At 38.6% G+C, this 72,089-nt stretch overlaps 3 protein-coding genes across 4 annotated transcripts in view; all 3 read right to left on the bottom strand.

Moving 5' to 3' along the window:
* LOC121989394 (abscisic acid receptor PYL8-like) overlaps window positions 1–1,523 on the bottom strand; it is a 6,635-nt gene extending 5,112 nt beyond the window's left edge. The window contains exons 1-2 of one of the 2 annotated variants that reach the window (XM_042543415.1): window positions 1,139–1,523; window positions 621–836 (exon numbers count right to left, since the gene is read on the bottom strand). In XM_042543415.1, coding sequence (XP_042399349.1) covers window positions 621–836; window positions 1,139–1,321 — 399 coding nt within the window. In that variant the 5' untranslated portion in view covers window positions 1,322–1,523. The remainder of the gene's footprint in view (window positions 1–620; window positions 837–1,138) is intronic. The other variant, XM_042543416.1, reaches the window with a different exon arrangement.
* Window positions 1,524–29,382: 27,859 nt separating this feature from the next.
* LOC121989393 (zinc finger CCCH domain-containing protein 1-like) lies at window positions 29,383–32,106 on the bottom strand. Its single transcript, XM_042543414.1, has 2 exons — window positions 31,127–32,106; window positions 29,383–30,091 (listed from the first exon to the last, which is right to left on the bottom strand). The coding sequence occupies exons 1-2, from the start codon at window positions 32,030–32,032 to the stop codon at window positions 29,990–29,992; spliced, it is 1,008 nt and encodes a 335-aa protein (XP_042399348.1). The 5' UTR covers window positions 32,033–32,106; the 3' UTR covers window positions 29,383–29,989.
* Window positions 32,107–33,592: 1,486 nt separating this feature from the next.
* LOC121989391 (protein CHUP1, chloroplastic-like) lies at window positions 33,593–44,685 on the bottom strand. Its single transcript, XM_042543413.1, has 6 exons — window positions 43,360–44,685; window positions 43,079–43,210; window positions 42,806–42,987; window positions 42,606–42,717; window positions 33,935–34,069; window positions 33,593–33,839 (listed from the first exon to the last, which is right to left on the bottom strand). Exons 1-6 carry the CDS (start codon window positions 44,599–44,601, stop codon window positions 33,669–33,671), a joined length of 1,974 nt encoding a protein of 657 aa, XP_042399347.1. The 5' UTR covers window positions 44,602–44,685; the 3' UTR covers window positions 33,593–33,668.
* Window positions 44,686–72,089: the final 27,404 nt, after the last annotated feature.

Here is a 72,089-nt window from a genome sequence, read left to right as displayed (position 1 = left end):
AAGATGAGAGTTACAAAGATGATGTTAAGATGGATGAGTGGTCATAAGAGGATGAACAGAATAAGAAATGAGAGCATTAGAGAGAAAGTCAGAGTTGTATTTATTGGGGGAAAACTCCGAAAGGCACATTTAAGATAGTACGGGAGATAAAATTTATTTAAGTATAGATGATGATATAGTAGGGGATAGAGCACATTGACGTAAAATGATTCATATAGCCAACCCCACCTAGTGGGATAAGGTTTTGTATTGATAAAAGGTACCATCAAAGTTGATAAGGTCATTTGTATGTCGAGATTTTGGGAATGAAACTCGTCTGTACCCATAAATATGTACTATTAACTGATGGCAGCACCTCAAACATAAGCTATCAAAACCATCTACTAGAAATTTGTTAGGTCAAAGAACCACTTGAGAGGATATTAATCACTATGGTTTCTTTTCCTTAAAGAGCACAATGATACATATATGCTAATTCAAGATGGAGCAGCCATTGAATAATTCAGGACAACTCGTATATTACTTCACGTGTATGATGCATACGCCAAGCAGGTGGACAGAAGAGTAGAAGCATGATGAAGGAATTCTAAGAAAAACTAAAAGTGAGAAGATTAGAGTACCTGAAGCCTATGATCACCCCCAACAATCTTGATGCCCAGGATGTGTTCGTTGTCATCGAGCTGTTCTAGCCTTTCAGTGCTGGTGGTAGCAGGAAGCCCTGATTTGACGTTCACTTCTCGCAAACACCCTACTGCAAAATCCCCCCGCATGATGCACCTGCTCACAAACGGCTTGTAGCTCTGTGGCTGATCAAATCGCCTCACTAAGGACCAAACCTGACACAAGAGCCGAATCGAGTCACCACCAACCTAGACAAATTTAAAATTTATTTTCTAGAAAAAAAAAAGAACTTTTGAATCGGCTCGGTTTCAATTCAACGCAAGCAAGAAACCAGTGTTCGTACAAGAAAGAGCACAGTTCTTGCGAGGTTACGAAACTATAAGGAAAAGAGACTTATTCCAACAATCAATCAAATCAAGGGCAGAAATAAAATCTGATAGCGAACAAAAAGAAGAAGCTAAAATCCAGAGCACGCCAAGAACCAAGGAAGCGAGAAAAAAAGAGAAAGAATCTCAACGAGCTGGACGGGGGCTTTGATGTGATTGACGACGGAAGAGCTGCACTGATTCTCCAGGGGTTCATGCCGATGGAACCGTCGGAGGCACTCCGCCTCCATGCCGGTGCACCGGGCCGCCGGCGCGTGCATCTCGTCGGCGAGCCGCCACGGACCTCCGACGGAGTTACTGTTCTTCCGGACCATTCTGCACCTCCGGATTCCGATCGCACCTTTTGATTCAAGCTCTGAATCTGATTGCCATCTTCAATCTCAAGATCGGATGAACAATGCCGTTTCCTTTTCACGCGATCATGTAATCTCTCTCCCAATCCTACTCGCTGATAATAACCAAATAGCCACCAGACCTGAGTTTATAACAGAATTGCCACTGGACGGTTTGGAGGTGCCGCCGGCTTATTATTACGAGAATCCAAATTAGTGGGCCGTTTAAAATATTATAAAATTTAGGAGGATGTTTAATTCGATTCCTCCACGATATCGGAGGATGTTTTGAATGTATACATATTGCCACCAAATTTATAAAGGGCAAACATTAAGAAGAACGTCCATATTTTTTTAAGAATTAACAAACCACGTCTTTGTTTTTGCTTTTTTTTTTTAATAAAAAACCCTTCATTCTACCCGTAATTTATATATAATTAGTTAAATGTCTTCGATGGTATTATTAATAATTATTTTTCACCTTTAGTTTTCTTCTAAATCCTAAATTGGGGACACGTATTTAACATATTTAAAAATATTTATAATATAGTAATTATAAAATTGTAACAATTATAACATGAATCTAATCTAGCTGTTATAATATTGATTTAACTTGCTTATTTATTATTCACGTTGTAATAATAATAAAATTATTACTAGTATAATATATATGTAATAACTATGATTATATATATAAAAGTATGATGATTTTTAAAAAAAAATGAGATGTCATTTTTTTACTTTTGTCCATTTATAAAATATATTTATTTTAAATGCAGTGTCATTTTATTGGGAATATAGAACTTATTTTTAAAAATAATAAATTTATTAATTTTGAGGTTTTTTTTATGTTATATGTAATATTGGACATCAATTTCAGAGTAAATTATTGAGAGTAATAATATAATCTACCACTTATGAGAAGACATCAACAGTGACTCGCACATGTAATAGTTGTGGGTGTTGACAAAACACCGACCTTATCCATTATATTTTTTTAATTATCAAATTGGAGGAATCACATATAATTCTATGATATAATAATTTAGGAGTAGATTAGAGGAATCGAATAAAAGTACCTAGTGGTTATTTTAATAATAGACCATGATGATAGCCATATAAAATTTACAAATGACATTATTTTATGTGTAGTGTCAGATAATAGAGTGATGTGTTATTAGATGGAAGATTGGCTTACTTTCGGTGATCCTTGCATTTAATATGTTGGAAGTTTTTTTTAGCTCATTTGATATTGCGTTTATATCAATTAATTTTGAGGATGATCGATTCAATCCTATATAAATCGAAAAATATTTATAGTAGTAATCTATCAGCCCAATATTTTTGATCAACCTCCTATTAAGGAATTAGAAAAATTCATCTATTAATTCGTCGAGACTCAATTTATAGATATCTAATAAATAAAAAAATACGGAGGATGTTAAACACTACACTTAAAAATCATTAGGTCATCTCATCATATCATTCAACCTATGGTCTTGAGTGACATTAACCGGAATGTTAGGCTAGGGCACATGACCAAATTAGACAGTGCAAATATGGATTCCGAGGCCTATAAATATATCCAAATATAAAAGAAGAGCTTTTTGTTCTCTTACAGATAGTGTCATGAGAGAGAAAAAACAACGAAAAGAACAAAGCTCCATCATTTTGCACCTAGTCCATCATCACTTTTACCATCCATCTCAAAATGTACCTTGCGTGATATCCAGAGACACCAATCGACAACAAAATACTTATTAAATTTTTATCATCCCTCATGCATTAGTTACTATTTAAAGATAAGATCATCCGTGATTTACCTCTCTACAAATTAAATAACTATGGAATTAATTATGTGGGATGCCCGAAATCAACATAAAATCTTTTGCTACCAGAGAAACACATCTTATTTAGGCCTAGACTCTAGCATAACTCATTTTTTTTATTACTTATATAAATTTTTTACTTGGTCAACTAAAGCTTATTCTTTCCACATCCAAAATCGAGCGCACCTCGGTTCAAGCCCACCTCCTCCCAGCTCTAATTTCCCTAATAACATGGAATCTCATTCAACTGCCATGTAGTCAGGGACGTAGCTACATGGGGCCGAGGGGGTGTGACCTCTTTTGAAATTTTGGAAGAAAAATAATACAGTGATTTAAAAAAAAATGATTTAGTTATAAATTCTAAACATTTCAAGATTTTTTTACAAAATATTCAATTAAAACAAATAAGAACCCAAACATTTTTTTCTCTCTTTCGCCAACCCTTTTGTTTCTCTCGATATTTTTTTTTCTCTCTCATTGCCTTTGCTTTTTCCCCCACTCCTCTCCTGTGTTTTCTTCCTCCTAATTCCCTCTTCTTTTTTCTCTCCCGTGGTCTTCTTCCTCTCATAATCCCCTTATTATTCTTTCCCTAACCTTAATTTTACCCTCAAAATCCTTCGTCGCATATTGATGTCATTGTCATTCACTTGCTATTGCCGCTATCAGCCGCACCACTGTCATTTGCTGCCAGTGTTGCCGTCGTCGCTTTGCCGATGCTCCATAGCAAACATGTTTTGATTGAGGTAAAGTTTTCTTGCTTTATCTCTTTCGATTACAAATTTAAGTGTTGGAAAAATATATAGTGTTAATTTTTCATATATTTATAATTTTATTTGCTAGTTAAGTATGCCAAATATTTATAGATATTGAGATCTTCTATGCATTTAATGTTTGATTTGTTATATGAAGGTGATCAATTTCATTGGTGATCGTCCAAAATTTGATCAATTAAATCATATCATTTATTGCTTCTCATCATATAATTCACTACAAGAAAACCTGCAATTAACGACGGAATTTAATTTTCGTCACTAATTAGCGACCGAAATAAATTATGGTCAGTAATTTAGCGACTGAAATTTAATTTCGTTGTCAATTCCATCTCTATACTTATTTAACCTATTTAATTAACTACAAAAACTTAATTCCCTCGCTATTTTAGCAACAAAATAAGTTCTCGTCGCTATTTTAGCGACTCCATTAAGTTTTCATCACTAATTGACTTTCTAATTAAGGTTTTTATTCTCAATTTTTCTTCCCAGCGGCCTAAAATCTTCCTCTCTGATCGACCTCCTCTCCAATCTCTGGCACGCTCCTCTCCTCTCCTCTCCTCTTCGATCTCCGGCATTGGCATGCATCTCGTCAATATGCATGATCTTCTCCCCCTTCCCTCTCCTCTCTTAGTGACTACTTGGTGGTGGCCTCACAGTGAGGTCTCGCTTTGGCCACAACCTCGCAGTGAGGTCTTTCCTTGGTTGCGCCCTTACAGTGAGGTGGCCAGGTTGGCCGTGACCTTAGTAGTGTGTCGTGGTCAGCTTGAATTCACCCCCTCCCCCTGAATGCATATTCTGGCTATTCTACTGCATGTAGTCCACCTCAACCACCAGTGGCAGGCCGATTGGGGAGGCTGAGGGAGGCTTCAGCCCCCCCCCCCCAGCCTGGTTGTCGTCCATTGGACATCACCGAACCGCAAGAAATTTTCAGCACAGAGCAAGAGGATGAGGAGACTTCAGCCTCCCCCCACCTGGACGCTGCCCACGGCGCTAGCTGCCATTGTCGATGTAGGCCATGTGGCAGTGCGCCAGTGCCGCGGTGTGCCGGAGAAGGAGCGTTTTTTTCACGTTCTTACCATTTTTAATTAAAAAATATGAGTGGGCCCAAAGTTAAATAAATTAAATTATAAAAAAAACAAAAAACATTAAACATGAACTTGAACTCTGTAAATCTGCTTTTTTATTTTCTTTGCCCCCTTCGCTGCTGCTTCGCAGAACGGCAAAAACCCTAAGTCCCTAACTTCTTCCTCTCCCACTCCAACTCTCTTCCAAGGCTCTAGAGTCCAAGCCTCCAACCAAGTTTCCAAGTGCGGTAGTCGATGCCTCGATGGAGTCGGAGTCATGGTCTCGCTCGCGGACGGCTAGGTGGCAGGCGGCGACAGTAGTCTGAAGTCTCCATTCTCCAACTGGTAACCGAGTCTCTAACTCTAAGGCTCCAAGCTCCAACACCATTTCTCCATAAGGTTAGAACTTAGATTTGTTGTGTTTTAAATTTTTTTATTATTTGATTTTTTTTTTGAAAATGTACAGAATAGTATATTACCATTGTAGTTTAGTTTTCTATTAGTTTGATAGTTTTCCATTATTATTTGATTTTTTTTTTGTAAAATGTACATAATTACATTTGTAGTTTCGTTTTCCATGAGTATTCTATTAGATTGGTAGTGGTATTGTGGTAGTTTATTAAATTTTTAGTTCAACATATATTTTTCCATTACATAATTTATTTTTAGTTATTTATTTGTGTAGGATATGGAGAGATTTTTTAAACGAACTTGTAGTTTCGGCTTTGGCTCCTCTAATGAGCCGAATGTTATTGAACAAGTGGAAAATCAATCCCTTGTAGAATTAAATTTGGATGATATTATTAGTGATCCGGGATTACAAAAACCAATTAAAGAATTTGATATTACTATTCGAGATCAAGCTCGAAAAGAGTATGCGCTCCGAGGGTCTTGTCAACCAAATGGTCATGTGTATCCAAAAATAACTTTTGGTAATCAAGAAAGAAGTTTTCAAAGAGCTTGGTATAAAAAATATACATGACTAGAGTATAGCATATCAAAAGATGCTGCATTTTATTTTTGGTGTTATCTTTCCAAATCGTTAAATAAAGAAAATATAGATAATGCTTTTATAAAAGATGGATACAACAATTGGCAAAGGGCATTAGAAAGATTCAATGGTCATTTGGGATTATGAATAGTTGTCACAATGAAGCTAGAATACAATTTGAGACTTTTCAAGATCAAAGGCATAGTGTGGAGAATATTTGACAAGTACATAGTCGCGATATGGAAATTGATTATCGTATTCGTTTAACAGCAATGTTGGATGCGACACGCTTTCTATTGAAGCAAGGGTTGCCTTTTCGAGGACACAATGTGTCAACTAGTTCTTCAAATAGAAGTAATTTTTTTGAGTTGCTTGAATGGTATAGTCAACAAAATGAAGAGGTTTCTAAAGTTATAAAACAAAATGCTCCTGCAAACAATCAATTGACTTCCCCAAAAATTCAAAAAGATTTAACACGTGCTTGTGCTTCAGAGATCACTTGCTATAATCAATGATATTGGAGATAAATTCTTTTCCTTGATGGTTGATGAGGCTCGAGATAGTTCGGTAAAGGAGCATATGGGAGTTGTTTTGAGGTATGTAAATAAAGAAGGATGTGTGATTGAATGATTTCTTGCAGTTGTGCATGTGCCTGACACTAGTTCTCATTCTTTGAAAATGGCTATTGATGCTTTATTTTTGCAACATGGTTTATCATTATCTAGATTGAGAGGCCAAGGATATGATAGAGCTTCAAATATGCATGGTGAGTTCAATGGATTGAAATCTTTGATACTACAAGAAAATCCATTTACAATGTGTGTTCATTGTTTCTCTCACCAACTCCAATTAGTTCTTGTTGCTGTTGCCCATGATAATTTTACCGTGAGTGAATTTTTTGGGTATATCACCATGATTGTGAATATATCTGGAGTATCTTGTAAGAGGAGAGATCCACTTAGAAAGATTCAACATGATAAGATAATTGTTGAATTGGAAAGTGGAGAAATTACTAGTGGAAAAGGAAAAAAAATCAAGAAACTAGTTTAGCAAGACCTGGAGGTACTCGTTGGGAATCACACTACTTAACATTACTTCGTTTATGCTCTATGTGGTCTTCAGTGATAGAAGTGTTAGGAAATGTATATGATGACACCTCTTATTCTGCGAATAAAGGTGTTGCCGCAAGTTTAATTGAGAAGATGGAGAGTTATCAATTTATTTTTGTGTTACATTTGATGAAGTATATATTGGGAATTACAAATGAGTTATTACTTTCCCTACAATAAGGGGATCAAAATATTGTTCAAGTCATGTCCTTGGTTAGAAGTGTGAAATGTCGACTACAAGACTTCAGGAATGATGGATGGCAGATAATTTTGGAACAAGTTAACACATTTTGTGAATTGAATATGATTCCAATACTTGATATGGAGGACAACATGCTAACTCGTGGTCATGGCAGGTGTAGAGGGCAACTCATCACCAATTTTCATCATTATCGTGTGGAGATTTTTTGTCAGGTATTATTTATAAAAAAAAAAAAAAATTGTTAAAGAGATTTCATTGATTATTAATGTTATCATGGTTGTCAATTTGAATGCTAGGTTGTTGATTTAATTATACAAGAAATGAATAATCGTTTTTTCAGAAGTTAGTACGGAATTGCTTGGTTGCATATCATGTCTTCATCCAAGAAATTCTTTCTCTCAATTTGATTTTCACAAACTCATCCATCTTGCTAATTTTTATCCCGAGGACTTCTGTGGTACTGATTATTTATTTTTGGAATAACAACTTATGTGTCATTTTTATAATCTGCAGGATGATCCTTACTTTTCTTCAATTGATGACTTGGGAATTCTTGCTTAGAAATTGGTTGAAACTGAAAAACATTTGGTGTTTCCATTGGTTTATCGTATGATAAAGTTGACATTAATTTTACCAGTTGCAATTGCTTCGGTTGAATGAGTTTTTTCTACAATGAAGACTGATTTATGTAATAGAATGAGAGATGAATGGATGAATGACAGTCTTGTTGTATACATTGAAAAGGATATTTTTCTACAATTGAAAATGAGCAAATATTACAACATTTTCAACAAATGCAGTCTCGTAGAATTCAATTGTCTCCTCTTGTACCGACTTGTCGGCCGTCGCAGACTTCTGTGCCAACCCAGAAATGAAGCTCACCTATGGAAGAAAGGTACACTAATCTTTCCTAAACTTCTAGTTTTTTTTTCTTGCAAGTTAGATCAAATGTTCTCAATGTTAATTTATCAGGTTATGGAGATTCGGTCGAGTATGAAGTGGGACAAGGGAAAGGCTCTCGAGTTCTAGTCTCTTGGACTCTTGGTAAACTTTAACAATATCATTTCAATCACATATTGTAAGTATTAGTATTGCAGTCTATTATATAGTTTAAATAAGAATCCTAAGTATTCAATAAGATCAATTGGTTGTGATTAACTTAATAGGCTAATAGCTTTTGCATGGAGAGTGTTTGTTGTTATTAGTCATCAAGTGGGTTGGAAAATGAGATGTACAACTATTTCTTATTGCTTCTGTATTGGCAGAAACATTTGCTATTAAAGTGTTCTTTGTTCATTGTTGATTCTTCAAAATTCTGAACCTCTTTTTTTTGCTCTATTCTACACTATCTGTCATGAGAATTTCATGCATATTATGATTTATGTGAGTGACGTTCATGTTTATTTGGCTGCAGTTTCTGCAACAGCGTATATTATGCAAGAGTTGGAGCCTTGGAGGGATCAACACACTGGAAATGAACATACTAGAGCTTAACTTCTTTGTCCGTTAGATTTCAGACTTCATGTGTATAGTTTCTGCAGCATCATATAATATGCAAGACTAGTTGATGTAAAACTTTAATTATTAAATATTTCTATTTAATCATAAAAAAAATATCTGTGTAATTCAGCCCCCTTGAAATTTTTTTTCGAGTTTTGCCCTTGTCAACAACCTATTCAAATTAACCAGGACAGATTAGTATATTAGGTAGAGGTTAAGGAGACATGTTTTTGCATAAAAAGAACAAGTGTAGATCCATAAATCTGTTGGATCGAGACGCGCTAGAGGGGGGGGTGAATAGCGCTCGTGGCTATTTTCAACGATTATCGGAATCGTAAGAGTTAAAACGCAGCGGAATAAAGAAAACAAGCACACAAAGACAGGAGAATTTACTTCGTTCGGAGCCTTGATCGACTCCTACTCGAAGGCCCGCGATCCTTGATCGCTTTCCGTGGGCAACAACTATAAGCTCGCAAAAACTATTACAAACTAATTACAATTCAAAGCAGTAAAAGATGATACCGACACCAAAAGGCTAAATCTGAAGCTCCGGGGTGTCGAGGTGTCGTTGCAGCACTTCGGGATCGTCTCGTAGTCAGCTTGTAGCAAACAGTTCACTTGGAAGAAGAAGTTTCAAGCTGCTGGTCGAGATGTCCTTTTATTGGACGTTCAAGGCGCCTCCAGTGCCAGTCAAGGCGCCTTGAACCCCAAAACTTATCCCTGTTCCTGCGCTGTGATAACCTCCGTTGACTGTTTGCTTATCCCAACCTGAAGGCGCCTTCATCAAGGCTCCAAGGCGCCTTTAATGGTCCAAGGCGCCTTCAATACCTATGAAGGCGCCTCCAGCTCCACTTCGCAGCAAACTTCAAGTTTTGCACCCGAGGCGCCTCCAAGCTCCATGGAGGCGCCTCGGTACTGTTCATCCGAGGTTAATCTTTGCACTTTGGTCCCTGCAAGATATATTAATCCCAAATATACCCTGCAGCACAAAGTTAGCAGATAAAACATAATAGAAATATGATAAATATGAAGTTTGACAGTCAACGGACTGTCCGAGTCTGACTTCGGGTTTCCAACCGGAAACCCTAGGTCGACCCGACGCCTACTGTTCCCTCTACGGGGAACGCGTCCTTACCTACTCCCTCGGGAGATTACCTGTTGCCATGCGATCCTCGACTGGACTTTTGCTCAGCACTCGACGCTTCCGGACTTTCTGCTGGACATCCGCTTCCCGGCTAGTCCAGTCTTTCACCTGGTTCGCGACACCAGGACTTTTCACCTAGGGTTACCACCCCCTAGGACTTTTGCCTGAAGCCATCGACCTGCCAAGACTTTCCGCATAGGGTTACCACCCCCTATGACCTAGGGTTACCACCCCCTAGGGTTTTCACCTGCCTAACCGTAGCTAGGACTTTTGCCTAAGTATCACTTAGGACTTTCCTGCAAGCTCCATGAACTTTGTTAGATAACACCACCACTTAACTTTGAGCCCTTTGCTATAATCAAAACTCAGGTTCGATCATCTGGTGCTCACTGCACCAACAATCTCCCCCTTTTTTATTATGGCAATCTTGGTTCAAAGTTAAGTAAAACATAACTTTTAAATAAAGGAATAAATAATGAAAGTTAACCAGAAGCATCAATGCATAAATAAAATTTAAAGTTTATGCTCCCCCTTTCATTCTTGATTTCTTAACTTTGACTTTTCTCTCCCCCTTTGACATAAATCAAAAAGAATTAAGAAAAGAGAAATAGTCTAGTTAATTTAAGCTCCCCCTAAAGGGTAGCATAGTTAAGTACTCAGACTTAAAAAAAAATTTAGGTGAAGTACTTAGCTCAATTCATAAGGTGTTTGAAAAGAATTGTTGCATAGATAATTTAAATTTTAAGTTAATGCCTTAATAACTTCTTTGAGTTTAGGTGTCCAAGCATGAGTCAAATTAAATTATTTAACTTGATTGGGTATCAGAGCCCTAAAGGAATTTGTTTAGCCTTAAAGTACTAGCATGACTCTGTTCATTCCCCCTTAATTAATGTCAAATTAAATTCTTAGGGTCTTAGAGTACAAGCATAAGAAGAACTTTATATTATCCTAATTCCAGCTCATCCATTCTAGATTATCAAACATGTGCAGCTTATGAATGAGTTTGAGATGAGATTATTTGAAAATATTGAAAATTTAAGTTCCAAATGAGAAAATGCTAAACTTTTGAGAATTTATTGAAAATTAATTAGAGTTAACTTTAGCAATCAGAATTTGATAATTAAATATTTTTAAATCCTTTTAAATTAATATTTTGACAGTAATTGAATTAATTTTAAAAGATTTTGAAAAGAATTTTCAAAAGATTTTTGAAATGAATTTTCAAAAGATTTTTGAAATGAATTTGAAATTAAGTTTAAAATGATTTTTTATTTAAATAAATTTTTCAAATAATTTTTAAATAAGTTTTTCAAAGATTTTTCAAATAATTTTGAAATGATTTTGAAATGAATAAAAGAATTTTACAAACAATTTTGAAATGAATTTTCAAAGGATTTTTTAAATAAGTTTTTCAAAGATTTTTCAAATCATTTTTAAATAAAGTTTTTCAACGATTTTTCAAAGGATTTTGAAATTAAGTTTAAAATGATTTTTTATTTAAATAAAATTTTCAAATAATTTTTAAATAAGTTTGAAATTGATTTTCTAAAATAATTTTGAAATTAATATTCAAAAGATTTTTGAAATGATTTTTAAGTAATTTTGAAATTGATTTTCAAAAGATTTTTGAAATGATTTTTAAATAATTTTGAAATTGATTTTCTAAAATAATTTTGAAATTAATTTTCAAAAGATTTTTGAAATGATTTTTAAGTAATTTTGAAATTGATTTTCAAAAGATTTTTGAAATGATTTTTAAATAATTTTGAAATTGATTTTCTAAAATAATTTTGAAATTAATTTTCTAAAATAATTTTGAAATTAATTTTCAAAAGATTTTTGAAATGATTTTGAAATTAAGTTTTAAAAGATTTTTGAAATGATTTTTAAATAATTTTGAAATTGATTTTCTAAAATAATTTTGAAATTAATTTTCAAAAGATTTTTGAAATGATTTTTAAGTAATTTTGAAATTGATTTTCAAAAGATTTTTGAAATGATTTTTAAATAATTTTGAAATTGATTTTCAAAATAATTTTGAAATTAATTTTCAAAAGATTTTTGAAATGATGTTTAAGTAATTTTGAAATTGATTTTCAAAAGATTTTTGAAATGATTTTTAAATAATTTTGAAATTGATTTTCTAAAATAATTTTGAAATTAATTTTCAAAAGATTTTTGAAATGATGTTTAAGTAATTTTGAAATTGATTTTCAAAAGATTTTTGAAATGTTTTTTAAATAATTTTGAAATTAATTTTCAAAAGTTTTTTTGAAATGATTTTTAAGTGATTTTGAAATTGATTTTCAAAAGATTTTTGAAATGATTTTTAAGTAATTTTGAAATTGATTTTCTAAAATAATTTTGAAATTAAGTTTTAAAATAGTTTTGAAATTAATTTTGAATTAACTTGATTTAAGTTAATTTTAGTTTTAATTTCTTAGTCATCTCACCCGATCTAAATTTTCAATCAGGTAATCCTATAATTGTGGTGAGATGAATTGTGGTTCAGTTTAAGGGGTTGGTTTAACTTTGTGTTAGATTCAGATTTAGCTTTGGGTTCAACAAGTAAGCATTCTTTGGATAAACTTCTGGGCTATGGTGAGTCACAAGGAACTCATTAAAGTAACCATGCCTTCGAGGTTTTCCAAATAGTCTTACCCATTGAACTTAATACTAAAACTTGGTCTAACTAGTTAGGATCCATTTAAGGGTAGCTTCGGTTAGTTCCACTTGGCCAAATGCACCAGGTCGAAGTCATATCTTCCTAGACATGCGATGTCCAAGCTTCCCTAACGTACTATCATCCAAAAACTTCACCAGTACTGTTAGTAAAGTTAAACCTAGCCTATTTTATCTAACCTTAATTACCCTGCCGGGTAGTCTACTCTTGTTTACCCATTTCCGGTAGATTAAGTTCGGTTACCCAGTCGGGTAATTTAGTTGGGAGTGCCAGCTATTCTGGATCCTCCTTCTATTGAATTTTAAATTTCAAATTTTGAATTTAATTTTGAATTCGAATTTTGAATTTGTAATTTGAATTTTAATTTCGAATTTCGAATTTTAATTAAATTTCGAATTTTAATTTTTGAATTTTAATTTAATTGTAAATTTTAGATTTATGAATTTTGAATTTAATTTATTAAAATTGTTTTCCTTCTTGCTCCCCCTGGATCATAGCCTCGATATGGTCTATCGAGGTAGTGGACCTGATCCTTGGGGACCCAATATTGTCCAAGTCCAATTTGATTAACGAGGTTGGACTTGGGGACCCATGCTTGAATTATGTTCCTTTTATTTCTATTTACCAACGACAGATATGATCTATATTTAGTTTTGGGCTTGAATCCAAGTCCGGATTTGTTGTAAACGGCACGCTGTTTTCCAAGAATCAGATCCAAATTCTTGGAACCCAACGTAAAGCGTTCTAACGTATCCTTGAGTTCTTTAATTTGAGTTTTCAAATTGGAATTTTCTTCCTCAAGTTGTTGGACTTGAGTTGAACTTCCAACTTGAACTGACTCAGTTAAAGAACTCGAGTCAGCCGCTTCCTTAAGGGCTATTACTTCCTTTTGGAGCGACTTAACCCGGATGTTGGATTTAGCCAATTTTTAAGCAAATAAGGAACTAAATTTCTTAAGTCATCTATTTGAGTTTCGAGAAAACTTATGTGGGGATCGGGCCTTCGAAGCGGATGCGGATCCGTGGCTTCGCTCCTCTGTTTTCGACTCGTTCTCGGCTTCGGACTCGAGTTCGGACTCGATTTCAATTATGTTAGCTTGACGTGAGAAAGCTCGTTGGTTCTTCTTCCTTGTCGGTCTCGGATTCGTATGACTCGGACCAAGTTGCTTTCAATGCCTTTCTTCTTTTCTTCTTGTTTGGGCAATCTGGCTTGTAGTGACCTTTTTGGTTACAGCCGTAGCAGGTGACATCTGATCTGTCCTTTGTGTTCATTTGAGTTGCCTTCTTCGACTTGCACATCTTCCGTACGAGTTTTATCAACTTGGAAATAACTTCGTCTTCATCTTCTGCGTCTGATTCATCGTCTTCGTCCTCTGATATTTTAGATTTGCGCCTTGACGTCGGTTCACGCGTTCTGCTAGTACCTGCAACCAAAGCAACACCTTTCTCGACCGGGCGTGCATTAGTCTGCTCATGCAATTCTAATTCAGAAAACAATTCATCTAGTTTTATTGAGGATAAATCCTTGGAAACTTTGTAAGCATCAACCATGGATGCCCACAAAGTGTTCCTCGGAAAAGCACTTAGCGCGTACCTTATTACGTCGCGGTTTTCCACCTTTTGGCCGATCGCATGAAGCCCGTTGAGTAGGTCCCGGATGCGTGCGTGAAGCTGGTTCGCCGTCTCACCTTCCTGCATTTTAATATTATATAATTTATTTAAAATTAAATCACGCTTACTTACTTTAGCGTCTGACGTGCCCTCGTGCAGCTCGATTAGTTTGTTCCACAGCTCCTTCGCACTTGAAAATGGTCCGACTCTATTCAATTCTTATTTTGTCAACCCGCATTGCAGCATACAGGTTGCTTTGGCATCAGCTTTGATCTTCTTTCTTATGCTGGTATCCCAGTTAGTGCATGAAACGAGTTCTCCAGCGCCGTCAAGTGGTAGCTCGAGACCGGTCTGGATGATGATCCACATCTCGACTTGCGTCTTGAGATGGTAGATCATCCGGTTCTTCCAATAGGTAAAGTCTTCGCCGGAGAAGAGCGGGGGGTGAGAAGTGCTAAAGCCTTCTTGGAGGGCCATTTAAAAGAACCTTGCCCACAAAAAAAAAAAGCAAAAAAATGTACCAGGACTTGATCCTGGATTAGCAGTGCGGTATGGAAGGATAGAAATAGAAGTTCACCAGTTTCGAAAAAAAAATAATAAAATATTATTAAAAAAATATTATTTCAAATTTTGCCAAATTCAATATTTTATCAATACTAATAAACCGTGAAAGGATGAAAATGAATTTTTCGAAAATAATTTTGGAGGGAAAAAACGAAAGGCGTAAGGTTTTATTTTTACCCTATACACACGACAAAGCCACGAAAAATGCTTGAATGGTGGTTGCACCAGTTCAAAGCGACCCTGCTCTGATACCAATTGTTGGATCGAGACGCGCTAGAGGGGGGGGTGAATAGCGCTCGTGGCTATTTTCAACGATTATCGGAATCGTAAGAGTTAAAACGCAGCGGAATAAAGAAAACAAGCACACAAAGACAGGAGAATTTACTTCGTTCGGAGCCTTGATCGACTCCTACTCGAAGGCCCGCGATCCTTGATCGCTTTCTGTGGGCAACAACTATAAGCTCGCAAAAACTATTACAAACTAATTACAATTCAAAGCAGTAAAAGATTATACCGACACCAAAAGGCTAAATCTGAAGCTCCGGGGTGTCGAGGTGTCGTTGCAGCACTTCGGGATCGTCTCGTAGTCAGCTTGTAGCAAACAGTTCACTTGGAAGAAGAAGTTTCAAGCTGCTGGTCGAGATGTCCTTTTATTGGACGTTCAAGGCGCCTCCAGTGCCAGTCAAGGCGCCTTGAACCCCAAAACTTATCCCTGTTCCTGCGCTGTGATAACCTCCGTTGACTGTTTGCTTATCCCAACCTGAAGGCGCCTTCATCAAGGCTCCAAGGCGCCTTCAATGGTCCAAGGCGCCTTCAATACCTATAAAGGCGCCTCCAGCTCCACTTCGCAGCAAACTTCAAGTTTTGCACCCGAGGCGCCTCCAAGCTCCATGGAGGCGCCTCGGTACTGTTCATCCGAGGTTAATCTTTGCACTTTGGTCCCTGCAAGATATATTAATCCCAAATATACCCTGCAGCACAAAGTTAGCAGATAAAACATAATAGAAATATGATAAATATGAAGTTTGACAGTGTCCGCGTCTGACTTCGGGTTTCCAACCGGAAACCCTAGGTCGACCCGACGCCTACTGTTCCCTCTACGGGGAACGCGTCCTTACCTACTCCCCTCAGGAGAGATTACCTGTTGCCAGTACGATCCTCCAGATCGACTGGACTTTTGCTCAGCACTCGACGCTTCCGGACTTTCTGCTGGACATCCGCTTCCCGGCTAGTCCAGTCTTTCACCTGGTTCGCGACACCAGGACTTTTCACCTAGGGTTACCACCCCCTAGGACTTTTGCCTGAAGCCATCGACCTGCCAAGACTTTCCGCATAGGGTTACCACCCCCTATGACCTAGGGTTACCACCCCCTAGGGTTTTCACCTGCCTAACCGTAGCTAGGACTTTTGCCTAAGTATCACTTAGGACTTTCCTGCAAGCTCCATGAACTTTGTTAGATAACACCACCACTTAACTTTGAGCCCTTTGCCATAATCAAAACTCAGGTTCGATCATCTGGTGCTCACTGCACCAACAAAATCAACACACATATGTTTGATGAGAGACAGGATATGGTCTTCCTGCTCCAATCTAGATGGTTGTTTGTGCTCCAAGCCACCCTAAATAAGACAATAACCATTGACAAAGAGACATGAGATTATATGAACTCTTAGCTTTAGTTCTTGACCATCATGGTAAGGAAGGGGATCCTAAACCATGATAACGTCCTAAAACTACTCATCAAGCTATGAGTTAGAGAGATGTGAATTCCAAGTAAGGTGACTTTGTAAGAGAGTTAGTATTGGGATCAAGATATTGAGGGAGATGAAGGTAAGAAACTTTATATGTCAAGATAAAGTCAAACTTCCTTTTGGGATGCTTAATCTAAAGGCCCCATTAAAAGAGAAATTCTACAAGTCTAGCACCCTTCTAGTCTATGAAAATTTCTATGTTTAAGAGATTATAGAGCTGTGTCTAGAATTAAAACTCTTTTATTCATACTTTTACTATCCAATTTGGATGAACTCAGTGCACACTAATATGTTTGAATTTCTTATTAGTATTGTATAACAATTATTTTATAACAGCAATCTTGACACAACGGTAAAGTTGTTATCGTGTGATATAGAAGTCAAGAGTTTGAATCTCAAAAACAGTCTCTTATAAAGCAAGGTAAAGCTATGTACAATATGTTAGGATCTCTTCGTACGGCTAGAGAGGGGGGGTGTGAATAGCCGACCCCAATTGCTCGCGTTTCTTTCTACAAACTAGGGTTAGCGCAGCGGAAACTAAATGCAGAAAGAAAACAGGAGAAGAAATCAAACCTCTACGCAAGGATGTAACGAGGTTCGGAGATGAAACTCCTACTCCTCGGCGTGTCTGTAAGGTGGACGAAGCCTATCAATCCGTCGGTGGATGAGTCCCCGAAAAACCGGCTAAATCAAACTCCTTGTGGGTGGAGAAACCTCGCCACAATCACTTGCAACAGCAAGCTAAGAGTACAAGAGAATAGCAAGAACAAAATACAACAGGAATGTAAACACAGTAGCTTGCCTTCTCGTCGACTCGGGTCCCGGATGAAGTAGCAACTTCACGGACAGATGCAACAAGCAACTCAGCAGCAGCTGATCCAGTCGTGGAATGAAGCTCACGCGAAGCTTCGACAAGGAGGAGCTCAACAAAGCTCGGAGCACCAGAAGAAGCAGAAGCTTCAGGCAGGAGAGAACTTCCAGAAGGAAGAAGAAGTAGCAGAAGGAGAGAGTTCACCGAAGTCCTGTAGCCCTTTTTTATACCTGCGAAGAAGAAGAGCAGAGAACTAGCCGTTGCGTCGCAACGGCTAGATTCCTGATCAGTCCATGGACCGATCAGGGAACCTCCTGATCGGTCCACAGATCGATAAGGCTTCGGTCCCTCGTCTGATCGGCGTCTCTTGATCGGTCTGTGGACCGATCAGGGAACCTCCTGATCGGTCCATAGACCGATCAGGCTTCGGTTCCTCAGCCACTGATCTATGCCTGATCGGTCTGCCGACCGATCAGGCCATGGGTGGATCGGTCAGCAGACCGATCCACGGCTTTCTTCTCGCGAGGTTGCGTTGCCTCCTGATCGGTCTCCAGACCGATCAGATTACAATCAGTGAGCCACTGATCTTATTCTGATCGGTCAGAGGGAGCCTGATCGGTCACCAGACCGATCCAAACTTCTCAGCCCTAGACCTAAGGCTTCCACACCAACATTCGGTCAACCTTGACCTGTTGGTACATCATTCCTAGCATCCGGTCACTCCCTTGACCTGCTAGCACTTCCCGCTAATTGTCCGGTCAATCCTTTTGACCCACTTAGACTTCTCCACACCAGATGTCCGATCACCCTTGATCCATCTGGATTTTTCCCTTGCCCGGCTTCACTCACCAGGACTTTCCACACTGCCTAACATCCCAGTTAGGACCTGCTTGGCTTCACTCACGGGACTTTCCAACCGCCTAACATCCGATTAGGACTTTCCCATTGCCTAACATCCAGTTAGGACTTTTCCTCGCTTCACTCACCGGGACTTTCCACACCGCCTAACATCCCAGCGGGACTTTCCTCTGCTCGGCTTCACTCACGGGGCTTTCACCGCCTAACATCCCGCTTAGGACTTTCCCGTGCCAAGCTCCTGCTTGGACTTCTCCGTCAAGTCTCCATACTTGGACTTTTCCCGTGCCAAGTCTCCATACTTGGACTTTTCGCGTGCCAAGCTCCCTGCTTGGACTTTTCCAGTGACAAGTCTCCATACTTGGACTTTTCCAGTGCCAAGCTCCCTGCTTGGACTTTTCCGTTGCCAAGTCTCCATACTTGGACTTTTTCCCGAATCAGGTCAACCAGGTCAACCTTGACCTACGGTTGCACCAATAATCTCCCAAACATCTATTCTTGTCCCATATCAAGAATACAACTCTTCCACGAGTGTCAAACATCAAAATACAACTCAACTAGGTCAACCTTGACCTAAGGTTGCACCAACAATCTTCCTAAGTCAAACATCAAAATACAACTCGAGTCAGGTCAACCAGGTCAACCTTGACCTAAGGTTGCACCAACAATCTCCCCCTTTTTGATGTTTGACAAAACCCATAATCAAGTTAGGTTAACTCGATAACCTAACTTAGGTTCTCCAATAATTCTCCCCCTTTTTGACACACATCAAAAAGAATTCCAATGTTCTTCCTCGAACATTCCTTGACATTCTTCCCCTAGCTTAGGTTAGCTCGATAACCTAACTTGGGTTCTCCAATAATTCTCCAATGAACACTCTCCCCTTTTTGACACACATCAAAAAGAAAAAGGAGGATATCAAGGTCAAGAGTTTTTCCTAATGAAAGTCTCATACCTTTCATAGGAACTCTTAATTTCCCCCTTGATACTAAACTCAACAATCAACTTAGTGATAATCTCATATCACTAATCCTCATAAGCCTTAAAGAGTAAAAAGTCCCCCTAAAAGTCAACTCCCCCTTGACAATTAGGTAAAACTCCCCCTAAAGGTCAACTCCCCCTTGACCATTGCACCAATAATGTCTTTGTGAGTTCCAAACCTTTAGAAATCCACAAAACCCAACTTCTAGCTGAACTTTCAGACAACAGACTGAAATCAGGCAAGTTGGCACGCCCTGATCGGTCCCCAGACCGATCAGAAGCCCCCTGGATCGGTCCCCAGACCGATCCACGCTTCACTGATCGCACTGGATCGTCACTGATCGGTCACCAGACCGATCAGGCCTTCCCTGGATCGGTTCGGTGACCGATCCAGCCTCTGAAATCAGAGATTTCTGATTTTCTCCCCGGGAGAAGTTCAGAAACTCACAGAAAATTACAGAAAATTCCAAAAATTACGAAACTTTGAGGATACATTCCTCATATCATATACTATCAAGGAAAAATAGTTTTCTATGAAAATAGTTTCCATTTTTCAATCTTGATACAAAGTTCAAAAACTTTGAAATAGTTCAAGTTTAACTCAACTTTGTATCACAATGTTCAATGATGAATGCTATCACTAGGAAAGCTTCATCAAGGTTTTTCAAATCAATTTTAAAATACTTTTAAAACCATTTGAATTTAGGACCATAATCTTAGGACTATATGTACATGACTTGTACACAAGTTTTCCCTATGATCCTCCATTTCTTGAATTAGGCTCATCTAGGTACAAGAACTATGCACCTTGATCCTAACTCATGATCCTAATATCTCACACACATCTAAAGTGTATCAAACACATCCATGTCAATTTTGATGTGAGATATGGGTTTAGGTATCTTAGACTAAGGTCTCATGCATTTTCTAAACACAAATTTGATCTCAATATCAAAATGTGTTTTTCATCCTTAAATCAATTCAATTGATTACTAATGCAAGAGATGATGACATGGCATAAAATGATATCATAAATGAAAACATGTGCCAATGTCATGATGTCATGGCATATAGTTTGAAACTTAAATAAACATGACATAAAAACTAGCCTAAGCATTATCATGACATTTCAAATGATAATAAAACTAAACATGATGTCATGACATGTGAGGGCAAACAATCATGGCAAGATTTAGCATAAATAAATATACCTAAATTACCTATCTAAGTATCCTTAACCACTTTGCTAACCTAAAATTTAACCCTTGATTGCCCTAAAATGCCAGAATCCTAATTTTGACATTTCTTGAACTCTAGATTAATTCATGCCACTTAAAGATCAAATTTATCCTCAAAACTTGGCATGTTTCATTTTTCCTCGAGAGTTCTCTAGATTTTCCCAAATTGTGCCAATTAGGATTAAAATCGATATTTTTCAAATATGACACAATTTACTCTTTAAGGAGTAAATAATAATTCTTTTTCATTTTCAAAGGTTATCAAAACCTTGAAAATGCTCATTGAGTGTCAATTTCCTCAAAGTTGGATTAACTACCCTTCTAATTGGAGTTGACACTCTCTAACCCATCTATGGGATAGAGAAGATGCTCCTAGGAACCCAATATCTATGTGAGCTCATTGGGTTCACTAAATATTCACTAGGGATGACTTCCCTAGCAACCCTCCTAATGACCCTCTTAGGCTTTGAAGCCTTGGTCATTTGGGACTCATCAATATCAACTCTAGGGGTGACTCCCCTTGTGACCTTGGTGGTGGTCTTCCTAGCCCTAGGTTTTGTTCCATAATCGAATGGAACACTATGATAAGTGGGCTTGACCACTTGGGACTTAGGTTTGTGACCCAAACCTTTCTTGTCCTTGGACTTGGGTTTTTGACTCTTAAACCCTAGAGATGACTTCTCCATGTTTTTAAGAGCCTTTTCTAAATTATCAAGTCTTGACCTCAAGACTTGATTTTCCCTCTCTAATACCTCAAGTGTTAATTTGTCATTTTCTCTTGAGATATTCCTAGGCATGTGTCTAGTCTTCTTGGGATTTCTACCTAGGTTTTCCTTAACTTTAGAAGCATTAATCCTAGGGTTGGTATTTCTAGTGTTATCCTTACCTAGGCTAACATGTTTAGCTCCTAAGCACATGTATTGGTTCCTAAAGTTAACATGCTTATCATTATTAACAATTGCAACAAAACTACTAGCATGAGTTTTATTAGAATTGCAATAATGAACCTTAGAGATTACCTTAGGGTTTGCCTTAGCCCCCCCTATTGATGTGCTTGGTTTCTTGTCCTTGTGAGGTTGCCTCCCCCACGGACATTGGCTCCTATAGTGTCCCCTTCGCTTGCATTGGAAGCACACCACGTGCTCCTTGCCTTTGCGTATCGGGCCTCCGGCTTCCTTGACCTTAGGCGCCGGTGGAGTCTTCCTAACTCTCTTTGGACATTTGCTCTTGTAATGTCCATACTCCCTACACTCAAAGCATAATATATGTAATTTGCTAGAAATTAAAGTGTTTGAGTTACCTAGGTTTGTGGATGGAGATGAGCTTTCTTCTTCATCCCTTCCGGAGGTAGAATCTTCTTCTTGCTCCGATCTTGAACAAGAGGAACTCTCCTCCTCTTCTTCCTTGGATGTTGAGTAGCCCTCAACTCCCAATTCGCTCCCTCCATGATGTGAGCTACTTGGCTCACTAGGCTCCTCTTCATGGCTTGAAGTGGAGCTCTCCTCATGGTACTTGGCCAAGTTATCCCATAATTCCTTGGCATTGTTGTAACCTATCTTACACAAGATGTTAGTAGGCAATGAAAATTCAATTATTCTCGTTACCTCTTCGTTGATTTCAGATTTGTGAATTTGTTCTCTTGTCCACTCCTTCTTCTCAAGTGGTTTTCCTTCCTTATCCACCGGAGGAATAAAACCTTCTTGTACACAAAACCAATTCATTATGTTAGTCATAAGAAAGTACTTCATCCTTACCTTCCAATACGCGAAGTCACCGCATTTGTAGAATGGTGGAATGGTGACATCTTCTTCGAGTAGATCCATCCTCTAGCTCGTGCTCCCCGGGTGTTAACCCGATTTTGTGATTCTTACCATTGTTAGGATCTCTTCGTACGGCTAGAGAGGGGGGGTGTGAATAGCCGACCCCAATTGCTCGCGTTTCTTTCTACAAACTAGGGTTAGCGCAGCGGAAACTAAATGCAGAAAGAAAACAGGAGAATAAATCAAACCTCTACGCAAGGATGTAACGAGGTTCGGAGATGAAACTCCTACTCCTCGGCGTGTCCGTAAGGTGGACGAAGCCTATCAATCCGTCGGTGGATGAGTCCCCGGAAAATCGGCTAAATCAAACTCCTTGTGGGTGGAGAAACCTCGCCACAATCACTTGCAACAGCAAGCTAAGAGTACAAGAGAATAGCAAGAACAAAATACAACAGGAATGTAAACACAGTAGCTTGCCTTCTCGTCGACTGGGGTCCCGGATGAAGTAGCAACTTCACGGACAGATGCAACAAGCAACTCAGCAGCAGCTGATCCAGTCGTGGAATGAAGCTCACGCGAAGCTTCGACAAGGAGGAGCTCAACAAAGCTCGGAGCACCAGAAGAAGCAGAAGCTTCAGGCAGGAGAGAACTTCCAGAAGGAAGAAGAAGTAGCGAAGGAGAGTTCACCGAAGTCCTGTAGCCCCTTTTATACCTGCGAAGAAGAAGAGCAGAGTTCAGTTGCTGAAATCAGAATTCCATGGATGATCAGACTCTGATCGGTCCATGGACCGATCAGGCCGATCTCTGATCGGCCTCTACGACCGATCAGTGGAGTTCATTCGCTACTGATCGACCTCTGATCGGTCCGGGGACCGATCAGGAGGTTCCCTGATCGGTCTCCACGACCGATCAGGACCTTCCCTGACCGGTCAGGATTTCTCCTGATCGGTCAGCCGTCTGATCTATTACAATCGGTGAGCCATCGATCTGATTCTGATCGGTCACCAGACCGATCAGGGCAAACGCAGTATCACTGGATCGGTCACCAGACCGATCCAAACTTCTCAGCCCTAGACCTAAGGCTTCCACACCAACATTCGGTCAACCTTGACCTGTTGGTACATCATTCCTAGCATCCGGTCACTCCCTTGACCTGCTAGCACTTCCCGCTAATTGTCCGGTCAATCCTTATGACCCACTTAGACTTCTCCACACCAGATGTCCGATCACCCTTGATCCATCTGGATTTTTCCCTTGCCCGGCTTCACTCACCAGGACTTTCCACACTGCCTAACATCCCAGTTAGGACTTTCTCACTGCCTGGCTTCACTCACCAGGACTTTCCAACTGCCTAACATCCCAGTTAGGACTTTCCCATTGCCTAACATCCCAGTTAGGACTTTTCCACTGCCTGGCTTCACTCACCAGGACTTTCCACACTGCCTAACATCCCAGTCAGGACTTTCCTACTGCCTGGCTTCACTCACCAGGGCTTTCCAACTGTCTAACATCCCAGTTAGGACTTTCCCTCGTGCCAAGCTCCCTGCTTGGACTTCTCCGTGCCAAGTCTCCATACTTGGACTTTTCCCGTGCCAAGTCTCCATACTTGGACTTTTCGCGTGCCAAGCTCCCTGCTTGGACTTTTCCAGTGCCAAGTCTCCATACTTGGACTTTTCCAGTGCCAAGCTCCCTGCTTGGACTTTTCCGTTGCCAAGTCTCCATACTTGGACTTTTTCCCGAATCAGGTCAACCAGGTCAACCTTGACCTACGGTTGCACCAATAATCTCCCAAACATATATTCTTGTCCCATATCAAGAATACAACTCTTCCACGAGTGTCAAACATCAAAATACAACTCAACTAGGTCAACCTTGACCTAAGGTTGCACCAACAATCTTCCTAAGTCAAACATCAAAATACAACTCGAGTCAGGTCAACTCGAGTCAGGTCAACCAGGTCAACCTTGACCTAAGGTTGCACCAACACAATAAACATTTCCTTAGAACCTCGTATTGACAAGAATTTCGTGCACCAAACTATTCTTTTATTATATAACAATTGTTTACTTCAAAAGCAACATTATAGGAAGAATTGAAAACCCCAAAGAGACATCATATAAAAATGACATAAGACCTCAAGGATACAATTAAGGTATAGACCATAGTTCGATCCTTTACTGGGGCATGAGCTAGCGCCAAATTTGATAGAAAACTTGTGTTGAGCGGCCTTGGTCCAAAGTACCCACGTGCGAAAAAATACTAAGGGGGCGTTTGGTTTAGGGTAATAAGAGTGGGGAATGGGAATGAGAATCATTGATTCCCATTGTTAATGTTTGAATTATAGGAATAGGAATACAAATAAGGGAATGAATCCTTGAAATTGGGTAATAACTCATTCCCATGTACTGAGCCATTACCCTATTTTCATCAATCAAAATATTTCCTTATTCCAAAAATACCCTTGACTTAAAACTAAAATTTTCTCCATTAATATCAAATATCAAAATATATTTATTTATTTTTTCTTTCATATCACTTATCTCTCCTTATTCTCTCTCATTATATTTTCTCTCTCATCATTTTATCACACACTTTCTCTCTCCTTAATCTCTCCTATCACACTCTCTTTCCTCTTTTTTTCTCATTACACTTTCTCCCTCATCATACTTTCTCTCTCCTCAATCTCTCTTATCACACTTCCTCCTTTTTTCCTCAACACACTGTCTCTCTCATTATACTTTCTCTCTCCTCAATCTCTCTTATCACACTTACTCCTTTTTCCTCAACACACTTTCTCTCTCATTATACTTTCTCTCTCATCATACTTTCTCTCTCCTCAATCTCTCTTATCACACTTACTCCTTTTTCCTCAACACACTTTCTCTCTCATTATACTTTCTCTCTCATCATACTTTCTCTCTCCTCAATCTCTCTTATCACACTTACTCCTTTTTTTCCTCAACACACTTACTCTCCCATCATACTTTCTCTCTCCTCAATCTCTCCCATCATATTCACTGTTCTCTTTTTCTCTCACCATACTTTCTCTCTCCTCAATCTCTCTCATGACACACTCTCTCCTCATTTTTTCTCACTATATTTTCTCTCTCTTCATCCTCTCCTATCATACTTTCTCTCACATCATATTTTCTCTCATCATGCTCTCTCCAATCACACTCTCTTTTTTCATTTTCTCTCATCACACTTTCTCTCTCTTCATTCTTTCTTATCACACTTTCTCTCTCATAATACCTTCTCTCTTATCATTCTCTTTCATCATATTTTTCTCTCACATTCATCTTTCTCTCACATCTAATTTTTTCTCTTATTTTCCTTTAAGGGTAAAAAAGGAAACTTTGATTTATTCCGATAGAAGATATACAACTAACCAAACATTGCTTTTAAGAGTGATATCCATGCTCATACCCATTCCCATTCCACAATACAATGATTCCCATTCCGATTCCTATTCCTAGGAAAGAACCAAACGCCCCCTAAGAATTTGCCTTTGCAAATAGAGTACTCATTTCAATATTGGAATAACCTTACAGGGACATTAAAGGTAGTGAAGATCAACTACTGATGTATTTCTACGAGCATTTCTGATTGTACTCGGAATGCGAACTAGGAGGGAGGGCCTTTCCACCTCTAAGATGGGTTCATCGTACTATTTTTCCGATCTAAATCGAGCAGGTTTTACATGAAGAAGATTTTGTTCAGCATGTTCTATTCGATACTGGTAGGAGAAGAACCCGACTCGGTATTGTTAAAAAAAGAAAGGAAGTAGAACTAAGTCAACAAGTCAATATGATATGGATCACCCCTTCTTCTTGCGCCAAAGATCTTACCATTTCCGAAGGAACTGGAAATACATTCCTTTTCAATTTTCATTCAAGAGTTCCTGTGTGTTTCCACACATTTTTTTGAGACCTCGAAAAAGAAAATGGACAAATTCCTTTTCTTAGGAATACATACAAGAAAAATGATAAAGGTAACACATCATTAACTACTTCATTTTCATTTATTAATTTCATAGTTATTAATTTCATAGTAATAGAAATACATGTCCTACCGTGATAAAATTTGTAACTTGCTATCCTCTTGCCTAGCAGGCAAAGATTTATCTTTGTGGAAAGACTGATTCATTTGGATCAACACGAGGGATTAGTCAAGTGAAGCTTGAACGCATGAGTTATCAAAAAAAAGAAGACATCAGGCCTTGAGCAAATGGTCAATAGATCCTCGAATCTAACTAAGATATCCATATAGACATCATAAAAAAGTATATAAAGGATATAAAATCTTAGGGAAGTGATTGAGAGATCTTAAAATGAATTGAAAACGCATCTAATGAAAATGAACAAGACCTTAGGAAAGCTACCAAGAGATCCTCAAACCAAAATAAAGAACTCCACAGAGGTGTCTTGTGAAAACGACATAAGACCTTGGGGAAGTGAATAAAGATCCTGAGACCAAATTGAAGATCCTTAAAGAGGCATCGTATAGAAATGGCATAAGACCTCAAGGAACTGACTGGGAGATCTTAGGATCGAATTGAAGACCTTAAAAACGGTGTCATTTATAAATGACATACGACCTCATAGAAGTAATCAAAAGATCCTTAGTTTGAACTGAAGGCCCTAAAAAGACATTATATAGAAATGACATAACACCTCCATAAAGTGGCTAAGAGATTCTTGTGTGTGCTTCTAATACAAGAATTTGGTGAACCTCTCCTAATTAGAAAATAAATGGTACCTCAACTCATGGATGTTATCTCAAATTGAATGGAGCTAAAATTAAGCGGGATTTTTGAGTTTCCAATTAATTGCCTAGTTACTTTATTTTAGTAATAATGTTGGGGATTAATACTTCATTTATGGTTGGCTTTAACTTCATAATTTTGATACGTTGACAATATGATTTAACTATTTCCTATGTTTTTGATATTTGCATCAATTATACAAAGATTTGGATAGTCACATTGAGTTCATAGAACTTATCGATTGGATGACATTGAGCTATGAACTTAGTAGATCAACATAAAGCAAGCCCATTGATGATTAAAAAATTGATTGATTGATTGAAGATATAATAGGAAGTCTATTGGAGTCTCGGGATTTAGTTAAGTTGGTTATCTTTAATAGATTTATAAAATTAAGGATTGAATCCCGATAAAGATCATGAAATTATCATCGATGTAATAGTTAGTTTCGGTTTTCTGATTTACTCCTTGCCAAGATATGGGATAGTCGTAGGGAGTCCAGATCCTCTGGTATGTAGTCCTTAGTCTCTTCTTGATCCCTTCTGTAATTTGCACGTCTGATTGTAGTTGGAATCCGGTCAAAATTAGCTATGATCTTTCCTGAATTCATCTTCCCACCTACGTTTAGTATTGGGTTAGCCAAGCGACCAGAGGCCGTTGGCGGTGAGCGGACTGTTCCTTACTCGGTATCATACAGTCTGTCCATCGCTGGTGGCCTCCGACCATTTGACTCGATTCAAAACTATAACTTAATTAAGAAAGTGAATTCAGAGAAAATCTTATGTGTAAATTACAGAAGAGATTAATAAAAGATGAGAAATTGCGGGCCAAGGATCTGGTTTCAGTCGTGTAAGGACATCAACACGAAGGATTTCAAATTTTTTTTTTTTGGAATATGAAGCCCATTGATGTTCCAACATCACGCACCGAATAATGCTCATTCACACCGGTGGACCCACTGATTTGAAGTCAGATGCTTACCAAATGATGACGCTTACCGGAAAATCTAAAACCAAGTGAGATGCTTACCGATCGATGCAGTGTGTAAATTAAATGACGAGCGAATGCGAGAACATGTGCGATCACTAATGCGAGCACAGTACACGCACTCTCGATGGCCAGGAGAGCAGAAGACAAGAGAGAGAGAGACAGATGCTGCATTCCGAATCAATTCCGACCAACAACAACCAGCGCAGTGTCTGGGATCGGAAGAATCAACATCAACGATCATTCACCAACTTTTCTGAAACATTTATCAGAAGATGCACTTAAAATGAGAGAATATTTTAAAAGAAGCACTTAATTTTTTAGATTATCAAACTCTCTATGGTGTTGCATTCAAAAAAAAAAATAATACCACTACGGTACTGACTTTCAAACAATAATACTAGTGTGATGTTATATTTCAAAAAATCACACTATTGTGAAAAATCAACATCCAATGGTACTAATTAGAATTTATGCAGTGCCAAAATAGTACTGATTTTTGAAATACGGTATCATTATGGCTTTGATTTTTAACCATTGATTTTTAAAAATTAATATAATAATAATATTGTTTTTTGAAATATAATACCACACTGATGTTATTCTTTGAACGTAGCATAGTTGACGGGAGGAATAAAATGAAAAATTATATACCCTTTGAGAAATATAAAAGTTAAGTGTGTCTTCTGTTTTACAATTTTAAATAGGCCTTTTGATCGATTACCGTTTTTGAATGATTAGATCATTTACTTTGACCGACAATAACATTGATTTTTGAAATGTAGCATCATAATGAACCCATTCTTTAAATGTAGCACCATAATTTTTGATGGGGAAGGTAAAATAAAAAATAAATATGTCCTTTAAAAAATATAAAAGTTAAATACGCTTTTTTAAGGATTCTATAATTTTAAATACGCCCTTTGTTGCTATTTTTGAATGATTAGATCAGTTATTCCAACAGAAGTATGGACAAGGAATTTACCCTGCTCTCTACTGACCAACGGAAGAGATCTCTAGAACTGAGATTACTCTCCTTTTACATTTCTTGATTCACGCAGCTTCCGCTGCAGGCAACACAGCCAGTTTACACCCCTTAGTATTTTTTTATCAATAATAAATGAGTTTAAATAATAACAAGATACAAAAATTTTCCATGGGTTTACAAAAGAAGAAATAAAATGTAGCAATATTTGAACTTTATAAATTTAAAAGACTTCATTCCCCATAATCAGGCCATCTAAATGGCGGGACAAATTGTTAACACCGACAACAATAAGTTCTTGAAATATTCGGCTTCCAGCAACTCTCATTGAAACTCATTTTTTTTTTCACCATGAAGAGCATGCAAATTGAGCAAAGAGCAAAAAAATGTTCTAAGAATAGAACAAGAACTATAGTTGACATAAGAATCAAAAGAAATGATGCACAAGAAAATATTACATATTGTTTTATTCAAGAAAAATAGTAGGTCCTGAAATAAATATCTTAAGAATGCCACACTACACCATTGTGATAAAACAGCAAACTCAGTTTGACTTTGAATGCCACACTACACCATTGACAGCGCCACGGATGTCAGTGGGCCATTCATCTTTCAGCTGCACTAGAAACACCGATATCCACACGGAGATGAAGGGTCTTTAAGAACATAAGGAAGATGACACAAAGCTCTGAAAGAAAATTTAATTTTTTTTTAATCTGGTACAAAAGGACTATGCTTCATTGATACATCAATGTAGTTGCACACATACATTAGGCTGGGAAACAAAGGAACTTCATAATCATGAAAAATCCATCTAGTTTTTGCCAAGTTGTGAACATACTCATTTAGATGCCTATGATGATATCTCTGACCTCGTTTCCACATGAAGTTCAACTTTCAGTTTTCCATAACCCAGCTTATCAAACTAACAGATGAGCAACAGCACTAATAAGTGTGCCTAATAGTTCCAGGAAGAATAATTTTTCTACCAAATGCTGAAATTTTCTACGTAGCCTCTGGTTTGACATGCATCATTGTCAGTTCCTCTTATTTACTTTCAGCCATCCTTTTCCGAATCTCATGTGCTGTATTGAAGATGCCAAGTGTTGGTTTGTTGCAGACGAAACACTTCTTATTCTTTGCATGATGCTGTCGAAAAAAAATTGTAAATATAATGAATACAAATTAAGGTGTCAGAATGAAGTTGAGCATCCTAACTTAACAACAAAATTTTTACAGCTTAAGCACCAATAGCTAGTACAATTACACATCTTAACCTAGTGAGTCCCATTCCAGTATATATTGACACTGTTAATGATTCTATATAGTAAAAGGTCCAGTTCACATTCATAGCTTCAGTTTGATATGGGAAAAACAAATTCCAAGTCATTTGAATGTGCTAAATCTAGAGAATGCTGAAAAGAGAGTCTTGTGTCAGTGTAGGAACAATGATAACTTAGTGAACCAAAGATATGGGAACAAACTTATAATGAAAGCTTTCAAATCACTTGAGATCTAACATACTACTTTTCGTTTTTTGATAATCTAGGAGTCGAGTCTTCCCCTGGTTTGCCTACTAGGTAAATATGACGCACAACTTATGCACACTTAGAAGCCGACCTCCAAGATATTAAACCATGGTCCTTGACTGCGCACTACACCCGTAGGGGCTTTAACATACTAGCTTTTGCTGATATATAAACTGGTCAACCTTGATAGGTCAAATATAAAGCAATAAAGAGATTGCTATCGAGAAATGAAACAAACATGCATTATGCCGTCAGTGCTAAGATTGGGTGTCCAAAATAAAGCGGTATTTAAACAATTTAACTTTACAGCATGATTTACACTGGAATCACCTTACAAGAATGATATGGTTATTTATGATAAATCGAGATGCATGAATTTGTATAGCAAATATCCTTTCTAATTATGTAAGTGTTTTACTTAGTAGCAGAAGAAAATATATGACACATAACTCGTTAGAATACATGAGAAATTCCATACTGCCATCTTCACACAGTAAGCCCAGATAACAAACACATTATGCAGATTAAAAGCTCGGACCTTAGCATAATGGCTTGAAAAATTAAATTGAACAATGCATGTGAGTAGCATACAAGCCGAAGGAAATCATTATCAGGAAAAGCATATGCCAACAGATGCAACATAAACATCCCATACCTTTAGAGCACAATGTTCACAGAAGAAGTGTTTGCATTTGGTCACTACCGGATCCTCGAAAGGTTGTCTGCATATAAAACAGGCAAAAGGAAGGATTTCTTCGTCATCATCGTCGTCATTGCCATCCTCATGATCAGCCTCATCGTCGTCTCCTCTACTGCTTCCTGCGAGTCTCTTTTTTCTTGCCTTCTCAGCCTCATCCCACTCCTTCTCCAGTTGCCACCCTGATTTATAATCCCCTCTATCGTGCATAAACTTACAGGAATCACCATACCCACAATACCCAGTCTCCTTATAGTCCTTACAGATGTCAGGCTGGTAATCAAACCTAGCCGATAACCGGATGTGTGCGGATGCCCTCAGTGGCCCATGGGCACCGCCTGCTTTCTCACCTGCCACTGTCTGTTCTCTCCTGAACCCTGCTTTGTAATCGGTGTACCCGTGGATCCCCTTGTATACCTTTTCATCGCCCCCTCCGCCAGGCTTGGACTTGCCCTTGAGACCCTCCTCCGCCCTCTTCAGCACCCTCTCGCGGATGGCGCGGGCGTCCTTGGAGAACTCGGTCTCCGTCTCGAGCGATGCGGTGGCGCGGCTGTCGTGCTGGACCTGGATCTCCTTGGACGAATCGAACTGGAACAGGGCGCCAGCCTGGATCCCGCCTGCGTCCTTGTCAGGGTTATCAGTAGTGCCGTACTCATCGGAGGCTTTGGAAGAGGGCTTGGAGGAGGACGAAGAGAAGGAAAGTTTATTGTCAGCAAACTTCTTAGCTTTCATAGTAACGGGACCGGAGGACGGAGCGTCATCGCCGGAGTCATTTTCTTCATCGGAGTAAGCTTTTCGCTTGCGGATGTTCTTTTGCCTTGGGGGCTTGCGGAAGAAATTGCAGACATCGCTAGATTCCGCCATGGATTGAGATTGAAGATTGGTGTTTTGCTTGTATTAGGGAAGGAATCGACGAAACGAAGAGTTAGGGTTCTTCCTTATTTACCTGTATCCGGTGTGGGTTCCACAATGAGTATCTAATATCCAATAAAAAGGCAGGTGGTAGCTTGGGTGTCACGCTTAGGTTCAACGAATATAAATAAATAATGATATAAATTATTAATTTTTGCAAAAATAAATCATAAAATCTTTATTTAAATTTGCATGCAATTTTATAAATAAGACAAATGACATTGAATATATCTACTACAATGAGATAACTAGATTTTTAAAATATAATAAAATTAATTTCTGAAATTAATTTGAATTTAAAATATAAGGTTAAAAACAAAAGGTTATAAATTTTATTGTCATTTTATACTTTTTTAAGTTTAGACAATAATTATTTTAAAAATTATTCGATGTTATAATTAAATTTAATCAACAAATTTATTTATTTATTTTAATTTGAAAATATTATTAGATTTTTTTGATAGTTATTCATACAAGAAAATGAATGCAATTTAGGATCTATTTAAATTAAAAAAAGAGAATTAAATAAAAATAGAGGTTGCTATTTACTATTGATTTTTTTTATCTACTTTCAAATATTTAATCTTTTATCTTATAAATTTTTTTTTATTAATTATCAATCTAAAGTATGTGTAACGGATGACCTAATTGTTTAATATCTCAAATTTATCGTTTTATTAGAGGAAAATATTTTATAATCCCTAGAAATTGATATTGATTGATTATGCTTAAAGAGAATAACCAACTAGGGATGAACAATAAGAAGATAAATTCTACTAATATGTATTCGACAGTTTCACACAGGAAAGAGCAAAAGATGAATCTAGAATTTTATGATATCTTCATTAATTCCAAGTAGATGAAAATATCATTAATTAAAGTGTTTTTTTTTCATATTTTATTTTTTAATTTTATTAGTTTTTATGTCGATATAACAATAATCTAGTCATTTTAATCAAATTAGATTAAAAAAATATTAAGCTAATTTACTTTAATAGTATAATAATTATTGCACTGCTACACATTTAACAGTTTTAATAACACTAACATAAAAATATTTTTGAGATAAAAATACGATAAAAATGTTATTTTGATATTTTAAAAAAACCTTTTAACAAAAATAATAATAATAAAGAGTGTTTTTTTTTAAAAAAATACCTTATAAATAATATATTTATGATCCAATCATACATAATTTATTAGTCGATTTTCCTCGGCCTCCAGTATTTTTACCCAAATAATATAAGCCCTACAGAATTAGCTGAACTCAAGATCATAAAAGCTAATAACCCTCATCCCGAAAGTTTTTTCAGGATTAATCCATGCAATTAGAAGGAAAATAAATTCTAGCTAAGTGGCCCTTGAGCTAGATGAAAGATAAAAATCATTTTTGAATAGATGTCAATGTCCATGATCGAAATTGCCATGCATAAGACTGATTTGATCGGCCTCAACTCAGTTCGTTGAAGAGAGACATACAAAACCAATAGAACTATATGCATCAGATAGCACTAGTTTGAAATAATTCGGGCTTCACTATTGTAATGTAAAGTTTCCAGTGATGTAAATAGAATCGCTTATGTATCAATCAAATGGAACCTACTTTACAGAACTGGTCGCTTGGCTGCAAATCTTGGCAAGATGTAGACCTGCAGAAGACCTGCTGGTTTTGATTCTGGCGTTGTAGGTGTAGGGTGTTAGCTTTGTCCTTGAGTTCCTGAAACGCTCTCATTGTTTCGACATCAAAACCGCTAGCAAACTGGATATGATCGAAAGAAAAGGGAATCAACAACAGCTTTATATTAGCGCGTGTAGGTGCATTGCAAGTGTATATAGAAAGTGTTCCTCAAGTACCTGGTGCACTCTGAAAGCAAAACGCACACCCTGCAGCATCAGCTCTTCTTCGTCGGGACTACCTGCTATAATCTCCAGTTCAGTGGAAACCCTCTTCATGTATTTCATTGCCAACTTCACTGATGCTAACTTGATCTGGTTATAGATTTATACAAAGAAGAACAATTTAGCTGACCATTTCATGATTGTGTTTAATGCACACTGTCCATCCTTGGAGGATCGAAAAATACTAATGATGCATGCAAAGAGTAAATATTAAGGATGTTGAATCATAACAATGAATCCTTTCTTGTTGCGGAATCAAAATGCAAAGAATGACTCTGACAGTGGTGATTTACAAAGTATGACAGATCACAAATATTGACAATGAAGAATTTTTATGTGGAAATTTGAAGACTAAAGAGTGCGAACGAGATAGGAAGTCACTATGGAGAAGAACAATACGAAACGATAAAGCAATTGCATTTAAGAAAACACAACAATAAATTTTCATAAAATGAGCACAGTTATGTCCTCAGAATCTCCCAAATCACAAAAGGGGGCATATGCATCGGATGGGATCATAAACTAGTTAAACTATCTTTGACCCCATAAACTAGTTAAACTATCTTTGACCCATTTAGAAATATATGGACATTAAGCTATTTAGATTAATGGTGATCTAAATACACCATATCGCTTGCAGTCTAATTGGTGCATTGGTGCATTTGGCTTAACTTGCTCATTTGACCTAATCAAATTGAACGACCTGCCCGCTTTGTTCGGTTCATTAATAATATTTACTGTTAAGATAATTTTAAATGACACTTTGTTAAAACACATCATATTTTACAAAGGTATAAAGATGCTTTCTGTTGGAGAAAACAATCAGTTGTCAGAGATTTTGGAAATTTGTCGAATTTAAATTATACGAAATTAAATTCAACTTAGCTATTGAGATGACCTGAGCTAATAATCTCAGGCTGTCAGCAGGGGTTGGTGCCTGCTTAGTGCCGAATGCAGCCTCTACAGTGGTCGAGCGAGCTGAGCGAGAGTCAGCCCGGGCGAGTGAACTAAGCGATTGGTCGGGCGAGAGGTCGGCCGGGTGAGTTAGCCGAGCGAGTAGACGGTCAAGCGAGTTGGAGGCTAGCCGGGTGCAGAGGCTGGTCGGGTGGGTGAAGCGACTGGGTGAGTGAGCCTTTGTCTGAGCGAATCGATCGGACGGGCAAATAGACCGACCGGGTGAAAAGGCAATGCACGTGGCCAGCCGGGCGAACTAATAGAGTGATCGAGCAAACTGTGCGAACTGCCGAGTGAGTGACCGGTCGGGCGAACTACTGAGAGGGCGGTTGACCGAGCGAGCTAGCGAATGACCGGTAGAGCGAGCTAGCGAATGACCGGCCGAGCGAGCTAGCGAGAGAGCGGCCGACTGAGCGAGTGACCGAGCGTGCTAGCGAATGACCGGTCGAGCGAGCTAGCAAGAGAGCAGCTGGACATGTGAACCAAGGCCTACGATACACAGTTTCCTTGAAACAAATTCGTTCCACCTCCGGCTGTGCTTCAAGGCTTTCTTGGGTCGTCTATTTCCTAGGATACAATGATGAACCATGATTCCCACCAAACACTGATGGTCACGGCGAACCGAGGGTACCCGACTGCTATCACGGACACTCCACCGAGCAAGAGATGCACGATAGAGAAAAAAAAGGAAACGTTGGTGGAGAGCTTCTGTTGCTACTTTTCTATGTGAGTAACCTTTTGCTTGCGGCCACAGCCTTCTTATATAGGAGCTCAGACCAATGGACAACGTTAATAATCGTTTAATTATCATTATTCGCCAGCTGTGAAAAGCTAACGTTTCACTCGGCTGCATTAATCTTAAATTTAATGCATCCATTACACACTTAAATAAGCAGCAAAAAGTTTATGTGGCAAAATGTTAGTTGTTCCACTTGGGCAAATTCTGCCCCGATCGGTCCGGCATTTGGCGCGCGCAGGTCGTGCTCACACACAAGTCAACTTGATTCAGTGCAATCCCGACCCTGTTTTTGCACCCCACACCCCCTTGTGAAGATCTGTTTGCTTAATGACAGATAGTAGACGCGATGTCCTTGAACTGTTCTGCCGTCTGTGTAAGCATTGACATATCTCACCCGAGACTCTCCTTGATACAACTCAGTTCTCATGAGTATATTTGTTCTTGCCCATAAACATGCCTGGTTCTATGAGAAGCTCTAAGAATTGTACCTCCAATTTTTTTCGAAGCGGCCCCACTTCTTTCTCACATAGGTGATCTCTTAAGAGTATTCCACATTACTCTTCTTGAATCATTAAAAGTTGTATGCTTAACCTCCATCCTTCACTGATTCATTGGGTCATTCCCCCATAGTAAGCAATGTTGTCGGTACAATTAGGTTGTCCCTTTGAACCTAGTTCCTGGGATCTCCAGTCTGCATAGGTTGGGTTTTCCTTTACACCAACATTTCTCATCGGCATCAAACCCATTCCTCGCGATGAGTTGGCAATGAACTTTGTGTTCAATCCCTTAATTAACGGATTTGCTAGATTATCCTTTGACTTCATATAGTCAATAGGGATAACCCCGTTGAGAGTAGTTGTCTAATGGTATTATGTCTATGACGTATATGTCTAGACTTACCATTATACAGATGGATCTGTGCTCGACCAATTACTGATTGACCATGTCAATTGTAATGTATACAAATTGCTGGCACAGGTTTCGATCATCTTGGAATATCTTCTAAGAATTATCGTAGTCATTTAGTCTCTTCACCACATTTGTCAAGAGCTACAAATTCATATTCCATTATGGATCTGGTTATTACTGTTTGCTTAGAAGATTTTCAGGAAATGGCTGCACCCCCCAAAGTGAATATATATCCACTCGTAGACTTAGGGTCTTTTATGTTAGATATCCAACTCGCATCGTTGTATCCTTCGATCACAGCAGGATATCTCGTATAGTGCAGATCATATTCACGAGTATACCTCAAGTATCTCAGTACTCTTGTTATCCCTTTCCAGTGCCCAACACCGGGATTACTCGTGTATTTACCAGTTTACTTACTGCGTAACCCAAGTCTGGTCATGTATAACTCATTAAGTACATCAGATTTCTAATCACTCGAGAGTACTCTATCTGAGAGATACTTTCACCTCGATTTTTCGATAGATGTTGACTCGTATCTATCGGCGTTCGTGCCAACGCAGTATCACCCTTGGTGAATTTCTCAAGAATTTTGTCCACGTAATGGGACTGACTAAGAACAAGTCCTTCTGTTGTTCTAAGAATTTTGATTCCTAAAATCACATCAGCTAGACCCATGTCTTTCATGTCAAATCTTGAGTTCAACATATTTTTAGTGGATTTGATTATCTTATCATTACTTTAATGATAAGTATGTCATCTACATATAGGCACAAGATGATGTAGTCATTTTCTGTGACTTTCATGCAGACACATTTATCATATTCATTAATCTTGAATCTATATTCCGTCATGGAATTATCAAATTTCTCATATCATTGCTTTGGTGCTTGTTTCAAGCCATATAATGACTTCACCAATCTACAAACCTTGTTTTTCTATCCTGGTACAAAAAACCCCTCAGGTTGCTCCATGTAGATTTTCTCTTCTAAATCCCCCTTTAGAAAGCGGACTTTACATCCATTTGATGCATTTCGAGATTTCATAGAGCGGCAATAGCCAACAATATTCTAATGGAAGTTATTCTCGACACCGGAGAATACATATCAAAGTAATCGAGGTCTTCTTGTTGTCGGTATCCTTTGATCACCAATCTGGCCTTATACTTATCAATTGTGCTATCTGACTTCATTTTCTTTTTGAAGATTCACTTGCAACCTAGTGGTTTACTTCCAGGAGAAAGATCCACAAGTTCTCAAGTGTGATTTTGCAAGATAGAGTCAATCTTAGATGCAATTGCCTCTCTCCAGTGAGGTCCATCAGAAGAGCCTACAACTTTTGAGTAACTTCGGGATTTACTTTCTAACATGAAAGTAATAAAATCCGATCTGTAGGATTTTTCTACCCGAGCTCTTTTGCTCCGTTTAAGCTCAACCTCCACTGGTTCCTCATCATCATCTTCACCTTGTGTTTCATATGTCCGCTTTGAGGAGCTAGCATCCTCTCGGATCTTATACGGAAACACATGCTCGAAGAACGAGACCTTTCTCGATTCGATTATCGAGTTATTGTGTATCTCCAGTATGTGTGACTCATACACACAAAATTGATATGCATTGCTGTTATGTGCATATTCAATGAATATGCAATCAATAGTCTTTGGTCCTATCTTAATCCTTTTCGGATAAGACACCAAAACTTTGGCAAGACACTCCCACATTCGTAAATATTTGTAGGACGGTTATCTTCCATTCCACAACTCATAAGGGCTCTTATCTATTTTATTTCGAGGCACCTTATTTAAAAGGTAATTAGTTATCACAACTTCCCCCATATGAACTCTGAGGTCCAGAGCTCAATAGAAGAGCATTCATCATCTCCTTTAGAGTTCGATTCTTTCGCTCAGCAACTCCATCTTGCTGAGGAGTATAAGGAATTGTTGTTTCGTGTCTGATCCTATGTTCAGCACACAACTCAGCTAACGATGATACATATTCACCGCCTCTATCACTTCGAACCACCTTAATCTTTTTATTAAGTTGGATTTCAACCTCATTCTTATAGAGAGCAAATTTCTCTATAGCTTCATCCTCTTTTAAGAAGATACACATAACAATATTTTGTGTTATCATCTACAAAAGTGATGAAGTATTTGTTCCCACCACGTGTTGGAGTACCTTTGAGGTCGCACACATCGGTGTGAATTAGCCCGAGTGGTTCGTTGCTTCTTTCAACATGTTGAAAGGATGACCTTGTCATTTTCGATTCAACATAAATCTCACACTTGTGTTTTGGGTCAAGGTTGAATGTAGGTATGCTTTGTATATTTATTAATCTACGTAACACATCGTAGTTAACATGTCCTAGTCTACCATGCCACAAACAAGAAGAGAACTTTTCATTTTTATTTATCTTAGGCCTAATCACCATTACATTGAGCTTAGACAACCCATCAGATACATAGCCTCTTCCTACAAACATTCCATTCTTAGACAGTACAACTCTGTCTGACTCAAAAATAAGGCGAAAGTCATGCTTGCTTAACAGTGATCCGGACACTAGATTCTTCTGAATCTCCGGAACATACAACACATTATTCAGAGTGAGGTCCTTGCCCGAGGTCATCTTCAACACCACTTTTCCTTGACCCATGATGTCCGAGGTTGCTGAGTTCCCCATGAATAGCTTGTCTCTATTGACTTCTTCGAAGTTGTGGAGCAACTCCTTGTTGCAGCACACATGTCTGGTGGCTCCAATATCACTCCACTATTGTCACGGATTTGAACCCACCAGGTTCAACTCAAAGACTACAGCACAGAGGTTGCCCATTTCTGGTCCCTCGTTCAGATTGACCTCCTGCTTCTTCTTCGGCTTTCTGCATTCCGAAGATTTGTGACTCACTCGGTCACAGTTGAAGCACTTCCTAAAGAACTTTTTATTGATACCTCCTATGAGTCCCATCTTGGAAGACTTGGTGTTCTTTCATTTCGAGCTTTGACCGTGCTCGACCACGTTGGCTTTCATAGTAGCCTAATAGAACATCTTTCTCTCTGAACTCTTGTTGTCTTCTTCAATGCAAAATCTAACAATGAGTTCCTCTACATTCATCTCTTTCCGCTTATGCTTCAGGTAGTTCTTGAAGTCCTTCCAGCTTGGAGGCAATTTCTTAATGATAGTAGTTACCTAGAAGGTTTCACTCAGAACCATCCCTTCTGAGTGGATCTCGTGCAAGATCACTTGAAGCTCCTGGACTTGGCTGATCGCCATTTTGGAGTCAAACATCTTGTAGTCCAGGAATCGACCCACGATGAACTTCTTGGCCCCTGCATCCTCCGTCTTGTACTTCTTGTCCAAGGACTCCCATAGCTCTTTTGCCGTTCTCTTCATGCTATACACAGTGTACAGTGAGTCGGCAAGGCAGTTGAGGATGTAGTGTCAACAAAGGAACTCAAATGAGTCCATGCCTCCACTGCACTAATGGTTTGCGCATCAACATCCTTAGCACGCTTGGGAGGGTCCTCGATCAAGAACCGAGCCATATTGACATGATCAAGTAGAAGAGCATCTTCTGCTGCCACCTCTTGAAGTTCAGTCCACTGAACTTCTTTGACTTTTCCCCGTGATTGATTGTCACAGTTCCAATTGAGTGGAGGCGACATTCATGTGTTGAGTCTGTTGCACCTCAACATTCTATTCGGTGGTCATCTCAACAGAAGCGAATCTGTTTCAAGATTGTTGGAGAAAATAATCTGTTGCCGGAGATTTTGGGACTTTGTCGAATTCAAATTACACAAAATTAAATTCAACTTATCTGTCAAAATGACCTGAGCTGATAATCTCAGTCTACCAGCAGGGGCTGGTGTCTGCCTACTACTGAATGCAGCCTCCACAATGGCTAAGTGAGCCTAGCGAGCGTCTGGCAAGAGTCAGATAGGGCGACTGAATTGAGCGATTGACCGGGCGAGAGGCTGGTCGGGCGAATTAGCGATCGGGTGAGTGAGCCTTTGTCTAAGCGAATCGACCGGGCGAGCAAAGAGACCGACTGGGTGAAGAGGCAGGTGCACATGGACTGCTAGGCGAATTGACAGAGCGGCCGAGCGAACTGCCAGGTGAGTGACCAGCCGGGCGAACTACTGAGAGGGCGGTCGACCGAGCGAGTGGCCGAGCGAGCTAGCGAATGACTGGCAGAGCGAGCTAGCGAATGACCGGCCAAGCGAGCTAGCGAGAGAGCGGCCGACTGAGCGAGTGGCCAAGCGAATGACCGACCAAGATAGCTAGCGAATGACCGACCGACCGAGCTAACGAGAGAGCGGTCAGACGTGTGAACCGAGGCCTGCAATACGTAATTTCCTTGAAACAAATTCATCCCACCTCCGACTGTGGTTCGAGGCTTTCTTGGGTCGTCTGTTTCCATAATACAACAGTGAACCGTGATTCCCACAAAGCACTGATTGTCACAGCGAACTAAGAGGTACTCGACTGCTATCACGGGCACTCCGCCGAGCAAGAGATGCACGATAGAGAAAAAAATAGGAAACATTGGTGGAGATTTTTCTTGTGCGTAACCTTTTGTCTAGCGTTAATGATCGTTTAATGATCATGGTAAAATGTTGGTTGTTTCACTTGGGTAAATTCTGCTCCGACCGGTCTGGCATTCGGCACGCGCAAGTCGTACTCGCACACGAGTCAACTTGGTTCAGTGCAATCTGGACCTTGGATTTGTACCCCCCTCGCACTCACGCATGAAAGAGAGAGTCTCTCCCCTTGCATTTGTTTAAATCATCAAAGCATGTAAATCAATATAAACCAACCAATTTACCTTAAAGCTCTCAATGTGGGACTAAAGTCTCATTCACAATGGAGCTCCATACCTCTTCCACCTCTTCTCCATTCACATATATCCAACACTTTTTGCCCAGATATGAAATGTATTTTAGTAGCATGACTCAAACCCTGAATTAATTATTTTATTTCAAATTGTTCATCTAAATATTAGAATAAAATCCTACCAAAGAAATCATTCTAATTCAATTCTATTTTATACGTGTTCACAAGGTGTAGCTAGAGCCTGGGACATGGAAGGATGGCTATTTCTTGATTACTACTAGTCAATCAAAGCTAAGAAAAGATTTAATAAAAACAAAGATGAGTATTTCTTCACTTAACCACTAGTCATTCAAAGCTAAAAAAGACAACTTATAGGGACAAAAAGACTCAAGAAGAGACAAGGATATCTATACATATGTACGAGTGCATTGCTGTAAAGCGTCCAAGGACTCACAGGCATACTTACCGGTCCCTAATTTAACTCTGATGTCATTTTCTTTTCCGGGTCAATGGTCATCTAAACTCCGAGCCTACTGGAGCACTGATATGGTTCATCTGAAGTGGTTTAGTATTATCGCCCCAGTAAAACATGAGCAGATAAATTATGAAGGACAATTTGTCCTATTCTTTATAAGGAAGAGATCACTGCCCCCAGGGCGTAGCACAGACGGTGGGCGCATGGTATCTCTGGCGTAATGGTCAGGGGTTGATTCTCAGGAACTGACGACCTGGGGTTTACCCCGCCATGTGCTTATGGCCTGTGTACCTGCATGAACCTCCCTCCATATCCATGGGGCCGGCACTAGGGGGGCCGCTAAGGTAACGGATCTATTTTTTTTTTTTTTTATAAGGAAGAGATCACACCTAATAATAAGATATTTTATACTGGTTGAAAATCAACCTTAAAATTTATTTGAGTAAATATTTAAATACTAACTGCGCTGAACACCGGGCCTATGAAATTATTGAATATTGCCAGAAGACTTTCTTTCCATCACACAAGAAACAAGGGTATGTGCATGCCTGGCAAATTGGCCAAAGGGCCATGGGCACAACGACCAAAACTTCCCTTTGTCCTTTCTTCCTTCCCACACCCACCACGAACTTCCCAAGAAAACATTGATGAGATTACACGAAAGGCCCGAAGTAAAATAAATAAATAAATAGATAGATAAAACAGAGATCGTAGGGTGGTACCTGACTAAAGTATCCGCAGTCCTGCATCCATTCACAAGGAATGCCAAACCCCTTGTATCTCTTTGTCGCATTCTCTCGAACACGTGATAGGTCGTAGACTGCTTGCTCCAACCTGTTGAGTAGAAACCTTGGCCAGACCCTGAGAGCTAGTAGAGTCCCTAACCAAAGAAGAGAAGAGAGCAGAGGAAGAGGGGTCATACTTTTCCAGGAGCGCCTGCATCTTCTTTAGAGCGCAAGCGTATGGCTGGCGACTATCGTCGCGAAAAGACGACGCCTCGGACTCTAACTTTTTGAGGTCGCAGTAACCGAAGGCTGCTTCGCGCATCGCGTCCGCTTTCTGCTCCGGCCACTCGAAGTGCTTCAACACTGCTCTCTCGTCCACCTGGCCGCGTCGTCCACGACATCATCAATGGGACGTACTGATACACAGCTTAATGAAATTTGCTATGGGGAAAAAGAGAGAGAGAGAGTACGAGGAAGGCGAGCTCGTCATCGAGCCATTTGACGAAGGCGACGACGTCTTCGATATTGTTGAAGACCGCGTGTTCCACTTCTCTGATTAAGAACCTAATGAATTCGCCTTGCGTCTCCACGTCCGTCTTTATCTTTGATCAATAGAGCAAACAAGAAAGAGCTTAATCAAAAGAAGTAGCATAGACTGTGCCCTATAACGTGAGCCAATGGCCAGTGAAGCGGCAATTGTGTCAATTTGAGATAGGAAACGGCGGCGAAGAGAAACGGAGAAGGGACTTACAGCAAGGAGGTGGGCGGAACGGTTTTCGATTTCGCCGATCATGTTGCGTGTATTTGAAGCGACGGAAATGGTGGCTGCTTCAGGGCCCCCTCCGCTCGATTCCTTCTTGGTATCTCGCCGCATCAAGGAATGGTAGAATTCCACCACCTCCGGCACTCGCTTCACGCATGTCGACGCCGGTCTGAACCCCCTCGACGGCGGCGGGGGCGGAGGGGGAGGTGGAAGCAGCCGGCCTCCGTCATTAGGAGAAGGGCCCGCGGGTGGAGCCGCAGGTGGAATCGGCGGAAGTCCTGCTAATTTGACGGATTTGCTCATCGTCCCACCAAATGGAGTCTCTGAGAGGAAAGACGAAGAAGACGAGGTGGAGACGTTGTTCGGCATAGGAGGGGGTTTTGGAACTCGAGCAATTCGGGGCTTCAAGACGTCGTCTTTGTCAAGGCCGCGAGGTTGCTGATGCGCCCCTTGGGTTTCCGCTTCATCCGCCTTCGCATCTCCTCTCTTGGAGGTTTGGGCGTCTTGATTTGGGCCGACAGTGTCTACGCATTTGGGGGCTTTTCGCAAGCTCCTGAGGAGATTCGACCTCGCGGAGGCGTCAATAAGCCCTTGGAACTGCTGAGACGACGAGCAATCCTCGACCACTCCTTCCGCCAAAGCCCGTGACTCACGATGGCTCTGCTCTAGAGCAGCCTTCCTCAGCTTGTCCGACTCGGCTTCTAACTCCGCAATCTTCTTCTCCCTACGCTTGCTCTCCTCTTCGCTGCTCCGCAACTTAGAGCTCAAGCCCGCGACCTCGTCGCGCAGCGCACAATTCTCCACCTCTAGACGCCCAATCCGGTCGTGGGTCTGAGAGAGCTCGTCGGTCTTGTCGGCGATCTCCTTCTCGAGGAAGGGTACGATAGCGACCGTCTCTTGGAGGAGCTTCTGCTCCAAGAGCTGGGTCCGGAGGAGCGACTCCTTCTCCTGTAGTTCCTCCACGAGGCGGAGCAGCTCGGCGACCTCAGGCGGACGGGGCTGCACCTGGGCGTTGGTGCGTGGGAAGTAAACGCCGAAGGATCGAGCAAATGCGGCAGCAGTTTTGGGGTTGAAAGAAGGAAGCGGAGTCGGCGGTGCACGATGCCCCGTGGTCCCCGGAGACGGCTTCCGGGAAGCAGAGGTCGAGGAGGACCTGCAAGTAGCCTCGGCCTTGGGCGTGGCGGGGCTTCGGTGGAACCCCATGGCGGCCTTCACCTTGCCGGCGACCATGGAAATCTCTGTGCGTTTGCCTCTGTTTCAATTCACAGCGAGTGGGGCGGTCTTGCCTGATCAGGGAGCCGGGCTTTTTATGCTGTCTATCGCCTCTTCTAGATGCAAAATTTGAAATAAAGGCGACGTAAAATGAATAATGATTAAATAAAGGTGGCAATTTGGAAAGGGAATGAATAAAGAGTGCCGATTTTTATCAAATTTATAAATAAATAACCAAAATAAACTTATAATATCAACCAAACAAATTAAAATATATAAAATTTTTAAGCAATTACATAAGCTCAGCTCAATAATAACTAAATAAAATAAATTTAAGCTAAACTCGAACAAAATTTAAGCTAGTAAAAGTAAATTATTGAAAAATTGAACTACTATTTCAACAGGTTGTTCATTTGAGATATGATTTTATTTGACTTAATTACTTTATCAATAATAAACTTGAATAACACAATTACTAGACTTGATTTGTTACCATCTGCTCGTGCGAAAGCCACTGCCAACACCATGCAGTGCTCTCCCTGCGTATGGCAAGATCCTCTCTTCTAAATTGGATTGATTTGTCCTGGTGGAGAGTGTGGAGGCTTTGCCACGCTGTTATTTTTTAATTTAACCGATGTAGCAGAACAATTGTCAATTAGAGAAAAATCTTTAGTCATAATTTAAATTTACATATAATTTTCATATTCAGAAAATTTTATTTCCACTCGCTCCTTTATTTAAAATTTTATTTACTTTAAATTTTTCATGTAAATATCATTATCTAATTATCCTTTAAATTTTTAATAAAAAAAATCTAAAAATAAATATAATTTTAAACTAGAATTGAATATATTTTTTCCTACTTAATATAATATACTCCTAAAATCAGCACTATTTTAAAAAATATAGTATATTTTTCATCAGCACTATTTAAAAAAATCTAATATATATATTTTCCATCCAATTGAGGTAAAATAAGAGTCATCTTTAATTTGATAGAAAATATATTAAATTTAAATTTAATAGGTTGAATTTAAGAGTAATTATATTTTTTAATTTTTTATATATAAAAATATCAAAAATAATTAGATAAATTAATATTCATTGTATTGGACTAAGAATAGAAATACATATAAATTTTCCTACAGAACAAAGCATAAATCGATAAGAGCTATAAAGAAATTGAAAAGCAATAGAATATTTTGCACGGCATATTGGCTAGCTTTTTGACCTTATGCCTCGACCGTTTGAGATTTCTTTTTGTAATCTTGAAAGCTACTACTCATGCAATAAGGCTACTAGTTGAATTCTCCATTGACTTTAACCATCTTTATTTTCTACTTTAATTTCTCAAGAAGTTGACTATCCAATGCAATTCTTTAATTATATATATATATCTCCCTCCATATACATAAGATAGATACTAGGAACCATTAATATAATGAATATATATATACTTTTTACTCGAGATAAATTTCTAAAATATCTAAATTGTACACCATAATTTTCAAATTATTAAATCACATATCCCCTTCCTGTTTTAACTTTATCCTCAAATCAATTTGATTGGAATAAAAATCAATCGACTAATTTTTTTCAATCGAATTGATTCCTTTAGATGGTTTTGAAAAAATTGATCAGTCAGTTTGATCAAAACTGGCTGATGTATAAAGACCTCGAAATGATATTAAACCAATTCTTATATATTTATCTAGTTCTCCTGATTATAAAAATACCATCAAATATCAATTTGACTCAATATATTGAGAATAGTAATTTTTTAAAGACGATTACGTTAAAAAACTAATTCGTGTTTAAAAAATCATTACTCTCAATATATTTGACGATCAAATTGATGTTTAATAGTATTTTTTGTAATCAGGAGAACTAGACGAAAACATAAGAACCGGTTTCATATAATTTCGAGGTCTTTAAGTTAATCAGCCAATTTTGATTGGAAAAATGTTATTAAATATTAATTTGTCCAAATATATTGAGAACAGTAATTTTTTAAACATGAATATGTCTACAAATTAATTCGTATTCAAAAAATCACTGCTGTTAATATATTGGGTCAAATTGATATTTGAGAGCATGAATATAATCATAAGAACTAGAAGAACTCATATGATCTGGTTTCACTTCATTTCGAGTTCTCTAGGTCCATTAACCGATTTTAGCCAAATGAACATATATTGATTTTATGTAGATTCATTGGACCATAGTTTTAAAAAAATCACTGTTCTTAATATATTGCATCAAATTGATATTTGATAGTATTTTTACAATTAGAAGAATTAAATGAACATATAGGAATAAGTTTTATGTCATTTCAAGGTTTCTAGATCCATCAGTCATTTTCGACCAAAATCGACTGACGAGCCTAGATACTTCGGAATGATATAAAACTAATTCATATATATTTGTCTAGTTCTCTTAATTATTAAAATACTATCAAACATCAATTTGACCGTGAGAGCGATTATTTTTTAACAAGAATATGTCTAAAAAACTAATTCATGTTTAAAAAATCATTACTCTTAATATATTTAGTCAAATTGATGTTTGATAGTATTTTACAATCATGAGAACAAGACGAATATATAGGAACTGATTTCATATCATTCCGAGGTCTCTAGCTCGATCATCTGATTTTGGTCGAAATTGGTTCATGAATTTTTCAAAAAGAATGAAATCAATTCGATTGGAAAAAAAATCAATCGACTAATTTATTTTTCCAGTCAAATTGATTTAAGAACTAGGGTAAAATAAAAAATGGGTACACAATTTAGTAATTTTAAAACTATGATACATCATTTAAATATTTTAAAAATATTTTAAAAACTTATTTACTGAGTTAAATAAAAAACCGAAAATTCATATTACTACAGGCCAGTCTTCTTCATTGAGGCAGTTCGTAGTTCATCCACTCCATGCAAAGGACAGAGTGGTAAAAGGAGGAGCCACCGGCAGGTGACAGGAAAAACATAGGCCAGCAGTGGAAAGAAAGCAGGGGACTTTGTGCACTAGCGCCTGGACTTTATCTTCAAAGTAGGAATCTTTGTATGAAGGCAATCCAAGTCCAAAGGTAGCAGCAGAATCTTCAACGTACAAAATACAGATCTATTGTCCTTTGTCTCTTTCTCTTTATCCTTCTTTTCCTTTAGCTGGTCCTGTTGAAGAACCCATGAGTTAGCTGAAAGTGCTGAAGTCTCGCGTAATTTGTAGTCTAATCTATTCATCGGTGGACTTTGCTTAGGACACAAGGGTGGAGAGGTGAAGTCGATCAATTATGACATGTAAATGACGAAGGGGAAGAACACCCACTCATGGAGTGTAGTGACCATGGATGGGCTTTAATCGATTGCCTGTGTGGGCTTGTGATTGTTAATTATTGACTATGTTCCATTTGTTTTCAGCCTCATGTCTTGCCTTAGACTCAAAGATGCATTTAAGATTGAGAGTGCTTATGATTTCATTCGGTGTGAATTTTTAGTGGAATAAGAAATCTCAAATTTAATTATAGAAATAGCCTTCTACTATCAATTTGTATGGAACAAAATGATTTCTTAATTAAACTTCCGCATTCATGTTTGACATCTATAATGCACAAAACCTTTAAAAATGGTTTGAGAGGAGATTAATATTAGCACATTTAACAAGTAAAAGAATCATAGAAAGAAATCTCAATATCTTATCCAAATTATATAGAAAATAAACATACAAGGCATCATAAATAATACAATAGAAAGGAATACTTGGGATGTATATTTCGAAAAAAAATGTATTTAATTATCACAACTAGTTATACTTTATCCCATGATCATTTAACTTTATATAACCTTATATTAATATCCAAATTAGTTAATTATTTTGCTTGAAGTTCACTAGTTATAATTCACTAATTATTCTTTCATAGGTGCAGGTTTATAGGAGTTATATATATGATTAACTCTTAAATGGAAAAGGACTCCATGCTGATGTAGCTGGAATCCATTACCTTCTCAAATCTCAAACATCAATCTTTTTTGACACCCATATTAATGCTTCTTCTGCCATGTCTTTATCCTATTCTATGAACAAGAATCGCTAAAACGATCCACTAAACTTTAGTCAGCCATTCGAGTAATGTTAGGAGAATGGTTTTATTATATATTTGATCCATCTCGAATGATTAATAATTACTTGCTAGGATTATTATGTATGGGGTCTTTCCTATCGTACTTCGAGGATGGTGCACAAATGGTTAGCACAACTTCCTGCAGGGTCTATAGCCAATTTCGATGAGCTAACACATAGTTTCAAGGCATACTTCAAGCATAGCTAGCGAATAGCCTATAATGCTGACAATCTATATATGCCACTGAAGAAGGAAAGTGAAGAATGCCTCTCAAGGTTCATAAGAAGATTTATGAAGAGAGCCCAACAAGTAGATGATTTCAACTCTTCCATCCTAATGACATCATTTAAGTTTTCATTGAAATGACATAACACTACAAAAGTCATTGATTTGCACTGAATTTTCTAGAAAAATTCATCGCAAAATTTTTTTCCAATGAATTTTGCAACAATTTTTTTCCCATTGCAAATAAATCGTTGCAAAATCTTACGATGAAAAAATAAAAATTTATCGTAAAATTTGCAACAAAATAAAAATTTGTCACAAACTTCAATGCAAATGAACAATGAAAACCATTTTCATTATAAAATGATAAATTTTGCAACAAAATTTTTGTAATGAAAATGATTTTAGTCGCTTATTTGCAACGAAGTTTGCTGCAAAGTTTTATTTTGTTATAAATTTTAAGATGAATTTCTATTTTTTCACACAGAAAATCTATAAATTTGATACATCATTCATACATAAATATAATACATCATTTATACATATAAAGTCGATAAATGTGATACATCATATCTGATATATTCATTCACAACAATGATCTCATAATAAAATCAAACATCCCATAACAAAATGATAAATCAAAGATCCCATTACAAAATCCAATACATCATACATGGCAAACCAAGGATCCCATATAAAATCTAATACATCATACACAAACAAATTCCAAAACAAAGTTAATATAAGAAATCATCAATAAAAGATTCCATAACATTGTTCAAGTCAAACTAGACAATGTAACAAACTCTCTTCTATGATTTCATATACTTCCTCCTCTTCGTCTTAATCTTCTTCCTCTTCTTCTCCTTATCAGAAAATAAACAAACAAAAAATAAGATAGTTAAGATAAAAATACAGAGAGTAATAAACTAACACAAAACTAATGTAAACGCTTACCTCTTCCGACATGATTTTTTTTTTCACCACCTTCCTTGGCGACCCTGTTTGAAACAAGTTAACACTAATCAAAAATACAAATTTAAAGGGAAACAACACAAAGTTAATCAAATACAAATGTTCAAAAATACTAAATCTATCAAATAACGCTCATACACAATAGTTTCAAGCACAACCATCACCATCACCACCACCATCATCGTCATCATCATCACTATCATCACCATCACCGGGAGGAATCTGATTTGGAACAGAAGCTAATTGAAGATGTTGCATGATGAAATTCTGTTGTTGGTGCAAATCGCTTGATCCTTTTGCCTCAAGCTATAGATTCATATTATGACAGATATCTCAAATCCGTCATTATCATCACTAGCACCGAACTTCTCTGTGCTAGCTCATCATATCTATTATGTATTTTCATGAGAAAAATTAAAATAAATTTACATTAACAATATAATAGAAACACATATAGTGATATATAGGATCATGAGACTATATAGGATCTAAATTATAAACATTCATATTAATATTGAATAAGTTGAAATTTATGAAAAAAATAAAAGAATCTATGTCAAGTAATTCATTAGAAATCAAATGATCTAATAAGTAATGAAAATAAATTAATTTCAGATAGGCTAATCTAATAAATTCATCTTACTACATTGTTATGGTATATTCAATATAATATATTCAAATCAACATTAATAATATCCACTAAATAATTGAAAGTTCTTAAATTACAAAGCTTAATTACTTTAGCTCTCTTCCCCCTCCACGTCTTGTTTTTTTTTAAATGTGTACGTGAAAGTGTCTATGAATAATAGCTCAGGTCTCATTTCCTTGGCCTAAAAATACTATTAGAAATAATAAAATAGTCTGCATTAGATTCAAAAATTAGTATTTGAAAAAAAAATAATCTTTATTTATTTTCACCGATATTGATCAAGCTTCTCGCATACGTCGCAAATGATTCTCTAGAATTATAAACTTGATTTGTTTTATTCTGTTGACTCCTTCGTTTGCTGTTTTCATATTCCAAAAAATTTACAATCTTGCCCCAATTGTCCTCGGTGATGCAGTTTGACTTTTTCCCCTTGGTTTTCACATGATTTAGTACACGTCAAATGTGATCGTCATATTTTTTTCCTTAAAAATTCTTCTTATTTCTAACTCTTAAATATTGCCCCAAGTGAATACCCACTGCAATAAAAAAAGTAATTTATTATATTCACTTTAATTTCATATATAAATTGATTGGGATAACTTATCTTGAACTCATTCCACCTAGCTATTTTGTTTGATTTGGAGTGCTTGTATAAGTCATCGAATTCCCTTCCCAATGATTATTCATTATTCTATTAAGCTCATGAATTACATGTATAAAATTTATAAATCTATACATAAAGTTACAAACAAACAATGTTAAATAAATAAGATAGTTGAAAAAAAAATAAAACATGGAGAATAAATAAAAAATACATGTAAAATTTAAATTTTAGTTATTTATGAATCTCCACAAGGGGCTATCAACTCTCGACTATCTTCCCTCTCAACAACTAAGTGTCACACCGAAGGGGTTGACCAAGGTACTGGTGAAGGTACTAGTGAAGACATTTGTTGAGAATAGGAAGGTCATGCAACTAAGGGGGGAGAAAGTACATTGCCAGCAAGGGATGAGATTATGAAGGTGATGAATCATATTACGATGGTGATCTTCCATCAGTATTTTGTCTATGGCTGGCATGCCAAAACTATAAACTGTAATTGTTAGGATAAAGTAAATAAAAATTACATGTTCATCAAATGCATAATGAAGAACATGAAAAAACTAATTAATTCGTTCGAGAAAGCGTAGCGGAAATAATAAACCAAGCACACAGAAAAGATAAAGGACATCAAGATTTTATTTGGTTCGGAGCCTAGGACGACTCATATTCCAAGGTCCGCGATCGTTGATCGTTTTCTGTGAGCAACAACTTTATCGCGCAAAGATTGTACAAAGATATATTACAATAAGTGCAATAACAATAAGAGAATTATACCGACGACAGAATCAGTATTCTAAGAAATGATACCGATATCATACCAAAATTTCGATATACCGAAATGTCAGTACCGTATCGGTAAAATACCGTCATACCGTCATAACTACCATAGATATCATTTCTTTATCAATCCTTGTAAATTTCAAAATTCTGCAAGGAAACAGAAACAGAACAGACTAAACACAAAATTGTCGCTCAGATAATGTAATACAGAAGCTAAAAACTATATATTGGGTCCCGCATTAAGTACAATGACAAACAAAAAGGTCTGGCTGAATGCTAATCAGTATTCACTGACTTCAAAACTACGCTAGAGGCTACATTGGCCTTCACCAGCCTTTTTCTTTTGCACATACCGATCTTTAGAGGAAACATAGACCATAAAACTCGCATATATACAACCGACCATCGTAGAAGGAGAAAGAAGATTCAAACATACATCTCTACAGGCTTGACTGGTGAGGATTTTGCCTTTAGTTTTTAAAAATCCGTTCAAGCACTGTGAAGTGTTATTTCTAGTAAGCATGGCTTGCGGAGATTATCTTACTGGCCTGATGAGCTTGATAGCACAATGGCACTGCACAGAAATGAGGCTGAGGCAGCCACTGATGATGACCGAATTCCTTCCCAAGCAGGTATGAATCCTAGGGAAAGAGTCACAAACAGCCTGAATTGCGGTAGCTGTCAAGGTTGTGCACTGGTTGACATTCAGGTTCACTATCCCGTCTTGTTCACGACTATTATCTTGACAAGGTCGTTCCAGCTTCCTCTTCGTGCGGTTGTTTCCAAGCGAGTACATGGCTCTGTCTGTGACGTTTTTGCAATAATACAAACCCAGAGAACGTAGATGATTAAAGACAACCATTTGCTAATGCAACCACACTGTCATCTGAAATAATTATAGACAAAAGGTACATATAAGGTGGTTAAGTGAAAATGAACTCTTAAGAATTAATGACATGCTGATCAGGGTGCAAACACACTAAAGATGCTTACTGAAAGGCACATAAAAACTACAACTAAGGTTACACTCCGGAAATATATATGAATCATGATGAACTAAAAAGTTGATCAAAAGATAGAAATTAAATTATGGGAACCAATCATCTAGACTGTCTAATAGGTCCAATCAAGCAAAATTGATGAACAAGATTACCTAGAATTGTCACTACCAATCATGACTTATTAGTGTTATATAAAAATATACCTACTACTAATCGTTTATTACGACAATCTGTTTATAAACTCTTCAAGTATATTACCTTTTATTTATACACAACCGCACAAGTTTAAACCCCTAATATTAGGACAACCTGCCATCAAACTGGTAACTCCTGCATCGCTAACATGCTCACACCAGCCCAAGTTTAAGTACTGTAATTTACAACAATTGCAAGAGATAGCCTGGGGGAAAAAAAATACTTTTATCAGTTTCTAGTTGTAAGTTCATAAAGGGCAGTAGTATACCAAATTACTAAGCATGAGGACCTACTTGTAAAGCACTGCCAGTTGCAGCCCTCACACATCCATAAAGATTCAAGCTTTTCAGGTTTTTACAATAAATGGAAAGGCATGCACGAGCAGAATCACTAAAACCTTCACATCCACTAATATTGAGTTTTGTCAGGTGAGAGCATCCATGAGCCAAAGGAAACAAGGAACTATCACTCAGCCTGAGACTTTTGCTAAGGTCTAATCCCTCAATTCATGGCAGTAACTAGCGATAATCTCCACGACACTATCCTCGAGCTGAGATCTATAGTTCTGTCTAAGAGACAAAACCTGTAGCTCGATAAACTTGGGGGCAAGTGACTGCAGAAGACTGTTCATCTGATACTTGCACCTGAATAAGACTTCAAAGACATAAGATATATCAAGCCCTCTTTAGTGACTCAAATTTTTCACACATCATTGATGTATACTAAAGAAGAATATAGTATATTTATGGTGTCCACCAAGCTCCTAAACTAAGGGCACATGAATGCAGGACATAAATATAATTTATAAACCATCAAATATCTTACAAGATTAGTACTTCATGTAAAAGTCAAAACTCAAAACTGTTGGTGCAAGTTCCTTTAGGTCAAGGTTGACTGAGTTGATCAACCTTGAGTCTTGGTCATAGTTTCGATGTTTGACAATACATGTAGACACATGGACAATGCAGGTGCAGTTGTTCATGTGGAGAGATTCTGATCAGGTACTGATCAGTGTGGATGAAGAAGAGTCAAGTAGGTCAAGAATGACCGGATACCTGACTGAGAAGTCCTAACTGGAAGGTTAGGCAAATGGAAAGTCCTAGTGAGTGAAGCTAGGCAGATGGAAAACCCTAGTAAGTGAAGCTAGGTGAAAGTCCTAGTGAGTGAAGCTAGGCAGATGGAAAACCCTAGTGAGTGAAGCTAGGTGAAAGTCCTAGTGAGTGAAGTTAGGTGAAAGTCCTAGTTAGTGAAGCTAGGCAGATGAAAAATTCTAGTGAGTGAAGCTAGGTGAAAGTCCTAGTGAGTGAAGCTAGGCAGATGGAAAATCCTAGTGAGTGAAGCTAGGTGAAAGTCCTAGTGAGTGAAGCTAGGCAGATGGAAAATCCTAGTGAGTGAAGTTAGGTGAAAGTCCTGGTGAGTGAAGCCAGACAAGGGAAAATCCAGATGGATCAAGGATGATCGGATATCTAGTGTTGGGAAGTCCAAGTAGGTCAAAGGATTGACTAGATACTTGGCACGAGGAAATCTAGATGGGTCAAGGTTGACCAGACATCTGGTGGAAGTCCAAGTAGGTCAAGGGAGTGACCGGATACTTGGCACGAAGAGAAAAGTCCAAGTGGGTCAAAGGGATTGACCGGACACTTGGTGGGGAGTCCTGGCAGGTCAAGGGAGTGACCAGATGTTAGGCATGATGTACCAACAGGTCAATGTTGACCGGATGTTGGATTGAGATGCTTGGGACCTGGTTTTGGGCAAAAACCAAGAGCTGGATCGATCAGTGGATCGATCCAGGAGCTAGATCGATCAGTGGATCGATCCAGGCTTTTCCCAGCGAACAGAAAGCCTCTGGATCGATCCGTGGATCGATCCAGGCCTTTCCCAGCGAACAGAGAGCCTCTGGATCGATCACTGGATCGATCCAGAGGTCCCAATCGATCAATGGATCGATTGGGACGCTGCTGGTTCGCGCGATAAGCGCTGGATCGATCCGTGGATCTATCCAGGCATTTTTCCAGAGCACAGAGGCGCTCTGGATCGATCCGTGGATCGATCCAAAGCCTCCCCGATCGATTAGGAGCATTCGAATCGATCAGGATCCGACCGTTGCGTCGTATTTGAGCTGCAGGCGGGCGTCTCCTTCAGTATCTCTCCACTGTTTCATCTCAGATCTCTCGCCAGCTCCTCCACAGCGCTCTCAAAGCTCAGATCGCCAGTTCTTGAAGGATCTTGGAGGTTTTCCAAGTCAAGAGGCGGATCAAAGCCAAGAAGAGAAGCTAGGGTTAGGGTTTTCTGTACTCATTGTAAGCTTTGCGCTTGCATTTTGTTTCCCTTTTCTCTCTTCTTGTATTGAGAGTCTTGTAGGGCTTCTCCGCCTTCGGTAGTTATCAAAAAAGAGTGTTTCATAGTGGAGGTGTGTGTGTGTACGTGGATCCTTGGACTAGTCACCTCTTGTTAGGTGGATACCAAGTAAACCAACCGTGTTAGCGTTGTATGCTTTTGTTTTTATATTTTCCGCTGCGCATTCTTGAAGAAACAATCAACGCCAAGCACCGAGCACGCGACGAGCTATTCACCCCCCCTCTAGCTACTTTTCGGTCCTAACAAGTGGTATCAGAGCGAGGCCGCTCTTCACCGGAATCATCGCCGGAAGGGGCAAACAAAACAAACAAAGTTAGAGGGTGAAGAAGTTGAAGCAAATTCATCAAAAGTCAAAGATTTCAAGAAGCTCAACTTGAAATTCCAAGATGGACTTGGATTTGACACAAGGGTGGCTCCACCGTACACATCCACAAGCTTCGATTCTTGGAAATCAAGAATCGAAAATTTTCTTATGATGGAGATAGAGCAATGGTTTGCTCTAATGGAAGGCTTCAAAGCTCTAACAAACTCCAAGGGCAAGCTTCTCAAGAAAAGCAAATGGAGCTTGGAGCAAATTCAAAGGAGCGAGGCAAATGATAAAGTGACCAAGCTTTTGGTCAACTTATTGCCTAGTGACATTTTGGCTTAAATCGGAGAATTCAACGATGTCAAGGAGCTTTGGAGAAAATTGACAACAATCCATGAAGAACCCTCCACTGTACCGAATCAAGAGGAATACAAAGAGGGCGACTCATTGGGGCAAGATCAAGAGGAGGACTCCGAAGTTGAGAGATGCTCAACTTCCGAAGAAGAGGAAGTCCAAGAAGCTTCATCCTCAAAGGAGTGCAATCAAGAGAGCAAGGAAGGAGCATATTCCTTGTTTCATGTACAAGAGGATGAAGAAGAAGGTGAAGCCTCCACCTCTAGGATTGAGGGGGAGCAATCTTCATTGACACCGGATCAAGAGCAAGAAGAATCCTCCACATCCGGGTCAAGAGAAGATGAGGATGAAGAAGCTTCCACCTCCGCAAGTCAAGCAAAATCGAATGGAGGAATATCTTCAGATCAAGAGGAAGCTTCTACCTCCGGATCAAAAGGAGAAGATGCCACCCCTACAAGCAAAGGTATAAACATTTCAATTAATGATAAAAATCATATCATATGCTTTGAATGTAGGGAACATGGGCATTACAAAAGTAAATGTCCTAAATTGGCCAAGAAGAAGAGCCAAGTGGCACAAAAGGGCAAGGTGAAGCCCAAGGAGACCATCCCCAATACAAAGAAGAACAAGGAGCATATTATATGCTTCTCTTGCAATCAAAAGGGGCATTACCGAAGTCAATGCCCCAAGGGGAAGAAGATGGTCAAGGCTCAAGGAGGAAGCTCAATACAAGGGGGAGCCCTTAAGGTAAAAAGAAAGGTAACTTTCATTGAGCCTATTCCCTTGCATAATGGTAAAAAGCATGCTAATTCAAGTTTATATCATTTTAATGCTATTTACCATGAAAATAGGAAGCATGATAAAATTAAAGAAAATCATGTAGCTTATCATGCTAAGACTACCACACTTAGAATTAGGAAGATAGATAAAAATCTAGGCAATCACACTAAGGACCATGATTATAAGCCTAGAAACAAAAATGCTCATGGGTGTAATGAAAAATTAAAATCTAAGGATTTAATGATAGAAAATCAAGTCTTGAGGTCAAGGCTTGATAAAATGGAAAAGACCCTAAAAAGGATGGAAAATATCTTAAAATGGAAAAATGAGCATAGCCTAGGTCTAGGAGCACAAAGGTCATCTAATGGTCATAGAGGTTTGGGATACAAACCCAAGGCTAAGAAGGATGTGCCCTCTTACCATAGGGTTCCATATAGTTATGGAACCAACCCTAGGTCTAGTGGTCAAGTCAAAAATACTAAGAAGGTTATTCCTAAGAGTATTTTTGCAATAAATGTGACTAAAACTTCTAAGAAGTCTAAGAAAGTCACTAACAAGGTCACAAGGGAAGCAATCCCTAGGGTTCACCTAGAAAAAGTGACCAAGGCTTCTAAGAAGCCAAACAAGGTCACTAGGAAGGTATCTAGGGAAGTTATCCCTAGTGAATACCTAGAGCATCCAAGGAGCACCAATAGGTTTTGGGTTCCTAAGAGCATCTTCTCTACCCCATAGATGGGTTAGAGAGTGTCAACTCTAAGAAGAAGGATAGTTAACCCAACTTTGAAGAAATTGACACTCAAGGAGCATTTTCAAGGTTATTATTAACCTTTGAAAATGAAATAAATTTATCATTTACTCGTTGAAAGAATATAATGTGCCAAAATTTGAGAAGTATTGATCTTATTTTAAAATGGCACATATTGGGAAATCATAAGAACTACCAAGTTGGGATTTTGGTATATTCTTAGAAAATTAAAAGCAATTTAAGCCTTAATTTAAAGTGCTACTCTTGTGGAAATATGAAATATGCCAACACTTGAGGAATATGCTTAATTTCAATTGACATAAATTAATCAAGAGAATTAAAAATGCCAAGTTAGGTTTTGGCATTTAGATAGGTTTTAGGATACTTAGATAGGTAATCTAGGTATCTTATTAATGCTAAACCTTGTCATGATTGTTTGCCCATTATATGTCATGACATCATATTTAGTTTTGTATTTTTCATTCATGATTTATTATGAAAAATCCAAAAATACCATGTCATGACATTCATACATCATGTAGTTATAGGATATTTTCTTTTGAAAATTATTTCCTTTTGATGTATGCCATAACATAATCATGCATTAAGTTTAATTCCTTGTAATTAAGGACAAATGACATTTAACATCACTTATTAACAAGTGACATCCTAGGTGGATGTCTAATATCTCTAAAATGCCTAGATAGATATGCATGATCCCTAGAATAAGGCAAAACCAAAATCTCACATCTCACAAGGACTATAAGGTGACTTGTATGTGTTTTAGTGCACATTAGATACAAGTGAGATGTTAGAAAGATAAACAAAACTCAAGATGTTGATTTAGTGCATTCTTTTGAGTTTTAGGTTCATCAAGACACATAGTTATGTGTTTTCCCATCATTGGGAAAGCTAATGTACAAGTCATGTGCATTAAGCCCAAGGAATGTGATGGGATATTGGGTTTGAAAATTATTTTAAAATGCTTTTGGAAAACCTTGGTGAAGGCTATCTTTTGATAGTAATCACCATTGAATAGTTAGACACAAACTTGAAGAAAACGCTAAAGTTTTAGCAAGTTTTCAAGCTTGTGTCAATCTTTGAAAATATGATGTATTTTCATAGAAAACTATTTTTCCATGATAAAGTATGCCCTAAATAATGTTTACACAAAATTTCATGATTTTTGGATTTTTGTAGAATTTTCTAGGGGTTTCTGAAGTTGGCTGAATTTGAAATTCAGCAACTATCAGAGCTCCAATCAATCCATGGATCGATTGGAGTGTTTGAATCGATCCGTGGATCGATTCAGAAGGCAATTCTCGCGATCAGAAGCTCGCTGGATCGATCAGCCGATCGATCTACACATCCTGAATCGATCAGTGGATCGATTCAGCTAGGTTCAATCGATTGGAACCCAACTCCAATCGATCCAGGATGCGGATTTTGGATGAGAAAGTCTGATTTCAGCATTTTGAACCTTGTTTAGTCAATGTAACCATTCTAAACCCTCAAAATACATTTGTATATATAAAAAGGGTGCTTTCATGTTGAAAACAAAGATGGATTGGTTAAGGAAGACTAAATTGAAGTTTAGGTCGAGATTTGTTTCAAATTTTGAACATTTGAACCTCAAAACTTCTAAATTTAGGTTTCCTAAAGGTTTAGGTATTCCAAGTCATTGTTGGTGCAATGATAGAAGTTACCACCATGTCTTTAGGGGGAGGGACTCTTTAAAGACATGAAAAATTATTTTTCATGAACCTTGGAGGGTGGTTAACCTTCTTTAGAGAAAATGCTCATGAATGAGCATTTGAACTTGAAATGGGGAGTGGATATCCTCATTATTTCAAGGTTGGGCATCTGTCTACCTTGAGGGAGAATGTAGGGAAAATGAAGGGTATGGAACCTTCATTATGATGTTGATCACAACCTTGAGAAACTCTTCAGGGGGAGAGTTTCAAAAGGGATAAAGGTTCAACGAGTGAAGTTGTAACCAATGATAAGTATCTCTTCAGGGGGAGAGATAGTGTTTGTTTGATGTGTGCCAATAGGGGGAGAATGTGTGGTTTAAGTTAGGCCTTCATTACCTATGGGGGAGGTCATAGGGGGAGAATGAAGGGAACCAACATTCATACTTTGGCATGAATAGAGTTAAGGCTATGGGATTAGCTTAACTCAGAGTGGTCCTAACTTAAAAGTATTGTCAAACATCAAAAAGGGGGAGATTGTTGGTGCAAGTTCCTTTAGGTCAAGGTTGACTGAGTTGACCAAGCTTGAGTCTTGGTCATAGTTTCGATGTTTGACAATACATGTAGACACATAGACAATGCAGGTGCAGTTGTTCATGTGGGGAGATTCTGATCAGGGACTGATCAGTGTGGATGAAGAAGAGTCAAGTAGGTCAAGAGTGACCGGATACCTGACTGGGAAGTCCTAACTGGAAGGTTAGGCAGATGGAAAGTCCTAGTGAGTGAAGCTAGGCAGATGGAAAACCCTAGTAAGTGAAGCTAGGTGAAAGTCCTAGTGAGTGAAGCTACGTGAAAGTCCTAGTGAGTGAAGCTAGGTGAAAGTCCTAGTGAGTGAAGCTAGGCAGATGGAAAATCCTAGTGAGTGAAGTTAGGTGAAAGTCCTAGTGAGTGAAGCTAGGCAGATGGAAAATCCTAGTGAGTGAAGCTAGGTGAAAGTCCTAGTGAGTGAAGCTAGGCAGATGGAAAATCCTAGTGAGTGAAGCTAGGTGAAAGTCCTGGTGAGTGAAGCCAGACAAGGGAAAATCCAGATGGATCAAGGATGATCGGATATCTAGTGTTGGGAAGTCCAAGTAGGTCAAAGGATTGACTGGATACTTGGCACGAGGAAATCTAGATGGGTCAAGGTTGACCAGACATCTGGTGGAAGTCCAAGTAGGTCAAGGGAGTGACCGGATACTTGGCACGAAGAGAAAAGTCCAAGTGGGTCAAAGGGATTGACCGGACACTTAGTGGGGAGTCCTGGCAGGTCAAGGGAATGACCAGATGTTAGGCATGATGTACCAACAGGTCAATGTTGACCGGATGTTGGATTGAGAGGCTTGGGACCTGGTTTTGGGCAAAAACCAAGAGCTGGATCGATCAGTGGATCGATCCAGGAGCTAGATCGATCAGTGGATCGATCCAGGCTTTTCCCAGCGAACAGAAAGCCTCTGGATCGATCCGTGGATCGATCCAGGCCTTTCCCAGCGAACAGAGAGCCTCTGGATCGATCACTGGATCGATCCAGAGGTCCCAATCGATCAATGGATCAATTGGGACGCTGCTGGTTCGCGCGATAAGCGCTGGATCGATCCGTGGATCTATCCAGACGTTTTTCCAGAGCACAGAGGCGCTCTGGATCGATCCGTGGATCGATCCAAAGCCTCCCCGATCGATTAGGAGCATTCGAATCGATCAGGATCCGACCGTTGCGTCGTATTTGAGCTGCAGGCGGGCGTCTCCTTCAGTATCTCTCCACTGTTTCATCTCAGATCTCTCGCCAGCTCCTCCACAGCGCTCTCAAAGCTCAGATCGCTAGTTCTTGAAGGATCTTGGAGGTTTTCTAAGTCAAGAGGCGGATCAAAGCCAAGAAAAGAAGCTAGGGTTAGGATTTTCTGTACTCATTGTAAGCTTTGCACTTGTATTTTGTTTCCCTTTCCTCTCTTCTTGTATTGAGAGTCTTGTAGGGCTTCTCCGCCTTCGGTAGTTACCGAAAAGGAGTGTTTCATAGTGGAGGTGTGTGTGTGCGTGGATCCTTGGACTAGTCACCTCTTGTGAGGTGGATACCAAGTAAATCAACCGTGTTAGCGTTGTATGCTTTTGTTTTTGTATTTTTCGCTGCGCATTCTTGAAGAAACAATCAACGTCAAGCACCGAGCACGCGACGAGCTATTCACCCCCCCTCTAGCTACTTTTTGGTCCTAACAAAAACAAAAGTGCCACATCAAATTTATCACAAGTTGTTACACTAAATGACTATAGGTTAGTTGCAAAAAATAGTGTGGCTATCTTTTTGAAATTCCAATATCTCAAAAGACCTGCAAAAGTTAAAAACTAAAATTTAGTTACAAATATTAGAATTTAAATAAGAAAACATAAATATAGTCTTACTAACTATAATTTTGTTGAAGCTCCAACATCTCAAAGGACATGCAAAAGTTACAAACTAAATTTAGTTACAAATATTAGAATTGAAATAAGTAAACATAAATATAGTCTTACTCTTCTAGTTACACCAAAGTGGAGGGGGAAGATGAAGTATTTGCACGGCCTTGACTGACATTTGCATCTGTTAAAAGAAACATTATTATTCGTGTTAGATTAACATTGATAAATATTATATAAATGTAAACTTAATTTAATAAAAAACTGTTACTTTTTGCAATTTCTTCAATTTCCTTATATAGTTCAAGGTCATTATCAGTTGGATCTTTCCAAAAAGAGAACTCCGCTCTTAGCCAATCACTAGTGTATACCAATGCCTCTACCATTTTAGGACTCAAACTGCTCCTAAAAGGATCCACAACTCTTTTGCCCAAACTAAAAGCAGACTCACTAGCAACGGTTGAACATGAAATTGTAAAAACATCCTTGGCAATCATTGAAAGGATTGTGTACCTAGTTTTACTTCCTTTCCACCACTCCAAAAGATTGAAAGATTGATTAGATCGTTTTTCAATCTCATCGGCCAAGTACTTATCCACTTTATTGGATATCTCTTGAAGTTGCTCTTCTTCATTTTGTGCTTCCATATCAACAAACAATTCATCACAAAGACCACCACCAAGTCTACCACCACCACTAGTACCGCCATATCCATCATCACACTCTATTTGCATATCTTGACTCTCAACATTCAATATATCATTTATTCCCTTGTACTCCGTCAACAAAGTTTCCAAGCTTTGTTTGGCACTATCAACAAACTCTTTGACACTTGTAGGAGTACGTCCCAATTTTTTGACGATGACTTTCATCATTTGAAGTTTGTTTTTTGGGTTCAAAATATTACCAATAAATATCAAAGGGTTCATGTTATTCCAATTTCCCCAATACTTGCCAAACTTTAACTTCATTGCACATTCTACCTCTTTAAGAATTGGATCTGAATCATCATGTCTCTTTCTATCAATCTCAACTTGTAGTGCAATTATTGATTGATAAATCAATTGGGAGGAAGGACTTTTTGATGCACTTAGCTACAAAGTGGCATCATAAAACTTTTTCAGAAAGTGTACAAAAGCTTTTTCCATCTCCCAATCATTAGCATCTGGAGGCCCAATCCTTTCTTTACCCTTATCATCTTTTTGACAGAAATAATTCATAAAGGGTAACCATTCTTCAGTCATCCTTTCGAACACCCTTCTATACTTTAATGCAACTTCAAGCATTTTATAAGTTGCATTCCAACTCATTTGGACATCCATAGGTACTGTTGATGTACTAGAAAACTTGGCTAGTATGGCAAACTCCTTAAATTTATTCAATCTTGATGGGGAAGAATGAATAAAAACAATTGCATTCCTTATAGTTGTAATTGAAACATTAAGCTCCTTCAAGCCATCCTTAACAATTAAGTTAATTATATGACAAGCACACCTCAAGTGCAAGTATTTCCCTTCAAACAACAATGGATTTTTCACTTTTCATTATTCTTTTCAAGTAATCAATTGCAATGCCATTAGATGAAGCATTGTCAACTATAATTGAAAATACTTTTTCTATCCCCCAATTTCTCAGAAAAACCTCAACCATCTTTCTAATTTCTTCCCCATGATGACTAGTGATTTTTGTGAAGTTAATTATTCTTTTATGTAACTTCCAATCACTATCCGAGAAGTGAGCTATCACTGCCATGTAATTTATGTTTTGAATGGATGTCCAAGTATCAGTAATGATACTTACCCTTTGGTTGTCAATCATACTTTGTATCTTAGCTTTTTCAACTAAGAAAATATCATAAACCATACCTGCAACTTTCTTTCGATTAGAAATTCTGAATCTCGGTTGTAATTCATGCAATAATTCTACAAACCCCTTCCCTTTGACAGCCCTAAAAGACACTTCATCGACAATCACATACCTTGTCACTTTCAATTCACATTTTTTTATATTAAAAGTATGAGGAACCAATGCACTTCCTTGCCCCATAGTCTCATTCGTCAATATAGTTTGACTCTTATCATCCCCCCTTGCTTCGTAGAGCGGACTTGACTTACACCTCTTTACTAAGTGGTTTTTTAACCCACTAGTACTTCCGTAAACTGTTGGGATCTTAACTTTACAATATTTGCATATCTTTATTTGTTGTTCGGTTCCATCACTCAACTTCCTGCTCCCTTTATACAATGCTCCCAAAATTTACTCCTGATATGGTCATTTTTCAGCAGTGGGTTGTTGTGTTTCATATTCAATTGTATTTGATGTTTGTGATGAATTGTGGAGAGTATTAGACTCCATCCGGAAAGAAAACCAAGATAATAGTATTAATTGCCAATTTATTCGAATATCAACATGAAACAAGAAAGAAATTAAATCATACTACATGAAGAAGATTTAATAGAAACTGTCAACTTTTAAAATCAAGATAACATGTAATAACAACTCTGTTATTAAAATAATTATACACTAATTATAAATGTAAAGAACAGTTGCTTATTTTAAATATTACAAATGCATGCAGGAATGCAAATCCATAAGGGCAAAGAAATGAAAACATTAATGTAAGTATAAATATGGTTCTTTCAAGAAAAGAAGACATTAATGTAATTATTATGAGTTAAGAAGAAGCTCTAGTAGTAGAAGAAGAAGTTCTATCTATATTGATTGATTTTTATATTTTTCATTTAATTAGTTTCGACAGCTTACTTATAAGAACAAGAGCTGGGATTTCGGACCCAAATATGCAAGATTGATGCTTAAACCAGTACTAGTGGTCCCAGAGTGATGGCTCGTAGGAGACTCATCGAAATCTTGCCGACAATAGCTAAATGCTAGCTGGAAAGATAGGGGAAACATATAGGCGAAGCTAAAACTAAAACTCACCGGAAATACTAAAAATACCATAAATCCACCAAAGAGACAAAGCTAAAACTCACTTGAAAATTGGACAAGAACTTGTGCAAGCACAGCTCTCAGAACAGAGCTCGGTAGATTCAATGCATGAAAAAAATGTTAGGGTTGGAAGAAGAAGTATCTAAGCTATTGTGCTTCTTCTCCGACGATTGCACGCGGTGGTCGGATGCGCAAGGAGAAGAATTGCGACGGTGATTGTGCGCAGTGGTTGGCTGCGTAAGGAGAAGAATCACGACGATGACTACGCATGGTGGTAGACTGCTCAAGGAGAAGAATCGCGATGGCGACTGCGCACGGTAGTCGGCTACGCAAGAGAAGAATCGTGTCAACGACTGTGCGCAGTGGTCGACTGCATAAGGAGAAGAATTGCAATGTGAATCTGATTTGGGAAGAGTTTAGCCGTTTAGGGTTTGGTTTAGGAGTAATCTAAATTAATATATGGGTTTTGTCGATATTTCAGTATACCGAAATATTGTAAATCGTTACAGTTATCGAAAAATTCAAGACGGTATGATACCTTATCGAATTTTTCGGTATATCGAAAATTTCGATATATATGGTATTTTTTCGGTATAATTTTTCGGTATTTCGATATTTTGGTATTTTTTCCAACCCTAGTTTAACCTATGAGAAGACCATAAAACTATACATTTATAAATCAAAATATTGTGGCAAAATCATGGTTATCAGGCACCTCATGTTGGTGTAATATTTCCTAGGTCAATGTTGACCTGGTTAACCAAGCCTAAGTCTTGGTTTGGGTTTCGATGTTTGACAATATATTGGGTTTAGATGATATGGACAATGCAGGTGCAGTTGTTCATTTGGGGAGATTGTTGATACAATTCTCGTTTGGTCAAAGTTGACCAGTTAAGATTGTGAAGGAAAGTCAAGTAGGTCAAGGTTGACTGGATACTTGACTGAAAGTCCTGGTGAGTGAAGCCAGGCAGAAGGAAGTCCTGGTGAGTGAAGCCAGGCAGAAGGAAGTCCTAATGAGTGAAGCTAGGCAGGAGGAAAATCCTAGTGAGTGAAGTCAGGTGAAAGACCTAGTGAGTGAAGCTAGGTAATTGGGAAAGTCCTGGTGAGTGAAGCCAGGCAGGAGAAATCCAGATGGGTCAAGGTTGACCAGACATCTGGTGAGAGTCCAAGTAGGTCAAAGGGATTGACCGGATACTTGGCATGAGGAAGAAAAGTCCAAGTACGTCAGAGGGATTGACCGGATACTTGGCAAGAAGAGAAAAGTCCAAGTGGGTCAAAGGGATTGACCAGACACTTGGTGAGAGAGTCCTAGCTGGTCAAGGGTGACCGGATGCTAGGTCTTATGTACCAACAAGTCATGGTTGACTAGATGTTGGTTTAGGGAGCTTTGGACTTGGTTTTGGGCAAAAACCAAGACCTGGATTGATCAGCCGATTGATCCAGCAGATCTGAATTGATCAGCCGATTGATCCAGCAGATTTGGATTGATCAGCCAATTGATCTAGCAGATCTGGATTGATCCAGCAGATCTGGATCGATCAGCCGATCGAATGGATCATGCCCAATCGATCGGCCGATCGATCCGGTGAGTCCCCGCGAACAGAACCCCTCTGGATCGATCGGTGGATCGATCAGAGGTCCCAATCAATCAGTGGATCGATTGGGAGCTGCTGTTTATGCGCGATAAGCCCTGGATCGATCCACCGATCGATCCAGGCTATTCCAGAGAGCACAGAGGCGCTCTGGATCGATCGGTTGATCGATCCAAAGCCTCCCCGATCGATTGGGAGCATTCCAATCGATCGGGATTCGACCGTTAGCGTCGATTTAAGCCGCAGGCGTTCGTTTCCTTCGGTATTGCTTGCACTGTTCACTCCCGATACTCTCCAGTACCTCCATAGCTCTCTCCAAGCTCCAGATCGCCAGTTCTTGAAGATTCTTGGAGGTTCTTCCAAGTCAAGAGGTGAATCAAAAACAAGAAGAAGAAGTTATGGTTAGGGTTTTTATTGTACATCTTGTAAGCTTTTGCTTATCTTGTATTTCCCTTTTTTCTTCTTGTATTGAGAGTGTTGTAGGGGTTCTCCGCCTTTGGTAGTTACCATAAAGGAGTGTTATTCATAGTGGAGGGTGCGTGAGTAGGTGTGGATCCTTGGACTAGTCACCTCTTGTGAGGTGGATACCAAGTAAACCATCCTTGTTAGCGTTGTGTGAGTTTGTTTCTTGTATATTTCCGCTGCACATCTTTGAAGAAACAAGCAACGCCGACCACGAGCACGCGACGAGCTATTCACCCCCCCTCTCTAGCTACATTTTGGTCCTAACACCTCAAACCCAAAGTTTAAACTCTTAAATCTCGGTCAGTGTGAACTTCAGCTTTTATCCATTTGAGGGAGCCTTCCATGCTCTCTGAGGCACCTCCAAAGCACTTTGAGGTGCCTCCAGCATTCTCCAGGGTGCCTCCCTGCCAAGAGAACTTTATCCTTAAAGTTCATCCGTGCGAGGACACCTTTGATGGATCCAGAGTGCCTCTGAGGCTTAACTTGGTTTTTGTTCCTGCAAAAACATGTTAGGCTAACAAAAAATATATATAATCTACAAAACAAGGTTAACATAATTTATAAGTGTTATTAATTAGATCATGTCTTACCGAGACTAGGATCTACTCACGGTCTCACTCTAGGTTTCCAAAATGGACTCAAATGGACCTACACCTAAAGTCCCTAATTAGAACTCGTCCTCAGGACACTCTCCTCAGTGACTTACCTTATCACACAGAATCGTTTGACTCTCTTTTGGTCCACAAAGTCTTCCCGTCAGTTGTCAGGTCTGCAGACCCAACTAGATTTTGGCCATCTATCAGGTTCCGCGTGATGGTCCGCTGGTGGCCGACAAGAGGGGGGTGAATTGTCTATCAACAAAAATAACATCCTTCCCATTCTTTCAACTCTAATTAAAAGCAACAATACTAGTAAATTAAATTAACAACTAAAAAGATGAGCCACAAGATTTACTTGTTTACAACCTAGGTGATTATTAATCCAAAGACAATGAAAAAGCACTAAAAGATCTCTTTCGGTGAAGGCGGAGAAGCCTCTTACACTTGTTAATTGCTTAGACAGTTGCTAGGAAATGAATACTAGAGTTGATATTTATTTCTTAGGTCCAAGGGTCTTTTTATAACCCTTGAAAAATCTTATCTGGGGCAGGAAGGCACCTCTAACAGACTAGAAGGCGCCCCCAACGAGGTGTTAAAGGACAAAGCTTTATTATTTAGCAACGACAATATTTGCCTGGTCGAAGGTGCCTTCAACCACTTAAAGGCGTCTTCCATAGTGGGTTGAAGGCACCTTCAACCCTATTGAAGGTGCCTTCCCACTGAAAGGCGCGGAGACACCTTTAACTCCTTTGAGGGCTCCTTCAGCAGCTCCGCAGCTCCCTTTTGGCTCTCTTGCTGCTCCGATCGCTTGGTTGATTTCAGTCAACCAAAATAGGGCTCACCCGAATCCATTTCCAGCCTTCTCCTCGAGCAAACTTCCTCCCCGACTTCTCGTCCCTCGAACCACCGTGCACGTCCTTCTCATTCACCGATGTACTCTTTCGCAGCACCTCATTCCTGGGATGCACCGAGCCCATCGACTCTCTTCCCGTGTCATTCTTCTCGCTAGCTGCGTCTTTCGCTCGACTTCCTGTGCTCCTAAGCTCCTGCACACTTAGACACAAAGATCAAATACTAACAGGACCTAACCTAACTTAGTTGATCACATCAAAACTACCACGGGGCTGTTAAGTCCTGCACACTTGATAGAAAGGTTAGATAATACAACACCTAATGTTAATTCATTTATTATTCATCAAAACTTAGGTTTAACCATTGGTGCTAACTGCACCAACAATAACCACTTTAGTGATTCGGTCAAGAGAAGAAGAAGAGGAAGAAGATCAAGAGTCTCACAAAATTTCAATTAAAAGGGAATTTTATATTCATCCAATGAATACCAAGGGGTTTTACCTTTTGATCTTCTTCCATTAATGATGAATTAATCTCCATTAATCTTTATTAATCTTCTTAATAGGTTAGATTTAGTATATTGGATTAACCATTACCTAATAATCCATTAACCCAATAGTCCAATGAGTCTAACCGATTAATCTAATAAGTCTAATCTGAATTCATTTAAGTCTAACTCAACGAGTCTAACTAAATGAGTCAAATTTGGATTAGACTTAGCCCTATAATCTTAGGGTCCATCATATTTTAGTTAAACTAAAATAACCCATCTCTAAACCAACATATTCTTTGTGTGTAACCCAATAAGTTCTTGTAACGTTGGCAATGTCTCTAAAATAATATTTTATATACATAAGCAATGAGTGGGATCTAGCAATGCATCATTACTACCCAAGTGACTAGAATATCGAGATCCGACCTATCCTTTTTGTACCTATTATATTGTATAACTTGGTCATTCTATCCTCGATATATAGATTGATCAATGAGGCATAGACCGTGCCATCCTCTTATCAATCTTTGTATTTCTTGATCTCCAAGTAGACTCACTTAACTAAATGAGTTCAATATCTTATATTGACTTATTTGAGCATGACCATGTATTTTAATTAGTAGTCCTACTTAATTCAAGGGCTCACAGATATCACTTCCATTATATGGAAGGGATAGATATCATCTACATCACTCACATCCCTCCACATAACTTATTACATATCAGTGATCAACTTTATAGTCCATCTTATTACAGGTGACATTTGTCAATACCATAGTACATAACTCCTTATATAGGAAACCGTAGTGACTTCAGGTTTAAGGACTATTTGTACCAATAATTACTATGAAAATATTTATGACACTCATATAATTATCCATAAAATATTTTCATGGCCGGTCAATTTAGTACATATTCTTTATATATACTCATGTATCAACTTGATATCTTATATGTATGACTTATGAGATTAGGTCATTAATTGACCTACATGCTAGTCTTAACATATTAATATTATCCTTGTATATTAGTGTTTGACTAAGAATAGTTAAGAGTAGTGTTCTATATATATCTACAGCTTCCCATTATCAATTCAACTAATTGATATGTTGTAGACTAGAATCTACTATCCTAGGATATTATTATATTTATTCATCTAGCATAGATCTAAAGTAAATATAATAACCATTGTCTTTTACTAATAAAATATGATACAAAAGTTTCCTTGTCAATCATTTCAAAATTTGCTCTAAGGGCTAATACTAACACAAATTCCATATGGGGTGACCTTAAATGAAGTTGAGAGGAGGCATAGAGTGGGTCAAGAGTGACTAGATGCTTGTGGGGAGGCTTGGAGCAGGTCAAGAGTGATCAGATATTTGCGAGGAGGTCTAGAGTAGGTCAAGAGTGATCAGATGCTTGAGAGGAGACCCAAACCATAAGAGTAATGGTGGTTCTTCATTTGGAGGGAGAATTATTGGGAATACAATCAAAGTCCCATATTGAAAATATATATAAAAAAATCATGGGTTTAAAAAATGAAAGATATTGTTGGTGCGGGAAGCATCCGACGATCGAACTCGTGTTTTGATAATGGCAAAGGATTCAAAGTTAAGGTGTTTTATGATTTAACATGTCTGCTTGAGTATCTCAGGAAAGTCCTAGCTGCGGTTAGGCAAAGGGAAAACCCTAGGGGGTGGTAACCCTAGGTCATAGGGGGTGGTAACCCTATGCGGAAAGTCTTGGCAGGTCGATGGCTTCAGGCAAAAGTCCTAGGGGGTGGTAGCCCTAGGTGGAAAGTCCTAGTGTCGCGAACCAAGTGAAAGACTGGACTAGCCGGGAAGCGGATGTCCAGCAGAAAGTCCGGAAGCGTCGAATGCTGAGCAAAAGTCCAGTCGATCTGGAGGATCGCACTGGCAACAGGTAAATCTCCTGAGTGGAGTAGGTGAGGACGCGTTCCCCGTAGAGGGAACAGTAGGCGTCGGGTCGACCTAGGATTTCCGAATGGAAATCCGAAGTCAGACCCGGATAGTCTGATGACTATCGATAATATTTTGTTACCTTATTTATGACTTTATGTGCTAACTTTGTGTTGCAGGATATTGTTTGGGACTAACATGTCTTGCAGGTACAAAATAATGAAGTCTTCCCTCGGATGAACAGTGTCCGAGGCGCCTCCATGGTGCTTGGAGGCGCCTCGGGTGCAATAGCTGAGCTGGCCGTGAAACAGGACTGAAGGCGCCTCGGAGGGTTATGGAGGCTCCTTGGAAGACGCCTTGAAGACCCATGAAGGCGCCTTCTAGCAGATAGGTTTCGACCAGTTCGTCACTGATCCATGCATGAGACTCGGGCGAACTGGAGGTGCCTCGGACGAGCTTGGAGGCGCCTCCAGCATGCTTTAAAAGCAGGGCTCGAGCAGCACCTCAGATCAACAATTCCAAGCCTTCTCTCATTCACGTGCTGCTCCAAAAGACGCTTCGAAGTGCTGCTACTCGTGCCCGACGACCCAGAGCTCCGAGATTTCATTTTCCGTCATTGGTATAGATTTATTTATTGCACTTATTGTAATACTTAGTTTGTAATAATCGTGCTTATAGTTGTTGCCCACCGAAAGCGATCAAGGATCGCGGGCCTTCGAGTAGGAGTCGATCTAGGCTCCGAACGAAGTAAACGACCGTGTTCTTGTGTGTTTGTTTTTTTATTCCGCTGCTTTAATTACTCAATGAACGTTTTACAATTCCGATAATTGAACGAAATAGCCGCGAGCGCTATTCACCCCCCCTCTAGCGCTTCTCGATTCAACAATTGGTATCAGAGCGGGGTCATTTTGAATTGGTGCAACCATCATTCAAAACAATTTTTTCGTGGTAGTTTTAGATTTTCGGAGTCAATTAGAATTTAGCTTTATAGCTATATTCTAATTCTTTTCTCGAATCGGTTTTTGCTCGAGGTTGGTGCAACACCACCCGAGTTCATATTCTATTTTTAAATACTTCCCGCACTACTAATCCAGGACCAAGTCCTGGAATTTTCTTGTCATTTATTTTCTTCGTAGTTAATCTAAAATGGCCCAACAAGAGGGTTATAGCACTGTCCGTCCCCCGCTCTTCACCGGAGAGGACTTTGGTTACTGGAAGGGCAGAATGGATAACTTCCTGAAGATCCAGTTCGAAACATGGATGATCGTCAAGACTGGTTTGGATCTACTAACAGATAAAGACGACAATCCTACACCCTGCAAAGATTGGGAGCCTGCATTAATCAAGAAGGTGGAGGCAAACGCCAGAGCAACTTGTACCCTCCAGTGCGGACTAACGAAGGAGAAGCTAAACCGTGTCGGTCCATTCT

This window comes from Zingiber officinale, chromosome 6B, assembly GCF_018446385.1.
Source record: "Zingiber officinale cultivar Zhangliang chromosome 6B, Zo_v1.1, whole genome shotgun sequence".
NCBI classification, from domain to species: Eukaryota; Viridiplantae; Streptophyta; class Magnoliopsida; order Zingiberales; family Zingiberaceae; genus Zingiber; species Zingiber officinale.
The sequence above is the reverse complement of the archived record's forward strand: the minus strand, read 5'-3'. Positions and strand labels throughout refer to the sequence as shown.

Coding starts and splice junctions, on each gene's coding strand:
- LOC121989393 (XM_042543414.1), bottom strand. CDS start 32,032: ATGGCGGAATCTAGCGATGTCTGCAATTTCTTCCGCAAGCCCCCAAGG. Junction 30,092..31,126: donor GTGAACATTGTGCTCTAAAG/GTATGGGATGTT, acceptor TTTTTTCGACAG/CATCATGCAAAGAATAAGAA.
- LOC121989391 (XM_042543413.1), bottom strand. CDS start 44,601: ATGGTCGCCGGCAAGGTGAAGGCCGCCATGGGGTTCCACCGAAGCCCC. Junction 43,211..43,359: donor GTTCCGCCCACCTCCTTGCT/GTAAGTCCCTTC, acceptor TATTGATCAAAG/ATAAAGACGGACGTGGAGAC. Junction 33,840..33,934: donor TTGCTTTCAGAGTGCACCAG/GTACTTGAGGAA, acceptor GATCATATCCAG/TTTGCTAGCGGTTTTGATGT.